At 44.6% G+C, this 72,089-nt stretch overlaps 1 protein-coding gene across 1 annotated transcript; it reads right to left on the reverse strand.

Annotated features, from left to right (window-relative positions):
• Positions 1–16,373: 16,373 nt before the first annotated feature.
• On the reverse strand, positions 16,374–45,671 carry LOC141223175 (striatin-interacting protein 2-like). Its single transcript, XM_073666801.1, has 3 exons — positions 45,609–45,671; positions 33,695–33,899; positions 16,374–16,890 (listed from the first exon to the last, which is right to left on the reverse strand). The coding sequence occupies exons 2-3, from the start codon at positions 33,897–33,899 to the stop codon at positions 16,640–16,642; spliced, it is 456 nt and encodes a 151-aa protein (XP_073522902.1). The 5' UTR covers positions 45,609–45,671; the 3' UTR covers positions 16,374–16,639.
• Positions 45,672–72,089: the final 26,418 nt, after the last annotated feature.

The raw sequence follows: 72,089 nt of genomic DNA on the forward strand, positions 1-72,089 counted from the left end.
AGCGGAGGCTAAGCCCCAGAATTGGTGCATCTTCTGGATATGCCATTTCTGGGGAGGCTGAGAGCTGATTTTTTAGTCTGGGAGGAGGCCAATATCCATGGCCCCTTCCTAGCTTATTAATATCAGTCCGCAGTTGTCTTCCTAGCCTTTGCTGGTTAATAATAAGGGGGGGGGGGGCACGTTTTTATTTTGGGGTCCCCCATTTTAATAACCAGTAAAGGCTAAGTATACAGATGTGAGCTGATATTTATAGCCTCGGAAGCTCCATGTGTATTACCCCCTTCCCAGGCTATAAAAATCAGCCCCTAGCTGTCCGCTTTCCCTCTGCTGGTTAATAACATTTTGGGGGATCCCACGCCATTTTTTTTTTCAGAAAGTTATTTTTTTATTAGTAAAATACATGTACAGTAAGCTAGACACGCAAAGCACTGATTATATATGTCACACATTTCTATCTACAGTGGGGAAAATAGGTATTTGTTACACTGACGATTTTGCAAGTTTCGCCACCTACAAAGAATGGAGGCGTCTGTAATTTTTATCGTAGGTTCACTTCAACTGTGAGAGACAGAATCTTAAAAAAATCCAGAAAATCACATTGTATGATTTTTAAATAATTAAATTGCATTTTATTGCATGAAATAAGTATTTGATCACCTACCAACCCGCAAGAATTCTGGTTCTCACAGGCCTGTTACTTTTTCTTTAAGAAGCCCTCCTACTCTGCACTCATTACCTGTATTAATTGCACCTGTTTGAGTGTGTGGACAGGTATCTTTTATCCAGGTAACGAGTTTAATTAATCACACTCCAACCTGTCCACCATGGCCAAGACCAAAAAGCTGTGTAAGGACACCAGGAACAAAATTGTAGACCTGCACAAGGCTGGGATGCGCTACAGGACAATAGGAAAGCAGCTTGTTGAAAAGGCAACAACTGTTGGCACAATTATTAGAAAATGGAAGAAACACAAGATGACAAAATGTCAATCTTCCTCGGTCTGCACTCCATGTAAGATCTTGCCTCGTGGGGTAAGGATGATTCTGAAAAAGGTTAGGAATCAGCCCAGAACTACACGGGAAGACCTAGTTAATGGCTTGAAGAGAGCTGGGACCAGAGTCTAAAACATTACCGTTAGTAACACACTACGGCATCATGGATTAAAATCCTGCAGGGCACGGAAGGTCCCCCTGCTCATACCAGCACATGTCCAGGCCCGTATGAAGTTTGTCAATGACCATCTGGATGATCCAGAGGCGGCATAAAAAAAAGGTCATGTGGTCAGATAAGACCAAAATAGAACTTTTTGGTATCAACTCCACTCGCCGTGTTTGGAGAAGGATGAGTACAACCCCAAGAACACTGTCCCAACTGTGAAGCATGGTGGGGGAAACATAGTACTTTGGGGATGCTTTTCTGCAAAGTGGACAGGACGACTGCAATGTATTGAAGGGAGGATGGATGGGGTCATGTATCGCGAGATTTTGGCCAACAACCTCCTTCCCTCAGTAAGAGCATTGAAGGTGGTTTGTGGCTGCGTCTTCCAGCATGACAATGACCTGAAACACACAGCCAGGGCAACTAAGGAGTTGCTCCATAAGGAACATTTCAAGGTCCTGGGGTGGCCTAGCCAGTCTCCAGACCTAAACCCAATATATAATTTTTGGAGGGAGCTGAACCTCAATGTTGCCCAGTGACAGCCCAAAAACCTGAAAGATCTGGAGAAGATCTGTATGGAGGAGTGGACTAAAATCCCTGCTGCAGTGCGTGCAAACCTGGTCAAGAACTACAGGAAACATCTGACCACTGTAATTGCAAACAAAGGTTTCTGTACCAAATATTAAGTTCGGTTTTTCTATTGTTTATTTCATGCAATAAAATGCAATTTAATTATGCAACAGTCATATAATGTGATTTTCTGGATTTGTTTTTAGATTCTGTCACAGTTGAAGTGTACCTACCATAAAGATTACAGACCTGCCAATTCTTTGTAGGCGAGAACACTTGCAAAAATCGGCAGTGTATCAAATACTTTTCCCCACTGTATATAGATATTGAAGAATATTTACTTTGAAAACTATGTTTAACCCCTTAAGCCCCGCGGGTGGTTTGCACGTTAATGACCGGGCCAATTTTTACAATTCTGACCACTGTCACTTTATGAGGTAATTACTCTCGAACGCTTCAACGGATCCCCCTGATTCTGAGATTGTTTTTTCGTGACATATTGTACTTCATGATTGTGGAAAAATTTCTTCGATATCACTTGCGTTTATTTGTGAAAAAAACGGAAATTTGGCGAAAATTTTGAAAATTTTGCAATTTTCAAAATTTGAATTTTTAAGCCCTGAAATCAGAGCGATATGTCACACAAAAGAGTTAATAAATAACATTTCCCACATGTCTACTTTACATCAGCACAATTTTGGAACCAAAATTTTTTTTTGTTAGGGAGCTATAAGGGTTAAAAGTTGACCAGCGATTTCTCATTTTTCCAACAAAATTTACAAAACCATTTTTTTAGGGACCACATCACATTTGAAGTCACTTTGAGAGGTCTTTATGACAGAAAATACCCAAAAGTGACACCATTCTAAAAACTGCACCCCTCAAGGTGCTCAAAACCACATTCAAGAACTTTATTAACCCTTCAGGTGCTTCACAGGAATTTTTTGAATGTGGAAGAAAAAAATGAACATTTAACTTTTTTCACAAAAATGTTAATTTAGACCCAATTTTTTTTATTTTCACAGGGGTAACAAGAAAAAATGGACCCCAAAATTTGTTGTGCAATTTCCCCTGGGCACGCAGATACCCAATATTTGGGGAAAAAATACTGTTTGGGCGCACGGCAGGGCTCGGAAGGGAAGGAGCGCTATTTGACTTTTTGATTGTAAAATTTGCTTGAATAATTAGCGGACGCCATGTTGTGTTTGGAGAGCCCATGTGTGCCCAAACTTTGGAGCTCCCCCACAAGTGACCCCATTTTGGAAACTAGACCCCCCAAGGCACCTTTCTAGATGCATAGTGAGCACTTGGAACCCCCAGGTGCTTCACAAATTGATTCGTAACAATGAAAAAGTGAAAAAAAAAAACACTTTTTCATTTTTATGAATCAATTTGTGAAGCACCTGAGTGTTCCAAGTGCTCACAATGCATCTAGATAGGTGCCTTGGGGGGTCTAGTTTCCAAAATGGGGTAACTTGTGGGGGAGCTCCAATGTTTGGGCACACAGCGGCTCTCCAAACGCAACATGGTGTCGCTAACAATTTGAGCCGATTTTCCGTTAAATTTGTTAGAGGACACCATGTTGCATTTAGAGAGTCCCTGTGTGCCCAAACATTGGAGCTCCCCCACAAGTGACCCCATTTTGGAAACTAGACCCCCCAAGGCACCTATCTAGATGCATAGTGAGCACTTGGAACCCCCAGGTGCTTCACAAATTGATTCGTAACAATGAAAAAGTGAAAAAAAAAACACTTTTTCATTTGTATGAATCAATTTGTGAAGCACCTGAGGGTTCCAAGTGCTCAGTATGCATCTAGATAGGTGCCTTGGGTGGTCTAGTTTCCAAAATGGGGTCACTTGTGGGGGAGCTCCAATATTTGGGCACACAGCGGCTCTCTAAATGCAACATGGTGTCCGCTAACAAATTTAACGCAAAATTGGCTCAAATTGTTAGCGACACCATGTTGCGTTTGGAGAGCTGCTGTGTGCCCAAACATTGGAGCTCCCCCACAAGTGACCCCATTTTGGAAACTAGACCCCCCAAGGCACCTATCTAGATGCATAGTGAGCACTTGGAACCCCCAGGTGCTTCACAAATTGATTCGTAACAATGAAAAAGTGAAAAAAAAAACACTTTTTCATTTTTATGAATCAATTTGTGAAGCACCTGGGGGTTCCAACTGCTCACTATGCATCTAGATAGGTGCCTTGGGGGGTCTAGTTTCCAAAATGGGGTCACTTGTGGGAGAGCTCCAATGTTTGGGCACACAGGGACTCTCTAAATGCAACATGGTATCCGCTAACAAATTGAATGGAAAATCGGCTCAAATTGTTAGCGGACACCACATTGCGTTTGGAGAGCTTCTCTGTGCCCAAACTTTGGAGCTCCCCCACAAGTGACCCCATTTTGGAAACTAGACCCCCCAAGGCACCTTTCTAGATGCATAGTGAGCACTTGGAACCCCCAGGTGCTTCACAAATTGATTCGTAATAATGAAAAAGTGAAAAAAAAAACACTTTTTCATTTTTACGAATCAATTTGTGAAGCACCTAGGGGTTCCAAGTGCTCACTATGCATCTAGATAGGTGCCTTGGGGGGTCTAGTTTCCAAAATGGGGTCACTTGTGGGGGAGCTCCAATGTTTGGGCACACAGGGACTCTCTAAATGCAACATGGTATCCGCTAACAAATTGAATGGAAAATCGGCTCAAATTGTTAGCGGACGCCACATTGCGTTTGGAGAGCCCCTCTGTGCCCAAACTTTGGAGCTCCCCCACAAGTGACCCCATTTTGGAAACTAGACCCCCCAAGGCACCTTTCTAGATGCATAGTGAGCACTTGGAACCCCCAGGTGCTTCACAAATTGATTCGTAATAATGAAAAAGTGAAAAAAAAAACACTTTTTCATTTTTACGAATTAATTTGTGAAGCACCTAGGGGTTCCAAGTGCTCACTATGCATCTAGATAGGTGCCTTGGGGGGTCTAGTTTCCAAAATGGGGTCACTTGTGGAGGAGCTCCAATGTTTGGGCACACAGGGACTCTCCAAATGCAACATGATATCCGCTAACAATTTGAGCCGACAATTTGTTAGCGGATATCATGTTGCATTTGGAGAGTCCCTGTGTGCTCAAACATTGGAGCTCCCCCACAAGTGACCCCATTTTGGAAACTAGACCCCCCAAGGCACCTATCTAGATTCATAGTGAGCACTTGGAACCCCAGGTGCTTCACAAATTGATTCATAAAAATGAAAAAGTGTTTTTTTTTTCACTTTTTCATTTTTACGAATCAATTTGTGAAGCACCTGGGGGTTCCAAGTGCTCACTATGCATCTAGAAAGGTGCCTTGGGGGGTCTAGTTTCCAAAATGGGGTCACTTGTGGGGGAGCTCCAAAGTTTGGGCACAGAGGGGCTCTCCAAACGCAATGTGGTGTCCGCTAACAATTTGAGCCGATTTTCCATTCAATTTGTTAGCGGATACCATGTTGCATTTAGAGAGTCCCTGTGTGCCCAAACATTGGAGCTCCCCCACAAGTGACCCCATTTTGGAAACTAGACCCCCCAAGGCACCTATCTAGATTCATAGTGAGCACTTGGAACCCCAGGTGCTTCACAAATTGATTCATAAAAATGAAAAAGTGTTTTATTTTCACTTTTTCATTTTTACGAATCAATTTGTGAAGCACCTGGGGGTTCTAAGTGCTCACTATGCATCTAGATAGGTGCCTTGGGGGGTCTAGTTTCCAAAATGGGGTCACTTGTGGGGGAGCTCCAATGTTTGGACACACAGGGGCTCTCCAAACGCAACATGGCGTCCGCTAACAATTTGAGCCGATTTTCCATTCAATTTGTTAGCGGACACCATGTCGCGTTTGGAGAGCCCGTGATGTGCCTAAACAGTGGAGCTCCCCCACAAGTGTCCCCATTTTGGAAACTATACCCCTCAAAGATTTTATTAAGGTGTATAGTGAACATTTTGAACCCAGAGGTACGGCACATTATTTGTTTACATTAGGTCATCATATTGAATAAGTTTTCATTATTCTTGAGCGCAAGTGCTCGCTACTTGAGTTTGCATCGGGTACTCAGGTATGCACCATGTACAGCGTGTGCTCGAGTGACATGCTCGAGTCCCTGCTCCGCATGTTTCACGGTTATTAGACACCCAAAAAAAAACATGCGGGGATCGCTCGTGCATGGCAGGCAATCCCCGTAAAGTTTTTTGGCCGCGAAGCATATGGGGCAGAGACTCGAGCATGTCACTCAAATACCCACGATACTAAATGCATACCAGAGCACCCGATGCAAACTCAAGTAGCGAGCACTTGCTCTCAACACTAGTCGCCATATCGTCATCTTTTTTTCTTACTTTTGAAAAAAATCCCAACCCCAGCCCTAACCCTAGCACAACCCTAGCCCCAGCACAACCCTAGCCCCAGCACAACCCTAGCCCCAGCACAACCCTAGCCCCAGCACAACCCTAGCCCCAAACCCAGCCCTAACCCTAGCCCAATCCTAACTCAAGAGTTTATTTTTGACGCCGTTCCTTGTGCGGTATAAGTGATTAGACGACTTTATTCTTCGGGTCGGTGTGATTACAGCAATGCCAGAATCATATGGGGTTTTTATGACTGACAGCTGTCACACACTAAAAGACGCATTTTTTGTAAAATCTAGTTTTTGCATCGCCATATTTTGAGAGCTATAATTTTTCCAAATTTTGGCAGACAGTCATGTGACGGCTCGTTTTTTGCGGGATGACTTGACGTTGTTATTGGTGCCATTTTCAGGCACGTGACATTTTTTGATCGCTTTCTATTCCGATTTTTGGGAGGCAGAATAAACAAAAACCAACAATTCAGGAATTTTTTTTTTTTTTTTTTTTTTATTCTGTTCCGCGTGTGGTAAAATTGATGAGGCAGCTTTACTCTTCGGGTCAGTACGTTTACAGCGGTACCACATTTGTATAATTTTTCTATGTTTTGGCGCTTATACACAATAAAAGCTATTTTATAGAAAAAAATATTTTTTAGTATCGCTTTATTCTGAGAGCTATAACTTTTTTATTTTTCGGCTGATGGAGCTATATGGCGGCTTGTTTTTTGCGGGACGAGATGACGTTTTCAGCGGTATCATTTTTATTTATATGCGTCTTTTTGATCGCGTGTTATTCCACTTTTTGTTTGGCGGTATGGTGATAAAGCATTGTTTTTTGCTTGTTTTTTTTTTTTTTTTTTTACCGTGTTCACTGAAGGGGTTAACTAGTGGGACAGTTTTATAGGTCAGGTTGTTCCGGACGCGGCGATACCAAATATGTGTACTTTTATTGTTTTTTTTTTATTTTTTTTATAATAATATTTATTGATGGGTACATTATATTTTTATTTTTGGTGTATTATTTTTTTTATTTTTTTATAATATTTTTGCACATTTTTTTTTTTTTTTTTTTCCACTTTCACACAGTTTATACACTTTATTACTTTGTCCCACTCTGGGACTTTCACTTTTTTTTTTCTGATCGCCTGCATGGCACAGGAATGGAGCACCATCCCTATGCCATGAAGGCTGTCAGAAGTGCACAGTGTGAAGATTGCTTGGAGATGCACTGCGCATGTCCAAGCAATCTTCCTGCTCTCTGGTGACCCGGATGTTGTCATGACGACATCGGGTCGTCATGGCAACACCCGGGAAGCCTTTGCAGACTGCGCTGGAAGCCGGAAGAGGAGGTGAGTATCGGCGATCACCTCCCCTTGCCCCCGCAATGCCGCGATCGACTTCGATCGACTTCGATCGCAGCATCGCGGGGGTTAATGTGCTGGGAGCGGTGCGTGACCGCTCCCTGCACATAGTACCGGGTGTCAGCTGTGACAATCAGCTGACACCCGGCGGCGATCGCGCCCGCACAGCCTGTGTGCGCGCGCGATCGCCATGACGTACTAATACGGGTCTGGCTCTTAAGTCCCAGGGCACAGACGCGTATTAGTACGTCAGATGTTATTAAGGGGTTAAATGACAGAGAATTACTCTATGTAAAAGCTAATGTTAAAATCGCATTGCATAAGGATTGCATTTTGATGCTAGGTGATAAAAAAAAAAATAATAATAATAAAATAAAATCGCATTATACTCTCATGAAAATCGCATGCCACCCGTCCGACTCTTGTGCATCAAAATTGGACCGATTTTAAAAACGTTAGTGTGTCTTTGGTCTAAGTGTTCTGCTTAGACACTTAGGCACCGGAAAAATAAAACTGGCAGCCTCCAGTGGCTGAAGAAAAAAATACATCACTTAATTTCAAACAGCCATAAATACATTTTTAAACAAATTATAAAACATTAAAGAAAAATTTGACACATTCTACTTAACAATAACAATCTACACTATATCCACGTTCACATGTTCAGCATTCGGTCAGTATTCTACATCAGTATTTGTAAACCAAAACCAGGAGTGGTGACGTGTTTCTATTATACTTCTCCTCTGATTGTTCCTCTCTTGAGAGAGATATTATAACGTTGCTTATTTTCATGTGTACTCTTGATTTATGAAATAAAAATGAAAAACGACGGTTACTCTTTAATCCCAGAGTACATCACAGCTTCAATTGGCAAGTTTTGCAAAGCAGTAAATGGGGCATATTACAGTATGACGACTATAGCCTTATGCAAATATGCCCTGTATTATATCATGCCAAGTCATCTCCTTGTGTCAGTATTAGAAAGCTGCCCAGGTGTTTGTCCAGGGAAGGGCCATAGCTTAGGGCACGTGCACATCACAGAGGTTTTATGAGCAGGTTCGCTACGAGAGGAGGGAAGAGGTTAAGGTGGAAATCGCTGAAACCGCTTGAAAGATTCTCTTATTCTTTGTTATTGTAAAACCACTTTGCTGTATTTTTTTTAGCTTTTTTTTGTGCTTCAAGCTTTGAAAACTGCCCGGTGGGAGAAAAGAAAATCTATGTCAATTCTTTGAAGCATCTCCTAATGGAAAACACTCGAAACTAAGAATTGTCCAAACAAAAAGCTATGAAAAAATGATTAAGAAAATAAACTCTTCAAACACACTTGGAAAAATTATTCAAAACCACTTAAAAAAACAAACAAAAAACTGTCCAAGGAACATTTCCTGAAGCCCTTTCCATTGGAAAACTCGTTATTTTTTTTACCACACACCCTAAAGATTTCATTCTGCTGAGTGTATTTTCTGTCTGTGCAAAAAGTAGTAAGACAAGGACCAAAGTGACTGTGCTAATTCAGATGCGGCATTGTCACACAGATTGTGTGTCCGTGTGAAAATAAATAAAAATGAAGCAGCGTGCACCATTCTGACTTGTTTTTCAAGAAACTCGCGCATAAAACTCAATGTGTGCATAAAAAATGAATGCCAAATTGACATTTTATATGGCATCCGTTTTTAACCAATCCAATGTAAATATAACAGATACTGTATTACAGTATTATTGTTTTCCGGTGTGGATGTAAAAAGCAGACATACAGTGAACGTATAAATGTAAAGAATGGACATGCAAATGAAAATAATCACATTTTTTAATGTGGAAAAAAACTGGATTTTTTTTGTATGCTAAAATTGGTCTTGTGCTACATTTACACATCCGTGTAACACATCCTAGTGCTTTGTTTTTTTTTTCTCGGACAACACACTGACCCATAGAGATTAATTAAAAAACTGATGTGTATATGGATCAAACTGTCCGGTCTGTGAGACTCGGAGCTTGTTACATAGGTTGAGAAAAGATCTAGGTCCATAAAGTTCAACCTTCCTCCAAAAATTGTCCATTTTGTCACTAATTTAACTATAACCCTCAATGTTATGTGTACTGAGGAAATCGTCCAGCCCTTTTTTGAAAGCTGTTATAGTGTCGGCCATTACTACCTCTTGGGGTCGGGCATTCCACGGTCTGACTGTAAAGAACCCTTTCCTGTTTAGGTGACGGAATCGCCTTCCACCCGTAATGAGTGCCCCCTGGTCCTTAGTGTGGTCTTTGGAAGGAATAAGCCATATTCTAGTCCTTTGTACTGACCACACATATATTTATACATGTAAATGAGATCCCCTCTGAGGACTATTTTTTCTGAGCTAAACAAGCCAAACTTTTCCAACCTCTCATCATATGAGAGGCCTTCCATCCTTCTAATAATCTAGTTGCCCACCTTTGAACTGACTCCAACTTCTGAATATCCTTTTAAGCCCCAAACTGGATCCCATATTCTAGATGTAGCCTCACCAGTGCTTTATAAAGGAGCAACAGTGCATTGGGATTACGGGATTTTCTCTCTTTTTATACACCCTAAAATCTTGTTTGCGCTTGACATTGAGTACTGCTGCTCAGCTTAGTTGTAACCAGAATACCCAAGTGCCTTCTCCTCTTCTGTAGTCCCGAGTATACTCCCATTTAATGTGTATACAGCAATAGGATTACTCCATGCTAGGTGCATTGCTGTACATTTATCTACATTAAACCTCATCTGCCAAGTGTTTGTCCATTCAGTCATCTTATCCAGATCGTTCCGCAATATCATGTCAAGATCAGATTTTAATATCCTACATAGTTTGGCATCATCAGCAAAGACTAACACTTTATTAATGACCTTGGGGATGGGATTGAGAGTAAAGAGGTTAAAAAGAATCGGTCCTAGAACAGATCCCTGCGGTATCCCACTGCTGACTATGCCCCATTTAGAGAATGTACCATTTATGATGACTCTTTGTTTCCTGTCATTTAGCCAATTCCTTACCCATCTGCATATAGTTCCCCCAAGTCCTTGCTTCTGTAGCTTCAGTATAAGACTTATGTGGTACAGAATCAAATGCCTTTGCAAAGTCCAGATAAATCACATCAGCCGCATTACCAACATCCAAATTTGCACTCACCTCCTCATAGAAACCCAACATGTCTTATTCTTATTTGTTCTGCGGATCAGACTACCATTAAAGTCTATGCGGATGCATTAATATTTTAAAAACGGAAGCCTTACCATGTTCTTCATAGTTCCATCTGTTTTTCACTGGTCCATTGTTAAGAGTCAATGTTAAGGGAGTGAGTGATTCACATAAGGAATATGTACAGTGGGGACTTATATGTAAGAATGTTGCCATACACTGGACAGAGATATTAATAAAAAAAAGAGATGGAAACTAACGGATCAATGGAGAAACTAGAATGAGAAGCTTGCTTGCCCGAGAGGAGGAGAGACCAGAGTCACAGGAACACGTGATATACTGCGACACAGAAAATATAAAAAAAAAACCCCGAGGCCAAGGCAGGGGGGTGGTTCATTGGCCAGATTTGTATCAAGTCAGATGTGCACTGTCAATTGAACTGGCTTAAAGCCGCAACTCAAGAGAAGAATTGCTCAGAAGAGCAGCAGGACTGATCTTTAAGCCAGGGTCAGATGGTCTACTTAATGGGACGGTCAACCGAGTGAGCTGAAAGGCCAGCTTAATGGGACGGTTGACCGAGTGAGCTGAAAGGCCAGCTTAATGGGACGGTCGACCGAGTGAGCTGAAAGGCCAGCTTAATGGGACGGTCGACCGAGTGAGCTGAAAGGCCAGCTTAATGGGACGGTCGACCGAGTGAGCTGAAAGGCCAGCTTAATGGGACGGTCGACCGAGTGAGCTGAAAGGCCAGCTTAATGGGACGGTCGACCGAGTGAGCTGAAAGGCCAGCTTAATGGGACGGTCGACCGAGTGAGCTGAAAGGCCAGCTTAATGGGACGGTCGACCGAGTGAGCTGAAAGGCCAGCTTAATGGGACGGTCGACCGAGTGAGCTGAAAGGCCAGCTTAATGGGACGGTCGACCGAGTGAGCTGAAAGGCCAGCTTAATGGGACGGTCGACCGAGTGAGCTGAAAGGCCAGCTTAATGGGACGGTCGACCGAGTGAGCTGAAAGGTCAGGAGTTCTACTTAATGGCACAGAAGGGATTTGAGCTGCGCTCCAGGAGATGCAGGCAGCCAGTATAGCTTGCTGCTACAAGACGTTGCCAGTAGACTACAGCACAAGATTTGCATTTTAATGGGGAAACAGAGCAGAGCTTAGGTGGGTATATCAACACAATAAATAGAAAAATTGTATAACTGCTCAAAGTTTTGTGCATTATCATTTGCCAGACCCTGCATCTTTGGCTACTTGAATTGTAAATCGTTACTAAATAGCAAAATTGTTTTTAAAAACGGATGAGGAAAAAAAAACAGGTGCATCACAGACATTGTGGAAGACGCATGAAGAAAAAAATGTTTTGTTTTTCAATGATGCAAAAACTAAAACGGATGTTTAAATGTAAGCTTATTGCTGAAGAGGTTAGGAGTGGAAAGTGACCACCAAAAGAATCTGTCTTTCTGTAGGATTTATCATATAAACGTATTACAAGGACAGACCACTGATCTCTTAGGATTTCCCCTGAGGTGGTGATGCATTGGAAAATTAACTCTTTGCTGCTGGGTTCCCCAACAGTTTACAGCTATTCAGAGTTGCAGCATGGAGACACCCTGCAAAAAGCTTCATGTTAGGGGGACTAGGTAACAAATGAGGCGATTCAAAATGGACAACCCTTTCTGGCCATCTGTACATTTATTGCATTGTACTTATATGCGGAGTTGCTACAGTGGCTTTCCAAGACTTTTTTATTTGCTTGTGGGGCCAAGCACTATCTCAGCCGAATACAGTGGGGAGCGGACAGTCAATCAGTAGGACACCGACAGTGACGCCCAACTGACAAAGCAGACCAGAAGAGAAGACACTGCTCTGTCAACATGACATCTCCGGAGGCAGGAGCGGTCCGTCACTGCTCTTATTCGGGAGACATTGTCTCAGGGCAGAACAGCCAGATAGTGAGCAACTATCTGATAAGTTCTTAGCCCCAAAGGAAAAAAAAAGTCCTCGACAAATCCTTTAAGCTGCATTTACACTGAAAGATAATCGTGAACATGATAATCTTTCAGTGTAAACAGGCTGCCGATCACCTGATAAATGATCAAAATGCCTGTTCACCAAATGAAATGATCTTTTGGTTTGCAGAAAATGTGATCGTTCTGTGTAAACAGGACTTGCTCTGCCAAGAACTATGACAGCCTATGTGCACTGAGCAATGTATTACAGATCTCTCAGTGCGCATCATTTAGTACAGTCTGCCTGTGTAAACAGGCTATTAAACAGCAGCCGATCAGTAAAGGCTTACCCATCAGTGGTCATTAAGAGCCTCCCGTCAGTCCCCATGTAAATGGACCCTTACTTCATAGGAGAGTAACAATACGACAACCAACGCATTATGTCAGCATACTGACCTGAGGCAGACGGAGAATGTGCCATAAACAAAGATTACACATGCATCATCATTTTCTCTAGGACATGTGAGAAGCAGCAAAGTAGTGTCACCAATAGTTTATATTCCACAGATTGTAAAACATGGTCTCTTTGCCAATAATAATTACAATCCAAGAACCGGATGGAAAGCAATAGCCTTAATTTAATATTTATTTTGTTATAAAAATCTTCAACAGGCAAAATAGAGAAGCAGCAAACATTTGGTGTTTCCAGTGAATACTTTGTATGTATGAACTTGAAATACTGTCTGGTGAGGTGAAACATGTCACCCCAGAGGTCCTTCACTGCTCTCACATTTAAGTAATGTCTTATGGATCAGTTCTGACCAAAGTTTTTCAGAAATATCCTTAACAAGGCCATTTTTTCTACTTGAATTCATGTATTTTGAGCTAAAAATCACTTTTGGAAAGTGGGTTTCATTGAAAATATTCCACATTTTGCCTTTTATAACCTCTGTGTTGCACTGTCTATTGCTGGCTGCAGAATGAGGTATCAGAGAATCCATCAGTAAGCTCACTATGATGGTCTGACAGGGAGTCTGTAACTCTTATCTGTCTTTTTCTTTCTCTCAATTTTGATGTCCTCTTTGGTTTTAAATCAGCTGAATATACAAAAAAATAAAGCCTGTAAAAGAAAAATGGTTAAAGACTTTTATTTAAACCCATTTGGAGAAATAATTTTTAGTCCTCAACAATACAGTCATGGCCAAAAGTATTGAGAATGAGACAAATAGTAATTTTTCCAAAGTTTACTGCTTCATTTTTTGTAATGGCATTTTGCATATACTCCTGAATGTCAAAGAGTGATCAGCTTAACAACAATTACTGTACTTGCAAAGTCAATATTTGCCCAGAAAATGAACTTTAACCCCCAAAACACATTTCAACATCATTGCAGTCCTGCCTTAAAAGGAGCAGCTAACATCGTTTTAGTGATTGATCGCCAGCCCTGTCCTCATCAACACCCACACCTGTGTTAATGGATCAATCAGTCATGATTAAGTAAGAATGACATCACTGGACACTTTAAAAGGAGGCTGGTACCTTGGTATCATTGTTTCTCTTCAGTTAACCATGGTTATCTCTAAAGAAACACGTGCAGCCATCATTGCACTGCACAAAAATGGCCTAACAGGGAAGAGTATCGCAGCTACAAAGATTGCACCTCAGTCAACAATCTATCGCATCATCAAGAACTTCAAGGAGAGAGCTTCCATTGTTGTCAAAAAGGCTCCAGGGCGCCCAAGAAAGACCAGCAAGCGCCAGGACCGTATCTTAAAACTGTTTCAGCTGTGGGATCGGACTACCAGCAGTGCCGAGCTTGCTCAGGAATGGCAGCAGGCTGGTGTGAGTGCTTCTGCACGCACTGTGAGGCGGAGACTCTTTGAGCAAGCGCTGGTTTCAAGGAGGGCAGCAAAGAAGCCACTTCTCTCCAGAAAAAACATCAGGGACCGACTGATATTCTGCAAAAGGTACAGGGAGTGGACTGCTGAGGACTGGGGCAAAGTCATTTTCTCTGATGAATCTCCTTTTCGATTGTTTGGGACATCTGGAAAACAGCTTATTCGGAGAAGAAAAGGTGAGCGCTACCACCAGTCTTGTCTCATGCCAACTGTAAAGCATCCTGAAACCATTCATGTGTGGGGTTGCTTCTCAGCCAAGGGAATCGGCTCACTCACAGTCTTGCCTAAAAACACAGCCATGAATAAAGAATGGTACCAGAATGTCCTCCAAGAGCAACTTCTCCCAACCGTCCAAGAGCAGTTTGGCGCCCAACAATGCCTTTTCCAGCATGATGAAGCACCTTGCCATAAAGCAAAGGTGATAACTAAATGGCTCATGGAACAAAACATAGAGATTTTGGGTCCATGGCCTGGAAACTCCCCAGATCTTAATCCCATTGAGAACTTGTGGTCAATCATCAAGAGACGGGTGGACAAACAAAAACCAACAAATTCTGGCAAAATGCAAGCATTGATTATGCAAGAATGGACTGCGATCAGTCAGGATTTGGTCCAAAAGTTGATTGAGAGCATGCCAGGGAGAATTACAGAGGTCTTGAAGAAGAAGGGGCAACACTGCAAATATTGACTTGCTGCATTAACTCATTCTAACTGTCAATATAACCTATTGGTACTCATAATATGATTGCAATTATATTTCTGTATGTGATATAAACATCAGACAAACACTAATAAAAACCAGAGGCCAGCAGATCATGTGAAAATATAATTTTGGTGTCATTCTCAAAACTTTTGGCCATGACTGTACATGTATTTAAGGAAGAAAAAATAAATAAAAATAAAATGTCCCCAGAAGTGGGCAACCCCTTCAAGGTGACTGTCCACAAAATGGAAAGGTTGCACAGCCATAAATTGGCCATATGTTCTCATCCATATTAATGCTAGTCCAACTACAGTTCTTGTGATCCAAATTATTAGTGTAATAAGCATATTTGATGCGGTTAGTTTGGGTCACAAAATGTGTGGTTGGGCCAGGAATGGTCTCTGTGAGGGCGCAGTCAGACGGCCGTATAACACGGATGATGATCACATAGCAATGCTTGGACTAGCCGACAGCCCTCATGACCCGAGCGTGACAGCTGCATAGAAATACATGCTGTCATGCACGGATCAAGAGAGCTGCCGGCCAGTCCGAGCATTGCTATGTGAGAGTCATCCGTGTTATACGGCCGTCTGACCGCCCCTAATAAGAACATACAGGTATCCTGTAGCCGTGTGAATTAGTCCTTTTCTGACTAAGGCATATGGGTTCAGGATCCACCACTATGATCCAGAGAGAAGAGTTGCTTTCCTTCTGGAGGACCCAGCCTATCGGTGCAAAATATTGGCGTCCCATTGATTTTATTGAATAAGTGCCATTGAATGCTTCATTTATTCATTGCTTTCCCTGGAAGCAGAAGCTGATGGCGAGATGGGGGGGGAGGGGTTGCCGCATTGAGTGCAATGTATCTGAAGAGGTATTCCAGTTTAAACATTTTAACTAATTAACTGTATAATAAAGTTTCTTGAGTACTTTGAGTATCAATTCTTTACAGTTTTTAGTCATTTTGAACATTCATAAGGTTTTTTCTACGAATATAAATCGGTCGTTGCCACGTGACGTACACACAGATGCAGTGCATGGCACCGGAAACACTAGTCTGTATACTGTGACAGGCCGCGCTGGTGTGTGACCATCACAAGACCCGGACAGATTGCTAGCCTCAGGAAGCAATCCAATATGGTTCTCATTCAGTGACTACAATTAGAGATTTTGAATACTGTGAGGAATTGGTACACAAGGTAGATCACGTTTTACTTTATAACAAATCACCTTTACTTGCCATTATTGGCAACCTGAATAATGGGTAGACAAACCAATATAGGCAGCTTGGTGTAGGATTACAGGAAAAGTCATCTCAGCTTGGCTTCTAATTGAATTCCTGCAAAGTTGGGGGAGCAGGATAGGGATACATTTATAGCTACTTGGATCTATGATGGGTCTTTTTGACAAGTGATCTAAGACAGTGGACCAAGAAAAGGACGAACAGCAGGTGCTACATTCATCAGTCAGGAATATTGTAGAAGGTCTTCCCACTGGATTGGATTGGAGAACACCTCCCTTTCCAGCCAGAGCTCATAAGTATAATGGAAATCTTCAGGGAGTTCAAGATTTTGTCCCACAACACTCTGCAAACAGTTATCCACCGGGGCAAACTCCCAGTTTGTATTCTTCTCATATCTCCAACTGTTGAAACTCTCGATGTTTCCCCGCAAAGTGCACTCTTCAGCCTGGAAGTCCCAGGGTCTGGCATCTATGTCTAATGTAATAAATAGGGATAGAAAGTCACCAAAATGTTATTTAACTATGCCATTACTAAGAAACATGAATGGGTGGACAATGACCTCTATATTCTGCTGCAATCTCCAGATTTCACACTACAAACTGCATACATTACTAAATTGATCTCTTAGGGTATGTGCAGAAGATCAGTAAACGCTGCGGATTGGTCGCAGCACACTTGCACTGCGTGCAATCCGCAGCGGCCAGATGTTACAGCATAGTGGATGGGATTTGTACAAATACCATGCCCACTATGCATTCCCGTGCTCATGCGACTCACCAGCGGAGATGGACATGCGGCGCGTCTTCACAGAACGCAGCATGTCAATTCCTCTTGCGGAGACGCTGATCTCCACAAGAGAGATTCAACCAGTGCAATGCACATGCGGCTTCACCTGTGTGCAGCGCTTTGAACGCAGCATCAAGTATGCTGCATTCAAAGTGCTACCATTCCTGACGGTGTGCACATACCCTTAGACCCGATGAGGATGCAGAGGTTAATTTGAAGAGCCATGTCAAAGTGGCTGCATAATCCCTTTATGAATATTTAAAGGGGTTTTCCCACAAACGAAAGCTGATTTTAATCAATAGATCTTGGAATAATAATAACTTCCACAATTGGATGTGTTAAATAAAATGTTCCTGTGCTGAGATAATCTTATAAATGTGCCTCTGCTGTGTACTGTGTAATGGATGTGTCTGACCCTGCAGGAACATGGTCTGATCATACCACAGCTCCTGGACAGGGGAGGAAGCAAAGGAGTATACAGACATTACAGCACGGGGTCACAGCTGATTCTTTTTGTGAGGTAAAACGTTTCACTGCCTGTTTTTAAACAATGTTTTACTTCAAAGAAAGAATCAGCTGTGATCCCGTGCTGTAATGTCTGTATATTCGAGCTGTGGTATGATCAGATCGTGTTCCATACACGGTCAGACACAGCCATTGCACAGGGGAACATTTATAAGATCATCTCAGCACAGGGACAGTTTATTTAAACACATCCAATTGTGGAAATTATTATTTAAAGATCTATTGATTAAAATTAACTTTTGTTCGTGGGAAAACACCTTTAATTCAATTTCACTCTACCTAGCCAGAAAGCGCTTCAGGGACCCTCCTGCTGCCGAGATCTCACATTGCTCAGTACAAGCCGCAGCTCTCAGTCCAGCTAGATGGTTGGAAATTGTATTCACTTGAATTAATGAGCCATTTCTTTCTACGGCTAAACTAAAAATGATCACCTTAATATCTTAACACGTATTTTAAAAGTAAATAAATTAATCTCTTAGACCTGATGAGGTTGGTATAATAAATGCATTTTTTGTGTATTGTGAAAACTTGTGACTGATCCACTTTAAAGGGCATCTGTTAGTAGGTTCAACCCTTCTAAGCAGTTTATATGGGCATGTAGGTCATAAAAAGTGGACTAAAATGCTACCTTAATATCTGTAAACCGATATAATATTCCACAGATATTCATGTTTTTCCTATATGTAATGAGCTGTTAAGATCTATTGGCCGGACATAGATCTGCATGAGAATCTGCCTCCAGAGCTTATTTTAAATTAAAGGGGACGTCACCATGGCGGACTGGAGAGGGAAGAAGGAAAGAAGAAAAGGGGAAGAGAAGGAAAGGGAGTAGGGGAAGGAAAGAAAAGGAGTAAAGTAGGGAAAGGAAAGGAAAGAAGGGGGGGGATAAAAAAAAAAAAAAAAAGAGAAATAAAGGTCTCCATGGGGGGGACTTACTGTAATATTGTAAAACGAGTACTATCATGTAATATCTGTTCCAAGTTTTGATATGTTTAATAAAAATTTATCCGATTAAAAAAAAAAAAAAGGGGGGACGTCACCAACCTGAGACATGTAGATCAAGAGAGCAGACTTTCAGTCATTACATGTCTCATACTGGTAAAGTCCCTTTTCATTTAAAATAAGCTCTGGAGGCAGATTGTCATGCGGATCAGTGTGAATGCACCATGCAAACAATGTACTAATATAATTCCAAGTAATGGTTAAAAGGGTAACGGTCACTTTCATTTTTCTTTCATAAATCAATAGTACACATGAAGGTAAGCAACTTTGTAATATATCGTATCAGAGATCTGCTTCTTTCTGTGACAGAAATGATCAAATTATCAAAATTCTCAATTCTGAGATAAAATCTGTATTCAGTGAAGACATTTTCCCATTCCTGAGATAGGTTTGCATCAATAGCAGCTGCCAACTCCTATGTAGACGGGAGGAGGAGCTAGAGACAGAGCTCCTCCCCCTACATAGAATTGTATCAGTAGTATCTGCCATCTCCTATCTCAGGAATGGGAAAGTCTGTCTTCACTGAATACAGATTTTACCTCAGAATCAAGAATTTTGATAATACCTGATCAATTCTGGCAAAGAAAGAAGCAAATTAGTCTGATAAGATATATTACAAAGTTGCTTATTTTCATGTGTACTATTGATTTATGAAATAAAAATTAAAAAACGGCGATTACGCTTTAAGTATTAACCCCTTAAAAGCCCAGGGCGTACTAATACATACCTGCGCCCTGGGCTTTAAGAGCCAGGTACGTATTTGTACACCCGGTTGATTTTGCCTGCACACAGGCTGTGCGGGCGCGATCGCCGCCGGCTGTCAGATTACACCCGGTGTTATGTGCTGGGAGCGGTCCCACACCGCTCCCGGCACATCGATCACAGCATTGCGGAGGTAAGCGCCGATACGCACCTCTTCCCCGGCGTCCCACGCTGTCTGAGGCCGGGTCCCGTGGTTGTCATGATGACCCGGATGTCGACATGACAACATCTGGGTCACCAGACAGCAGGAAGGTACTTTGATCATGCGCAGTGCATGACCAAAGTATCTTCTGAATCTGCAGCGCTTACAGCCTGTATAGCACAGGGATGGTGCTCCATCCCTATGCTATACAGGCGATCAAAGTAAAAAAAAGTGAAAGTCCCATAGTGGGATAAAGTATAAAAGTAAAAAACTGTTAAAAAATGAAAAAATAAAAATAAAAAAAATAATCCACCAAAAATAAAAATATAATGTACCCATCAATAAATATTATGAAAAAAAACAAAAACAATAAAAGTACACATATTTGGTATCGCCGCGTCCGCAACGACCTGACCTATAAAACTGTCCCACTATTTAACCCCTTTAGTTAACACGGTAAAAGACAAAAATAAAAAACGATGCTTTATCATACCGCCAAACAAAAAATGGAATAAAACGTGATCAAAAAGACTAATATAAATAAAAATGGTACCTCTGAAAACGTCATCGTGTCCTGCAAAAAACAAGCTGCCATATAGGTCCATCAGCCGAAAATAAAAAAGTTATAGCTCTCAGAATAAAGTGATGCAAAAAATATTTTTTTTCTATAAAATAGCTTTCATTGTGTAAAAGCGCCAAAACATAGAAAAAAGATATAAATGTGGTACCATTGTAAAAGTACTGACCCGAAGAATAAAGATACCTTATCAATTTTACCACACGCAGAAACAGCATAAAAAAAAACAAAAAAAAAACAAAACACAATTCCTGAATTGTTGGTTTTTGTTTATTCTGTCTCCCAAAAAACGGAATAGAAAGCGATCAAAAATGTCACGTGCATGAAAATGGTACCAATAAAAACGTCAACTCATCCCGCAAAAAACAAGCTGTCACATGACTGTCGGCCAAAATATGGAAAAATTATAGCTCTCAAAATATGGCGTTGCAAAAACTAGATTTTGCAAAAAAAATGCGTCTTTTAGTGTGAGACAGCGGTCAATCATAAAAACCCGATATGATTCTGGTATCGCTGTAATCGCACCGACCTGAAGAATAAAGTCGTCAAATCACTTATACCGCACGAGGAACGGCGTGAAAAATAAACTCTAGGGTTAGTGTTGGGGCTAGGGTTAGGGTTAGGATTGGGGTTGTATTAGGATTGGGATTTTTTTCAAAAGTAAAAAAAAAAAAAAAAAGATGACAATATGGTGACTAGTGTTGAGCGCAAGTGCATGCTACTTGAGTTTGCATCGGGTGCTTGGGTATACACTAAGTGTCGCGGATGCTCGAGTGATATGCTCGTGTCTCCGCCCCATATGCTTCGCGGCCAAAAAAAAACTCGCAGGGATTGCCTGTCATTCACAAGCGATCCTTTTTTGGGTGTCTAATAACCGTAAAACATGCGGGCGGGGACTCGAGCATGTCACTCGAGCACGCGCGATACATGGTGCATACCTGAGTACCCGATGCAAACTCAAGTAGCGAGCACTTGCGCTCAAGACTAATGACAACTTATTCAATATGATGACCTAATGTTATCAAAATCTGTGTCGTACATCTGGGTTCAAAATGTTCACTATACCCCTTGATAAAATCCTTGAGGGGGCTAGTTTCCGAAATGGGGTCACTTGTGGGGGGTTTCCACTATTTAGGCACATCAGAGGCTCTCCAAACGCCACATGGCGTCCGCTCTCAATTCCAGCCAATTTTGCGTTCAAAAAGTCACACAGTGCTCCTTCCCTTCTGAACCCTGCTATGCGCCCAAACACTGTATTTTCCCCACATATGGGGTATTGGCGTACTCAGGAGAAATTGCACAAAAGTTTTTGGGGTCCATTTTCTCCTCTTACCCTTGTGAAAATAAAAAATTTGGGGCTAAAACATCATTTTTGTGGAAAAAGTTTGATTTTTTTTATTTTCACGGCATCATGTTATAAACTTCTGTAAAGCACTTGGGGGTTCAGGGTGCTCACCACACATCTAGACAAGTTCCCTGAGGGTTCTAGTTTCCAAAATGGTGTCACTTGTGGGGGGTTTCCACTGTTTAGGCACATCAGGGGCACATACGCTAATTATTCAAGCAAATTTTACATTCAAAAAGTCAAATGGCACTCCTTCCCTTCCGAGCCCTGCCGTGCGCCCAAACAGTGGTTTTCCCCCACATATGGGGTATCTGCGTGCTCAGGAGGAATTGCACAAATTGCATGGTGCAATTTCTGCTATTACCCTCATTAAAATGCAAAATTGGAGGCTGAAAAACATTTTTGTTGCAAAAATGTGAAAATTTTATTTTTACAGTTCATTGTTCTAAACTTCTGTGAAGCACCTGGGGGTTCAAGGTGCTCACCACACATCTAGATAAGTTCTCTGAGGGATCTAGTTTCCAAAATGGTGTAACTTTTGGGGGGTTCCGACTGTTTAGGCACATCAGGGGCTCCCCAAACGCAACATGGTGTCCGTTAATTATTCAAGCAAATTTCACATTCAAAAAGTGAAATGGCGCGCCTTTCCTTCTGATCCCTGCCTTGCGCCCAAACAGTGGTTTTTACCCACATATTGGGTATCTGCGTGCTCAGGGGAAATTGTACAACAAATTTTGCGGTCTATTTTTTCCTGTTATCCCTGCAAAAATAAAAAAAATTGGGTCTAAAGTAACATTTTTGTGAAAAAATGTAAATGTTCATTTTTTTCTTCCACTTTCCCAAAATTCCTGTGAAGCACCTGAAGGGTTAATAAACTTCTTGAATGTGGTTTTGAGTACCTTGAGGGGTGCAGTTTTTAGAATGGTGTCACTCTTGGGTATTTTCTGTCATAAAGACCCCTCAAAGGGACTTCAAATGTGATGTGGTCCCTAAAAAAATAGTTTGGTAAATTTTGTTTTAAAAATGAGAAAATCGCTGGTCAACTTTTAACCCTTATACAGTGGTGGCCGAAAGTATTGGCACCCCTGCAATTCTGTCAGATAATACTCAGTTTCTTCCAGAAAATGATTGCAATCACAAATTCTTTGGTATTATTCTCTTCATTTAATTTGCTTGCAAGGAAAAAAGACAAAAGAGAATGAAGCAAAATTCAAATCATTGATCATTTCACACAAAACTCCAAAAATGGGCCAGACAAAAGTATTGGCACCCTCAGCCTAATACTTGGTTGCACAACCTTTAGCCAAAATAACTGCGAACAACCGCATCCGGTAACCATCAATGAGTTTCTTACAATGCTCTGCTGGAATTGTAGACCATTCTTCTTTGGCAAACTGCTCCAGGTCCCTGATATTTAAAGGGTGCCTTCTCCAAACTGCCATTTTGAGATCTCTCCACAGGTGTTCCATGGGATTCAGGTCTGGACTCATTGCTGGCCACCTTAGAAGTCTCCAGTGCTTTCTCTCAAACCATTTTATAGTGCTTTTGGAAGTGTGTTTTGGGTCATTGTCCTGCTGGAAGACCCATGACCTCTGAGGGAGACCCAGCTTTCTCACACTGGGCCCTACATTATGCTGCAAAATTTGTTGGTAGTCTTCAGACTTCATAATGCCATGCACACAGTCAAGCAGTCCAGTGCCAGAGGCAGCAAAGCAACCCCAAAACATCAGGGAACCTCCGCCATGTTTGACTGTAGGGACCGTGTTCTTTTCTTTGAATGCCTCTTTTTTTTCCCTGTACACTCTATGTTGATGCTTTTTCCCAAAAAGCTCTACTTTTGTCTCATCTGACCAGAGAACATTCTTCCAAAACGTTTTAGGCTTTCTCAGGTAAGTTTTGGCAAGCTCCAGCCTGGCTTTTTTATGTCTCAGGGTAAGAAGTGGTGTCTTCCTGGGTATCCTACCATACAGTCCCTTTTCATTCAGACGCCGACCGATAGTAGGGGTTGACACTGTTGTACCCTCGGACTGCAGGGCAGCTTGAACTTGTTTGGATGTTAGTCGAGGTTCTTTATCCACCATCCGCACAATCTTGCGTTGAAATCTCTCGTCAATTTTTATTTTCCGTCCACATCTAGGGAGGTTAGCCACAGTGCCATGGGCTTTAAACTTCTTGATGACACTGCGCACGGAAGACACAGGAACATTCAGGTCTTTGGAGATGGATTTGTAGCCTTGAGATTGCTCATGCTTCCTCACAATTTGGTTTCTCAAGTCCTCAGACAGTTCTTTGGTCTTCTTTCTTTTCTCCATGCTCAATGTGGTACACACAAGGACACAGGACAGAGGTTGAGTCAACTATAATCCATGTTAACTGGCTGCAAGTGTGATTTAGTTATTGCCAACACCTGTTAGGTGCCACAGGTAAGTTACAGGTGCTGTTAATTACACGAATTAGAGAAGCATCACATGATTTTTCAAAGGGTGCCAATACTTTTGTCCACCCCCTTTTTTAGGTTTGGTGTGGAATTGTATCCAATTTAGCTTTAGGACAATTCTTTTTGTGTGTTTTCATTGAAGACAAATTAAATAAAGATAATAATACCAAAGAATTTGTGATTGCAATCATTTTCAGGAAGAAACTGAGTATTATCTGACAGAATTGCAGGGGTGCCAATACTTTTGGCCACCACTGTAGCTCCCTAATAAAAAAAATGTTGGTTCCAAAATTGTGCTGATGTAAAGTAGACATGTGGGAAATGTTATTTATTAACTATTTTGTGTGACATACAGTACAGACCAAAAGTTTGGACACACCTTCTCATTTAAAGATTTTTCTGTATTTTCATGACTATGAAAATTGTACATTTACACTGAAGGCATCAAAACTATGAATTAACACATGTGGAATTATATACTTAACAAAAAAGTGTGAAACAACTGAAAATATGTCTAATATTCTATGTTCTTCAAAGTAGCCACCTTTTGCTTTGATGACTGCTTTGCACACTCATGGCATTCTCTTGATGAGCTTCAAGAGGTAGTCACCGGAAACGGTTTTCACTTCACAGGTGTGCCCTGTCAGGTTTAATAAGTGGGATTTCTTGCCTTGTAAATGGGATTGGGACCATCAGTTGTGTTGTGCAGAAGTCTGGTGGATACACAGCTGATAGTCCTACTGAATAGACTGTTAGAATTTGTATTATGGCAAGAAAAAAGCAGCTAAGTAAAGAAAAACGAGTGGCCATCATTACTTTAAGAAAAGAAGGTCAGTCAGTCAGAAAAATTGGGAAAACTTTGAAAGTGTCCCCAAGTGAAGTTGCAAAAACCATCAAGCGCTACAAAGAAACTGGCTCACATGAGGACCGCCCTAGGAAAGGAAGACCAAGAGTCACCTCTGCTTCTGAGGATAAGTTTATCCGAGTCACCAGCCTCAGAAATCGCAGGTTAACAGCAGCTCAGATTAGGGACCAGGTCAATGCCACACAGAGTTCTAGCAGCAGACACATCTCTTCAACAACTGTTAAGAGGAGACTTTGTGCAGCAGGCCTTCATGGTAAAATAGCTGCTAGGAAACCACTGCTAAGGACAGGCAACAAGCAGAAGAGACAAGGAATGAACATTAGACCAGTGGAAATCTGTGCTTTGGTCCGATGAGTCCAAATTTCAGATCTTGGGTTCCAACCACCATGTCTTTGTGCGATGCAGAAAAGGTGAACGGATGAACTCTACATGCCTGGTTCCCACCGTGAAGCATGGAGGAGGAGGTGTGATGGTGTGGGGGTGCTTTGCTGGTGACACTGTTGGGGATTTATTCAAAATTGAAGGCATACTGAACCAGCATGGCTACCACAGCATCTTGCAGCGGCATGCTATTCCATCCGGTTTGCGTTTATTTGGACCATCATTTTTTTTGGAACAGGACAATGACCCCAAACAAACCTCCAGGCTGTGTAAGGGCTATTTGACCAAGGAGAAGAGTGATGGGGTGCTATGCCAGATGACCTGGCCTCCACAGTCACCAGACCGGAACCCAATCGAGATGGTTTGGGGTGAGCTGGACCGCAGAGTGAAGGCAAAAGGGCCACAAGTGCTAAGCATCTCTGGGAACTCCTTCAAGATTGTTGGAAGACCATTTCCGGTGACTACCTCTTGAAGCTCATCAAGAGAATGCCAAGAGTGTGCAAAGCAGTCATCAAAGCAAAAGGTGGCTACTTTGAAGAACCTAGAATATAAGACATATTTTCAGTTGTTTCACACTTTTTTGCTAAGTATATAATTCCACATGTGTTAATTCATAGTTTTCATGCCTTCAGTGTGAATGTACAATTTTCATAGTCAGGAAAATACAGAAAAATCTTTAAATGAGAAGGTGTGTCCAAACTTTTGGTCTGTACTGTATCTCTCTGATTTAAGGGCATAAAAAGACGGATTTTGGTAAGACCTTACCTGTAAAATCCTTTTCAGCGAAGGAAGGAAGGGAGACACAGGATCATTACTAGTGGGTTGGCGGAGCCCCACAGGATAGTTCACCTCAGATTTATAAAAAGTGACGACCGGCCCCTCCAGCCTAGGCTCCTCCTACTCCCATGATTCTCCAGTCCGTACACAAGCTAAGGAAGAGCAGATAACACCAGCGGAGCAACACAACCTCTTCTGAAAACTCAGAAAAAAATGAGAGAACAGGTTATGCATATAGTAGAAGAAACCACACAGTCCCAGGTACTACTCACTGGACCTGACAACTGCGATGAGCTGGCAATGCTGGAACAGAGCCTTTGCGCGCCAACCCCAACCCAGATAACCGCCATCAGAGAGGGGTCGCGCCGCATCTGAAAAACTATAATAAACTTCTGCCATGGGAGGGTGCTGTGTCTCCCTTCCTTCCTTCGCTGAAAAGGATTTTACAGGTAAGGTCTTACCAAAATCCGTCTTTCAGCAGCAGAAGGGAAGGAAGGGAGACACAGGATCATTACTAGTGGGACGTCCCAAAGCAGTCCAGAACTTAAGGGTGGGAAACAGTGGCAGAATCGCCAACACCCCAACAACTTAGATAAAAGCGCAACCAGCGCTAAACTAAAGTTAAAGAGATAACCTAAACCACCGCAGCCTGCAGGACCCTACGTCCTAGGGCCGCATCAGCGGAAGCACTGACGTCCACCTTATAAAATTTTGTAAAAGTGTGAACGGAACGCCAGGTAGCTGCCCGGCAGAGTTGAGCTACCGAGGCCCCTTGGTGAAAGGCCCACGACGACCCCACAGCTCTAGTGGAGTGAGCTCGAACCTTAATAGGGCAAGGCTCGCCTCTAAGCCGGTACGCCTCTAGGATAGCCGACCGTATCCACCGAGCTCTAGTGTCTTTGGAAGCCCGCTGACAACGTCGACGACCAGCAGGAATCACAAAAAGAGAGTCCGACTTCCGAAACCCTTGCGTGATTGAAAGATAAAATTTCAAAGCCCGCACTAAATCCAACGAGTGCAAGGCCCGCTCCTTTGAATTCCTTGGTTCTGGACAGAGTGAGAGCAACACGATGTCCTGATTAACATGGAAACGTGACACCACTTTAGGCAGAAAGTCACAACGGGGGCGAAGCACCACACGATCCGAGTGGAATTCCAGAAAAGGGGGCGAGCAAGACAGTGCCGCCAATTCAGAAACCCTTGTCAAAGAGGTGAACGCCACCAGAAAGGCCACCTTCCAAGAAAGCAAAAAAAGCGTAGCAGAATCCATAGGCTCAAAAGGTCTGTGTTGAAGAGTCTCCAAGACTAGATTAAGACGCCAAGGAGCCACAAACTTCTTCCGAGGCGGAAACTGACGTGTTACCCCGTGAAAAAAGGAACGCACATCCCTGCGCGAGGCAATAGCCTTCCGAAAAAGCAAGGATAGAGCAGATACCTGACCCCGCAAGGTACTGACTGCCAGACCCTTGTACAATCCATATTGCAGGAAGGCCAAGAAGTTGGGAATGGAAAAAACCCTCGGGTTTCTTGAAGATCCAGAACACCACGAAAAGAAGGCCTCCCAAGTTTTGTGATAAACCCTAGTCGTAGGAGGCCCTCTGGCCACTCGCAGAGTGGCAATGACCTCGGCTGAAAACCCTTGACGGGTCAAGATTTCGGTCTCAAGAGCCACGCCGTCAAACGAAGAGACTTCAGGCCCGGATGACGAATGGGTCCTTGGGTTAACAAGTCCGGGCGAAGAGGTAGTGGAAACGGAGGTGCTGCCAGAAGCGACACCAGCGTTGAAAACCACGCCCTCCTTGGCCAATCTGGCGCCACCAAAATTGCCGAGATTCGCTCGAGTTTGATCCGTCTGATCACCAGAGGTAGTAAAGATACCAGTGGAAATACGTAGATCAGCTCGAACTGGTCCCACGGGGCTACTAGAGCATCCACCGCCACGGCCTCCGAGTCCTTGTACCTGGACATGAACGTCGGAATCCTGGCGTTCAGCCTGGATGCCATCAAATCCACTTCGGGAGTTCCGCAACGGGAGCACAGCAGTGCAAACACTTCCGGATGAAGACTCCATTCTCCCGGATCCACTTGCTCGCGACTGAGAAAATCCGCTGTGATATTCCGCACTCCTGGAATGTGAATCGCGGAGATGACTGGAACCCTGGACTCGGCCCATAACATGATCCGAGAGACCTCCATCATGAGTCTGGAACTCCTCGTCCCGCCTTGATGGTTGATATATGCGACCGCTGTCGCATTGTCCGTCTGAACTCGGACTGGCAGACCGCTCAAAGGGACCGTCCAATGGCGGAGGCAGAGAAAAATTGCCCTCAACTCCAGGATATTGATCGGCAGAGAAGACTCTTCTGACAACCAGACTCCCTGAATCCAGAGATCGTTCCAAACTCCCCCCCAGCCCGTCAGGCTGGCATCGGTGGTTATGACCGACCACCGTGGAAGGAGGAAAGATTTCCCCAGGGATAACACCTCCGGACGTAACCACCATCTGAGAGACTCTCGCACCCTGCGGGAGATAATGACACTGCGATCCAGCGAAGCCGGCGATTGATCCCAATGGGTCAGAATGAGATCTTGGAGACCCCTGGAATGAAATTGAGCAAACGGTGGTGACAATACCATCAGACCCAGAAGGCGCATACACCTTCGAAGGGACATTGCCGTCGTCGACCTCATGGCTTGAACCTGGTGACGAAGGTTTGCTTGTTTGTCCGGAGGCAGGGACACCACTGCCCGTACCGTGTCGAAATGCATTCCGAGGAACAGGATTGACTGTGACGGCTCCAGAGATGACTTCTTCCAATTGACCAGCCACCCGAAGTCTTCCAGGTGCTGAAGGGATAGATCGCGAGCTGTCACCGCCTCCTCCGCTGTGGATGACACTATCAACAGGTCGTCCAGGTAGGGAAAAATCGTAATCCCTTGTCTTCGGAGAATTGCCATAAGTGGCACCAGAATTTTTGTAAAAACCCTGGGCGCCGAGGCCAACCCGAACGGCAGGGCCACAAACTGATAATGAGCCTGACCTATGGCAAAACGCAGGAAGCGCTGGTGGGCTCTTCCAATGGGGACATGCAAATAGGCATCTCGGATGTCGATTGACAACAAAAAATCGTACTGTGACAGGGCCGCCACAACAGAGCGAAGAGATTCCATGCGGAACTTCCGGGTCCGGACATGAAGATTCAACTCTTTGAGATCCAGAATGGGGCGAAACTTGTCCTCCTTTTTGGGAACCACAAAGAGGATGGAGTAAAACCCCCTTCCCCAGTCCTCCGGTGGAACCGTAACCACTACGCCGTTCTGCAGAAGAGAATCGACCTCCCGCAGCAGTGCAGCTGCCAGCTTGGGCTCGGACGGGATGCGAGACTGGCAAAACCTGTCTGGGGGTTGAGAATGAAACTCTATGAAATAGCCTGCCGAGATAACCCGCGTCACCCAGGCGTCCGATACGTGGAATGCCCAAGTCGACTCGAATTGGAGCAGACGACCCCCCACCCGGGAACCCTCGGGTGAGCACCTGGCATCAGTCCGCCTTAGCGGGCTTTTTGTCAGTTTCCCGTTTGTCTTGACGGAAATTCTGTTTCCAGGGAGTACGGGATTTTTGAGAGGTCTTCTTTCCGGAAGACGAGGGACGACCCGATCCCCAAGAGGGCTGACCGAACCGTCCCCTGGGCCGAAAGGACCGACAACCACCACCGACACTAGACTTGCCAGACGTAGACGCCGCTGCTCTCCGCTGCGGCAAAGCCGTATCCTTTGCTTTGGCCTTAGCAATCAGCTCCGTGAGGTCAGAACCAAAAAGCTGACCGCGCTTGTACGCCAGACTCAGCAAACCTTGCTTGGATACAGCGTCTCCAGTCCACTGCTTCAGCCACAGCGCTCTTCTGACTGTGACGGCCGAGGATTGCGCTCTGGACAGAACCGAAGTAGTATCCAGAACTGCGTCTCTGCCATATCGGGCCGCCTCTTCCAACAACTGGATGAGTGTTTCTACCTCCGATAACGGGGTCCCATCTTGCCACGCCGTCCGTAGCTGATCCAACCACCGCAGAGACGCCTCACCAGCACACATGGCTCCTAAAGATGCTCGGAATCCATGACCCGCGGCCTCGTAGATGGATTTCGCCGCTAACTCTGTCTTTCTGTCTAGCGGATCCTGCAGACTCGCCTTCCCTTTAACAGGAAGCAGAGAAGATTTACTCAGCTGAGATAAAGGAACGTCCACCTCAGGAGAGGGAACCCAATTAGCGACCGTCTCCGTGGAACAGGGGTACAGAGCATCAAAAATCCATGTCCCCTGAAAACGCTTATCCGGACACAGGCGTTCTTTCTCCACCGCTCGCTAAGCTCATCAAGTGATGGCAGAGTCGACCGAGTCCGACGCGACTCCTAAAACAGCCGGGCCGACTTACCAGGGCGTCTCGATACCTCATCAGGCAACTGTAACGCCTCTCTCATAGCCACAATAAAGGCATCCACACGGCCCAAAAGCGAAGCAGAGCGCCCCTGCCGATCCTCTTCGTCAGAATCGGAGATCTCCCCAGCAGAGCTTGTCGGAGTTTCTGAGGCCTCCGTCTCGCTGTGCGGAGGGGACAGTACCGGCCTGTGGCGCTTCTTGCCACGAGAAGTCTGTTGGGATTTAGCTTATACCCAATGACCTAGAAGGCCAGACAGGCTATCAATGGAGCGAGTGAGCGCCTCCACTTTAACATCACTGAGCCCCCCGACCAGCGTTAAACTTGACGCCGTCGAGGACTCCTGCGTGTCAGATACGCGAGACAGATCCTGAAGCGGACCTGGGAGGCGGTCCGCGCCTTCTGGACCCTGATCCGACATGCCCTCACACAGAAATTTGAAAGGCCGAATAACCCCTTAAAGGTGTGGTCAGTAACTAGGACAGAGTGATCCCGTACCACAGCCTGTTCTTCCCAGGGGAAACCAAGCGCTGAAGGGTTACAGCTCCTCTAGGAGAGAAAGCTACCCCAGCTGCCCGACAGAGCAAGGTTTAAGGGTTAACTGCCTTCGAGGGGTTAATGCTGCAGACCGCGGACAACCTCTGCTTTTTTTAAAAGAGGTGTGCGAGCCCCAGAAATACCTCAGCTGAGAGGTAACAGCGGCAGGTACAGCACAGTCTGACTACCTTAACAGGGTTGCAGAGAGGTGCCCCGCGCTGCGGAGGTGAGAAAGGAACCTTCTGCCTTAAAGACAGAAGCGATTCACCCAGCTGGCCGCGGTGACTGCTCTTCCCGGTCGGAATGAGGGAGAGAGAGAGACGAGAGACGAGCTAGGAGCAGGAGGACGCCGCTCGGTATGGCCACCGTGCATGAAGAAGCCGGAAGAGGAAGGGGCGGGAACCGCTCCAGCGCGCGCTTAGAGCGCTTCCTGCCCGCAAAAGACAGGCAGCCGAGGGGACGCGAGGCCACGCCCCCCGCTGCCGTTCAAAAAAGCGCGCGGCTTCTCCGTCCTCCGCTCCCGCTCGTCTGACACCTCACTGCAGGGATTCCACCTGCGGATAAAAAGAAAAAAACAGCAGTCACCGCATTGATTAAAGTAGCAGCGGCTGCCGCAGCAGCCGCTGATGGACTCATACATACTGAGCACTTACCCAGCTGAGCGCCACAGGGACCCCCAGGGATGTGTGGCACCGTGGCCCTTAGCTTCCCCCACGGTGGAGAGCGCAGGGACCCCACAGGCGCGGTTTGCGTTTCCGCCAGGAAGCGCCCTGTATCCCCCGGGGCCGGCAGGGTTCTGCGGGGACCGCCTTAGGGGGTACGCAGATCCGCCAGGGGAGGGATGGGGGTCCCAGCAGCGCTGAGACCCCCTGAGACCTCTAGACCAAGGGGGGTCCAGATCTCCGGGATAAAAATAAAAAAATCTTCTGAGGAGCTGCAAAGGCAGCGACTATCGTCTGCGACCTCAAATTTTAGACTGGAGAATCATGGGAGTAGGAGGAGCCTAGGCTGGAGGGTCCGGTCGCCACTTTTTATAAATCTGAGGTGAACTATCCTGTGGGGCTCCGCCTACCCACTAGTAATGATGTGACACCCCAGGGGTCTGGTTGCCACAGTAATAGAGATATTATGTCTGAGAGCAAGTGGGAGGTTTCTCTGGTCAGGAGAGCCTGGAGTAAAGTTCCAGACACAGGAAAAGATACATCAGGAGCTCTGTAGGAGCAGAGGCAGAAGGCCAGGGGCTGTGAGCAGAGATATAGCTCGCCCTGGCTGAAGTTACTAAAACCGGACACAGGAGTCCGAGGCTGTGGGGACTGATATATACCCAGCAGCAGAAACCAGCCGGCAGGGGATTCCAGGTCCTCTGGCCATAGAAGCCCGGAGGCTCAGTCACAAAGAAGGGACCAGCGCCGCCATCCAGGAGCGGAGGCTAACAGAAGGCCCCAAGTCACCAGCCATACGGGTGAGCACCACACGGTATACTCAGGGACGTGGGCTACTTGTAACCGCTGACAGCAAGGTAGCCAGGAAGAGTGCAGATAAACGGGGAGGCCTACAACTCCACCTGGCCAGGGGAACTCCTGCTTGCTCTCAGACTGACCAGGCCCCTTATACTAGCCAGTACTCCCGGGAGGGTCTGCCTTGTACCATCAGTAAAGACCCTGAACTGCACCTCACGTCTCTGTGATTCCTTGCCGCACCAGCACCATTAACATTGGGACCCTCACACCATCACTCCCATCATCTCTCACATTAGCTGCCCTGAGGCAATACTTCTCCCGTGGGGAGTTATCCCATACTCGGCTGCGCAAACAACATCAGCCTCAGCGGTCGGCAGCGCAGCGGCGGTCCCCACTGACCGCAATCCATGGGTGGCGTAGTCGGACATTTGCTATACATTAAGACTGCCACTGGTTTGACCACCCTGGGCACGGACCGGGTCACCGCCACACGGAGACTACAACCCCCAGCATTCTACAACAGGTCCGATTCCGGGTTCCCCTGCACAACACAGGCCCAGGGGGCGCGTCAATGATCCTGTGTCTCCCTTCCTTCCCTTCTGCTGCTGAAATTCAAATTTAGAAAATTGCTAAATTTTCAAAATTTTCGCCAAATTTCCGTTTTTTTCACAAATAAACACAAGTGAAATTGAATAAATTTTGCCACAATCATGAAGTACAATATGTCACGAAAAAAAAGTTTCAGAATCAGGGGGATCCGTTGAAGCGTTCCAGAGTAAATTACCTTAGAAAGTGACAGCGGTCAGAATTGTAAAAATTGGCCTTGTCATTAACGTCTAAACCACCTTCGGGGATAAGGGGGTTAAACCTTCACTAAACTTCCATATTAACCCATGGCCTTCATGTATAACTTCCATCAGTACATTATTTTTTTCACCCTAAAGCACCAGAAGAAGTATTGAGTATTAAATACCATCACTAACCACAATACCAACCCAAGTACAAATCTATGATGTAATTTGTGGAGAAAGTTGGCAAAGTCCGAGTAATTGGGGGGATTTTGCAATTTTTTTTCTGAAACACCAACACACTGGGAAAACTCGCTTTAAAAATCCTGAGCTTGCCCCTGGGGTTACAGTACTGAAAGAAAAAGGACATTTGTCACGTGCGCTTTATCTAGAGAAATCAAGGACCTGAAAGGAATTAAATGAATTCTCAGTGGAATTTTACGTTGCCGCCAGTTCCTTACCATTGCCATAGGCCCAGTCATCATTTATCCTGTGGCGCACCATTTGGTAGATAGCTGACATGGTTTTCATGTTGCTCTTTCTCCACTGTCGTCCGAGGTATTTTGTCTGGAGCTTCAGAAGTTTTAGCACATATAACTGCATCATTGCCTGCTTAACCTTCAGAGCACGTTTTAGAATGGGGGCAGATTTAAATACCACCAACATCTGATAAGAGAAGACAAGAACATAAAACCGCAATTAATGTTTAATTACCATGAAACTGTTATTTCCACTGTGGAGATCTTCCCTACATCGGTGTCCTAAAACACAATTTCAAGAATACATCAAAATGGCTTAAATGTAGTTAAAACGGCTCTCCGGAATCTTAAGCCCCCTATACACAAGATTGCTGTTGGCTGAACGATGGTTAGACTGGCAGCGATCTCACCCGGCACTCGCACACACAGGAGCACTTTCTCCACCAAGTCCCCCATGTATTCTCTGTAACAGAGTCAATACCAGACACTGGTGCCCATGGCCAGATCCTTAACTTCCCTGACAATCATCTGTCCAGGGCCTACAATCACACAAGACTTGTCAACTGGACCTGTCGATATCAGAGGGTTCAGCTGACGTTAGTCTAATGGATGGGGGATGGGGACACTGGTGGCCTATCAGCTATGAACTGAGCATTGTATGCTGTGTGTACTAATTTTAATATATAAGAAAATAATTTTGGTGAGTCCCAAAAATAATTAAAATCCTCAATTTATTACAAAATAGTTTAAAAGATCATACAGGTTGGGGATACATCTCAACGCGTTTCTGGCAAAAAGCCCTTATTCACTGAGATACAGATTCCTTATGATACATGGTATAAAAACAAATGGTAACCAACCGTTGATCAATAAACACATATGTTAACAATCAATCACATTAAAGAATAATTAGCATAATCACAAGGCTAAATCACAAGGAAAACCAGAAGGAGAGGAAAAAAAACCTGCATTCAAATCCCTAAGATTTAATCTAGGTAAAGAGTATCATTCCTATGGTTCATGACGTTGGGGTATTTTGTTTCAAGTTTAATGATCAAAAATAATTCTCTTAGGAGGAGTTTTTTCCTCCAATCCCCTCCTCTAATAGGAATATCCACTTTTTCTAGCCCATAGAATGAAAAATTGTTTAATTCCCCTTTATGTCTCTCTACAAAATGCTTGCATGCTCCTGAATAGGATGCGTTTTTATTTTTGAGGTTGGTGACATGTTCTGCCATCCTTTTCTTTAATTTGCGTATTGTGCAGCCAATTTATTTTATTTTACATTCTTTGCAATATATGAAACACACAACATAATTTGTATTGCAATTAATAAATCTTTTTATATCATTGGCTGCATCAGTTTTTTGAGTTTGCAATGTATATTGGCACATCGTACATTTGGAACATGCACATTTAAAAAAACCTTTACAACTTAGCCAGATTTTTTTATCACTTTTTTGTGGCCTGTATAGACTTGGGGAAAGAGTAGCACCTAATGATCTCCCTTTTCTCGGCACACATACTAAATAAAATCCTGAAAAATGGATTAAGTCCCGATCTTGGAATAATATAGGGACATATCTGTTTAGAATATTTTTTATTTCCTGAAATTGGCGGCTATATGGGGTACTGAAGATGTTTTTTTTGTCCTTATTATTTGATTTTGTTGTAATTGGTTTCTGGCTGTTATTAATACCATCATCTCTGTTTAAATGAGTATGTCTCACAAAAACTTTTTTTTAATGCTGAAGCAATATGTCTTTTCTTATACCCCCTTTCCATTAATCTAGATGTTGCTACATTGGCTTGTTCATTGAATAGTGTGATATCAGAGCTATTCCTATAAATTCTATTTAATTCACCATAGGGGATTGAATTCACAGTATGTGCGGGATGGCAGCCGTCTGCTCTAAGTGTAGTGTTCCCACTAATAGGTTTTCTATAGTTGCGATATCTAACCTTTTGTTGTTTAACATTCCCTAATGAGAAACAAACCCAAAAAACTGATTTTATCCTGCGGTTCAGTATAAGTAAATTTTAAATTTACATCATTAGCATTGATATAGGATAAAAAAATATGGGATTTTTTCCACTTCTCCGACCCATATTAGTAAAACATCGTCCAAATATCTAACATATAATTCAATGTTATTTTTAAAAGGATTTTTGTCTGTGAAAATAGTGCTTTCTTCCCACCATGATACAAAAAGTACGGCTAAAGATGGAGAGAAACATGTATTATATATATATTAATATATATCCATATTGTGAAGACATGGGTCAGTGGGTGCTCTTGTCCGCTGGCCCGGCTGTCTTTAGAAAGATCGCATGGACCAGGGCTTATACCACTGAACACCCGCTCTCTTTTACTGTGGGCAGAACACTACTCAGACAACACAGGGTGATAGTAAATAGTGTGGTAATAATTTATTGAACCACCAACAATTAATAACATATAGAACAGTCCCAGCAAAACACAAGATGGTGCAAATTACAGAGTCTCACCCTTCCGCTGGCTCGCCAGGATTAGGGTAGTGAGATATGTGGCCAAGTGACCTGATTGAGACGATTTGAAGAATCCAGGTTGGGACAGAGTTCAGCAATGTTCAATGGATCTGTTCTGTATTTTTCCAGCCAGGGTTGTGGTCCCTTAGGCTGACATCCTGTAGAGTCTCTCAGAACAGATGCAGAGACCCCCTTTTTATAGTTCACATTTGTCCTTTCAAGCCATGACTCACAGGTCAAGGGTCAGGGATCATGATATTAATTCACAATGCTCGAGTATCCACAGCTCATCCCCCAATGTTGGCAAACACCCTACAATGGAATTGAACATATCTAGCAAACATCCATTGTTCAACAACCCTGAGTCGCCGTATTGCAAAACTGGCAGACAATAGATTGTAGGAGCGGATGTAAGATGTAGATAACAGCCATTCATCAATTACCAAATATCAACTCTAGTGATCAATATTCAGGTTTATAAGAACAATAGGCTGTGTTGACCAACCAAAGAAGAACACAAGTTCAAAGGTCAACATAAAAATAAAGGTATATTGCTCCTGGCCTATGGAATGTACAGTACAGACCAAAAGTTTGGACACACCTTCTCATTTAAAGATTTTTCTTTTTTTTCATGACTTTGAAAATTGTACATTCACACTGAAGGCATCAAAACTATGAATTAACACATGTGGAATTATATACTTAACAAAAAAGTGTGAAACAACTGAAAATATGTCTTATATTCTAGGTTCTTCAAAGTAGCCACCTTTTGCTTTGATGACTGCTTTGCACACTCTTGGCATTCTCTTGATGAGCTTCAAGAGGTAGTCACCGTAAATGGTCTTCCAAAAATCTTGAGGGAGTTCCCAGAGATGCTTAGCACTTGTTGGCCCTTTTGCCTTCACTCTGCGGTCCAGCTCACCACAAACCATCTCGATTGGGTTCAGGTCTGGTGACTGTGGAGGCCAGGTCATCTGGCGTAGCACGCAATCACTCTCCTCCTTGGTCAAATAGCTCTTACACAGCCTGGAGGTGTGTTTGGGGTCATTGTCCTGTTGAAAAATAAATGACGGTCCAACTAAACGCAAACCGTATGGAATAGCATGCCGCTGCAAGATGCTGTGGTAGCCATGCTGGTTCAGTATGCCTTCAATTTTGAATAAATCCCCAACAGTGTCACCAGCAAAGCACCACAACATCATCACACCTCCTCCTCCATGCTTCACGGTGGGAACCAGGCATGTAGAGCCCATGCGTTCACCTTTTCTGCGTCGCACAAAGACACGGCGGTTGGAACCAAAGATCTCAAATTTGGACTCATCAGACCAAAGCACAGATTTCCACTGGTCTAATGTCCATTCCTTGTGTTCTTTAGCCCAAACAAGTCTCTTCTGCTTGTTGCCTGTGACTCGCCCCCTGGGCCGTGGAGCACTCGGAGCCGGGCAATCGGGAAACGATGGGGGTAGTAGTGGCAACCCGGTTCCGTGGTTCAGGGTGGTCAGACCATTGGTAGTCTGCGACGCGCTGTTGATGTGTCCGACTACGCCACCCGTGGATTGCGGTCAGTGCGGACCGCCGCTGCCAGGTAGACCGCTGGGGCTAATGATGTATGCAGCTGGGATAGCGTGACTCCCCACGGGAAGAGTGCGGCCCCAGGGCAGTATAATGGAAGATGGGGGTGATGGTGCAGGACGTCCCAGTACCGTTAGTGCTGGACGAGCAAGGAGCACACAGACAACAGGTTGCAGTCCAGGGTCTTTACTAGAACAGGTGAACTGACCCACAAACAGGCCCGGCTAGGAGGGGGCCTGGACGTCTGAGAGCAAACGGGAAATTGGCCCTGGTCAGGGTGAGAGTGTAGGCCTACCGTGCTCTCTGCGCTCCTTCTGGCTATCTCCTCCTGGTAGGGTAACAGCCCACGGTCCCGAGCTCACTGTGTCCTCTCGCCCGTATGGTTTGCAACGTGGGTTCCTTTCTACTCCCGGCCTGGCACGGCTCTGCTGGTCCCTTCTGCTGTGGCGGAGCCTCCGGGCTTCTTAGGCCAAGGAACGTACAGTCCCCTGCGGACTGGTTATCTGCTGTAGGATGTGGAATCCTCACAGCCTCAGACGCCAAAGTCTGGTAAATTTGGTTCTTTATCTGCCAGGACAGGCGTCCTTCACCTCTTGTCCCTGGCTTGTGGCTCTCCTACTGCCACCCGTCCTCTTAGGGTGCAATACAACTGTCCCTCACTGCTCTGGGACACCTCTCAATCCAGAGACAGGTCGTCCAGTTCTCTCTAACCCTGCCCCCAGTTCCAGCTTTTCTAGGGGCAGCCTGCTCCCCCTACTGGCCTGAGACAGAAGGTATTGCATGCTAATGTTCCCCTGACCAGAGAACCTCCCCCTTGCTCTCAGACACAGCTTTATTATATTTGTGGCATCCAGGCCAGGGTGACACATTCCCCCCTAGTAGAATTTAGTACTCCGGGACTAAACAGTAAACAAAGATAATATACATGACTATAAAACATTAGTAGACAAACGACGCACAGATTGAGTTCTTAAGGTCACAGTGTGGTCTGTGACCGGGTGTCCATATCACCAATACAACGGGGAGCCTTAACCAGGTGGGGGTCTGTCCTACCCCAAGTCCTTTACAGTCTTAGTTCATTCCTTGGTCAGGCTCCGAACGCAGTCCATACAAAGTCCCGGTTATTAAAAGTCCATAACCTTTGAGTCCGTACGGTAACTGCAAGAAACTGAAATACACTATTAATAATCATGCAGGTAACTTGGCAAACATTTCAACATTTGGCAACATGGTTATTTACAATTTTAGTGCACCCTATATTCTCCAGCGAGCGGGTATCTGACCCTTTGTGCTCCTGGTTGACCTCCTTAACCCACTGTCTGGTGGTGGATCGACCTGGCTTTCCCCACTAGCGTTAGGGGTACAGCTACCAGCTGGGTGTACAGGTAGGGCAGGCAGCTGTCTGCGGGTCCTTTGGCTCACCGCAGGCATGGCAGGCTCACTGTCAACAGAGGGTTGACTCTCCTGGGCTGCTGGTTCAGGCTCTTCTGCCTCTGGAGCTGCTTGCTCTTCTTCACCTTCCGGCTCTGGTGTAGGTTGTTGCTGAGCCGGTTGCGGGAAATGCTGGACGGGTACCACTATGGCATCGTTTATTCGAGTCCAGGACTGGGGGAACTCTCCGAGAACGGTGCTGATCATTTCTTCCTTGTCCTCTGCGGGTTCAAGATCACTTTGATCCTCTTCTGCACTACGGAGTTCCTTGGGGCACCTTTTTAGGTGGTCTCTGGAGACGGTACTAGTGGTTTCTCCTCCATCCTTGGTGATCACGCACACCTTCGGGTTGTCGTGATCAGACTGCAGTACGGTGTAGGGTTCCCTTTCCCACTGGTCGTCCAACTTGTGAAGCCTTCTCTTTCGCTTCAGGACCTGCTCACCAGGTTCTAGGGGACCAGCAGGGGCGTGTTGGTTGAAGAGTTTTTCTTGCCTCTCTCTCACCTGGGCCAGGCTCTTCTCCACACTCTCCTGTACCTTCTTGTACTGCAGTTGCCTTTCCTTAAAGTCAGTTAGGGCATGGGGCTCCCCTGAATACTTAGGCAGCCAGGCCGCTCCAGGGATGTAGGGCAGGGAAAATGGCATCACCGCTGCTGCAGCTGCGCTGGTGGTAGTGGGCGCCTCTGTGTCCGACATCTTCCTCCCCCCTAGTTAAGCGTGGCCTACCTTCCGACGATCCTCTTCTGTAGGCCGCGGCTCTGCTGATGCTGCTCCGGACGAGGACCTTGCGTCGCGTCCTGATGACGTCAGTGTCGCTCTCTCTCCCTTCCAGGACCTTGCGCAGCGTCGGTGCGTGGGGCGGAGCTTCGGGTCTCGCGCGGTTTGGACGTCCATGCCCCTCTTCTTCCCGCGCGGCGTCCTGAAGATTGCGTCCGATGGCGGGAAAATGGCTGAAGATGGCGGGAACCGACAGAAGATGGCGGGAAACGGCTCCGGATGGCGGGAAAACTCTTCTTCAGGTACGTGTACAGTATTTTTCAGGCACGCAATACCCGTTTGTGGCGGGTTGGTTACTATCCTGCCGACTACCCCAAAGCTGACTCGCCCCCTGGGCCGTGGGGCACTCGGAGCCGGGCAATCGGGAAACGATGGGGGTAGTAGTGGCAACCCGGTTCCATGGCTCAGGGTGGTCAGACCATTGGTAGTCTGCGACGCGCTGTTGATGTGTCCGACTACGCCACCCGTGGATTGCGGTCAGTGCGGACCGCCGCTGCCAGGTAGACCGCTGGGGCTGATGATGTATGCAGCTGGGATAGCGTGACTCCCCACGGGAAGAGTGCGGACCCAGGGCAGTATAATGGAAGATGGGGGTGAAGGTACAGGACGTCCCAGTACCGTTAGTGCTGGAGGAGCAAGGAGCACACAGACAACAGGTTGCAGTCCAGGGTCTTTACTAGAACAGGTGAACTGACCCACAAACAGGCCCGGCTAGAAGGGGGCCTGGACGTCTGAGAGCAAACGGGAAATTGGCCCTGGTCAGGGTGAGAGTGTAGGCCTACCATGCTCTCTGCGCTCCTTCTGGCTATCTCTTCCTGGTAGGGTAACAGCCCACGGTCCCGAGCTCACCGTGTCCTCTCGCCCGTATGGTTTGCAACGTGGGTTCCTTTCTACTCCCGGCCTGGCACGGCTCTGCTGGTCCTTTCTGCTGTGGCGGAGCCTCCGGGCTTCTTAGGCCAAGGAACGTACAGTCCCCTGTGGACTGGTTATCTGCTGTAGGACGTGGAATCCTCACAGCCTCAGACGCCAAAGTCTGGTAAATTTGGTTCTTTATCTGCCAGGACAGGCTTCCTTCACCTCTTGTCCCTGGCTTGTGGCTCTCCTACTGCCACACGTCCTCTTAGGGTGCAATACAACTGTCCCTCACTCCTCTGGGACACCTCTCAATCCAGAGACAGGTCGTCCAGTTCTCTCTAACCCTGCCCCCAGTTCCAGCTTTTATAGGGGCAGCCTGCTCCCTCTACTGGCCTGAGACAGGAGGTATTGCATGCTAATGTTCCCCTGACTAGAGAACCTCCCCCTTGCTCTCAGACACAGCTTTATTATATTTGTGGCATCCAGGCCAGGGTGACACACCTGTCCTTAGCAGTGGTTTCCTAGCAGCTATTTTACCAAGAAGGCTGAAGAGATGTGTCTGCTGCTAGAATTCTGTGTGGCATTGACTTGGTCTCTAATCTGAGCTGCTGTTAACCTGCGATTTCTGAGGCTGGTGACTCGGATAAACTTATCCTCAGAAGCAGAGGTGACTCTTGGTCTTCCTTTCCTGGGGCGGTCCTCATGTGAGCCAGTTTCTTTGTAGCGATTGATGATTTTTGCAACTGCACTTGGGGACACTTTCAAAGTTTGCCCAATTTTTCACACTGACTGACCTTCATTTCTTAAAGTAATGATGGCCACTTGTTTTTCTTTACTTAGCTGCTTTTTTCTTGCAATAATACAAATTCTAACAGTATATTCAGTAGGACTATCAGCTGTGTATCCACCAGACTTCTGCACAACACAACTGATGGTCCCAACCCCATTTATAAGGCAAGAAATCCCACTTATTAAACCTGACAGGGCACACCTGTGAAGTGAAAACCATTTCCGGTGACTACCTCTTGAAGCTCATCAAGAGAATGCCAAGAGTGTGCAAAGCAGTCATCAAAGCAAAAGGTGGCTACTTTGAAGAACCTAGAATATAAGACATATTTTCAGTTGTTTCACACTTTCTTGTTAAGTATATAATTCCACATGTGTTAATTCATAGTTTTGATGCCTTCAGTGTGAATGTACAATTTTCAAAGTCATGAAAATACAGAACAATCTTTAAATGAGAAGGTGTGTCCAAACTTTTGGTCTGTACTGTATGTCTGGAAGAAACATTAAGAAGAAAAGCTGTGCCATCACACAGATCTATATCTATCTATATATATACACACACACACACACACACAGTTAAGTTATTCCTTCTATCCTTAGCAGATAGGCCACCAGTATTCTATTGGATGCGCACCAGCCACATCAAGGCATACCTCTTTGATGGGACCCCAACTATTAGACTCGCTTCTCCTGGGTCAAGGCCTTTAAAATGACGATAGGATCCAGAACTGATTAAAAACAATGTAAGGGCTCCTTCACAAGTCAGCACTCATATGAGAAAAATTATTTGTGTTATTCATGGATAGCACTTGTACGTATTATAGTCTATGGGGAATTTCACTTCTGATTTGTGTTCCTATGACTGAGTTGTTCGTACAAAAGCATGGAGACTTGTTCCATATTGATCCGAGTGTCAGATCAAACTAGTCAACACAAATCTATATGTCCATGAAAAAAAAAACAGCACTAGGATACCATCCGTATGCGGTCCCTTTTTCACTGACTGTTTATTATGAAAAGCTTGAGAAACCTTCATTTTTTTACTTCATCCAAGAAAAACTGATGAAACTCTGACCAAACTCTGATGAAAATCAGATCAAAAATACCATAAAACATGAACCGTTTTTGCATACGAAAAAAAAAATAATTAAAATATGAAGGATGGGAGGAGTGCTCAGCCAACAAAGGAGAAAGTTGATTCCTACAAAAAACTAATCTGACCATACCGACTAATAGAATAAAGGAATTGTAAACAGGTGCAAGCTGTGGTGACTGCAATATATACATCCTACCTTCCCTTTAATTTTGTAGGTTTTTGAGGCAAGAGAGGTATATATGGAAAAGTAGGGTCTCATCACAGAAAGGGACGACTTGTCATGGCTTGTGGGCACACACAAGTTGCCCAAGTTATAAAGGACAAGTAGCAGTAATGTGGTTTAAAATTCATATATTCAATGTTTTCTTGTTATGTTATGCAATGTTTGCTGCTGCCCTCTTTGGTACTGATTGCAGACGGGGGGCCGTGTGTCTGCTGCACACTCACCATGGTACGGGAATGCTTCCATTTAGTGAGCTTGTTGAGGACCCTCAGCAAATTAAGGCTGCGTTCACACATTGCGTATTTTCGCGCGCTTTTTTGCGCGCGCTTTTTGAAAATACACAATGTGCTTTGTGTCTGCCAGCAAAGTGAATGGGAAATTCACTTTGCCGTTCAGACACTGTGTAATTTTACGCAGCGGGAAAGCGCAGCTGCGTAAAGAATTGGCATGTCAATTCTTTACGCAGCTGCGTCCTGCGCATTATAAGCGATGGAATTACGCAGCGGTGTTCACACACTGCGTAATTCCATCGCTTTTTTACGGAGGCGCAGGATGGATACTCACCTATCCGATGTCAGGGGAGAGGCGTCCGGTCCGGTCCGCTCCAATCCCGCGCTTCCAGCATCTGCCGGTGAAGCGATCAGCTGTTAGCTAACCGGCTTGTAACCGGTCGGTCAGCTGATTTACAAGCCGGTCAGCTGACAGTCTGCTGATCGCTTCACGGCAGATGCTGCAAGCGCGGGACGGAGCAGACGCGTCTCTCATCCATCGGGTAGGCGAGTATCCATAGTCTGTACATACACTGCTAGGGACACACACACGACACATAGACACACAGACACAGACAGTACACATGTCACACTGAAATGAAGTGTGACATTACACATGTCACCCTTCATTTTCACACTGCGTTTTTTGCTGCGCTTTTTTACGCAGTGTGTGAATGGAGGTGCTTTTTTTACCTGCTTAAAAAAATGCAGGTAAAAAAGGCAGGAAAATACGCAGCGTAAAAAAACGCAGGGAAATACGCAATGTGTGAACGCAGCCTTATGCAGGAAAATAGATTTCTCCAGCAAAACTGATTATTGTCCCCAGACTCCTGCATGATGGAAACAAAACAGAATACATGGTTCTTATTCTCATGTCCTTGTCACAGTCCTACAATATTTTTTTACACTAGGACACAAAAAAAGTAAGTAACGATTTCTTATTAACATATTTTCAACATATGCAGTGAATTGCTTTTACAAAAATGTACTAAGGTCTTTTTACATTTGCTTTTATTTCAGAGATTGAAAAGTAATGAATTGCAATGTCACAAACATTGCTTGCCCAAGCTAGTAGGATTAACGGTCTATATTTCTTAATCAATATACCATGTACAAAGAAACAACTAGCCAGACATCATTCCCTAAAGTAACAAATTATATATGCAATGGAGCCATTATCATAAAATGTGATCCTATGATAGTGCATAAAAATAAAGGACACACCTAAAGCAAATACACAGGTGAATCCATATTGTATGAATTGCAGTACCAGCAAATGGCCACTTGGTGGCAGCAAAATATCTGTTTTTCTCTCTATGTAGAGATAGATCTATAGATGGATAGATTAGATATAGATATATCTAGATGGAGAGAGAGAGATCTATTTATCTATCCTACAGGGAATATCTTACTAGTAAAGTTAATAGGAAGCCATCGTCACAAAATTACCTGTTGTTTAACTTTTAAAGTCTGTTTTTTATGTGATATATATTTTTTTCTTCCATTTCATGATCTTTATAAAAAAACAAAAATTAGCAATCTTGCAATTTATACACTAGCCCATGGGGCTTTTTTAGATGACTAATTCCTGTAGTTTCAGAAAGACTTTTCAGCAGGCTCGGTATGATCAGAGGCGGGATTATAATGACAGGTGACACCTCTATACACAGCTGATAACATAGGATCCCGCAAACACAATAGGTGATATCACAGCGGTCCCTGCTCTCCCTCCCTTCACAATGACTTTTGCACACACTCATTAGATGCTTCAATACAAAAGAAAGGGTGGTTGGGGTTTGACCATTATAGTTAATGTGCAGGTGTTTTTTCCTGAAACGACAGGAAGTTAAAGTTTAAAAAAGCCCAAATGGCCAGTATACAAACTGCAAGATTACTTTCTTTTTACTAAAAAGATTGTGATATGAAAAAAATATTGGCAAAAATGTTAAAATAAAAATAAATAATAATACAATTTTCCTATGATATCTTCCCTCTAAGTAAGAAAACAGTCATTAGACCAAGAGGGATAGAGGATACTGCCTTTACAATTAGCAAAGGTTTATGTAAGCCCTCATAGGCTATACTATACTGTAACTTTGGTTGCTTGACTTTTAGTCTACGCCAAACCGCCGATAGATTGCAGGTAGATTGCAGTCACGTTCAACTTGCATTTTGTGATAGTCAGATCACTGTTTCTTTAGATGCAATGCGACCCCATTTACAGTTAGTAGGTGTTATGTTGCAGAGCATCATTGTGATCATCATGTATCCCTGGCCTTACCCATAAAACGTCAGGAAAAAAAGCACAAAAGATGGTGCTCATCTTGCAAAAGAAAAAGGCTATGAATGTAAAGTTGCTGTCAGCTACAGATCTCTTACCAGGCTTTCAGCTGTAAGTTCAGGCAACTCATGGACAACACATGATGGGAACTCCAAAATAGAAATACTAAGGAATCAAGGAGAAAACACAAAAAATAACAATTTTTGGGGATTACTACTGTATATACATCTATGACTTCTCACAGCTTTAATTCAATAATCTTTTTTTTTTATAAAAAGACTCCACTTTTCTTTCTTTCCTTGGGCAGGAGGGGGAGCTAAAGAGTATACAGACATTACAGCAGGGGATCACAGCTGATTCATTTTGTGAGGTAAGACATTTCACTGCCTGTTTTTAAGCAATGTTTTACCTGAAATAAAGAATCAGCTGTGATCCCGTCCTGTAATGTCTGTATACTCTTTTGCTTCCTCCCCTGTCCAGGAGCTGTGGTATGATCAGACCATTGTCCAGCACGGTCAGACACATCCATTACACAGTACACAGCAGGGGCACATTTATAAGATTATCTCAGCACAGGAACATTTTTTTAACACATCCAAATGTGGATCTTATTTTTATTCCAAGATCTAGTGAATAAAATTAACTTTTGTTCATGGGAAAACCCCTTTAAGTGCATGAAAGCACAAGTATAAGAGATCAGGGCCATAAGTAAAATCTAATTTATACAAATGTAATAGAAAACACTTCGGCCAACATAAAAAAATAAAAGGTAGATCGTATAATGACCGCCTCTCGCGCTCCAGGTCCTCCTCACTTGCCTCAACGGCTTCTACAAATGAACAGCCATCCTCTGACAATTCAACAACTCGACGAGTCTCTGAGGCCCAGCATATTTCAAGGATCAAAACGCGACCCTTCAATAGGAGGAAACCTACTACACCTTACCAGGTTAGTGAGTCTGGGGGAGGGCTCCGTGTCATTAATCTATCGTCACATGTTTTGTCTCGGGCACAGATGGAGGTCCTGAGTTTGGGCCTTTCTTTTTCACCTACTAATGCTTTTGATTTCTTTACTGCCCTCAAGGACCTCCACCTGTTTGCCCGGAAACTAATTCTACACAAATTACATTCTAGAGCACCTGGTGAGGGAACTTCCCTGACTGTGACAGAGAGGGAGGCCCTACGCTGCCTTGATGATCTACTTTTGGAGCAGGAGGAGCCATCCAATTTAGGTACACGTTTGCAATGTCGATATCCTAGATCAACGAGGTTCCCTCCCCTGTCCTTAAGCCCGGCAATCGAGATCTTTGTTCGCCTGGTGACTGAGGAGTTACGGCACCTCCCTACGTGGAGATGCCGTGACAACCTCACGTTTCAACAACGCACTGCACTTCATCAATTACGATCTCTGTCGGACATTGTTATCAAGCCGGCTGACAAGGGAGGGAACATCGTCCTTTGGCCCTGCTCCATGTATGAGAAAGAGGCACGGCGCCAACTAAGAGACACCCATACTTACATGAAGTTGGCATATAATCCTACGGCCTCCTTCTCTGCCACACTTCAGGGTATCCTTGGACGGGCCTGTGATATTGGTATCATCGACAAGCGTACGGTGGAGGCACTGACGGTTCGCTTCCCTAGGACAGCGACCTTCTATCTTTTGCCCATAATTCACAAGGACGCCCTCAACCCACCGGGTCGTCCGATCGTGTCAGGAATTGATGGGCTATGTGGCCCCATCTGCAAATATATCGATCATCATCTTCGCCCACTTGTGAGCACCCTTCCTTCCTATGTCAAAGACACGACGGACGTCCTTACTCGGGTTGATGGCGCCCTTGTCACCGATGGTACCCTTATGGTCACGGCCGACGTCGAGAGTCTGTACACCTGCATCAGCCATGACCTGGGCCTGTCTGCGGTGCGCCTTTTCCTGGGGGGCTCGGACCTGGACCAACCTTCCAGGGAGTTTATCCTTGAACTCCTCCACTTCGTCCTCTGCCACAACTATTTTCTTTTTAATGACACGATGTATCTTCAGAGACGTGGCACGGCCATGGGTGCGGCCTGCGCTCCCTCATATGCCAACCTCTTCCTGGGGTCCTGGGAGAGGGAGATTTTTGGTGATGAGGCAGTGCGGGGCGCAGACCAGGTCGTGTCATGGATTAGATATATAGATGACATTCTTTTCTTTTGGCTTGGGACGGTGGAGGAGCTCGACGATTTCATGACAAGATTGAATTCTAATATGTATTCTATCAAACTTACCTATACATGTCACTCTACTAGGATCGACTTTCTGGATATCACCCTTGTGGTGGATCCGGATGGTCGAGTCCAGACTGATGTGTATAGGAAGCCTACAGCTACAAACTCCCTGATACATGCCTCTTCGGCCCATGATGGTTCCACCATCAGAGCTGTCCCGGTCGGTCAGTTCCTCAGGATGAGGCGCATCTGCTCAACCAACTCTCATTTTGAAAAACAGGCTGCAGATCTCGCTGATCGCTTTAAACAACGTGGTTACAGCAATCGATGCATCGGCCGTGGCTATAGGAGGGCCCGTAATACATCCAGGGACCATCTTCTTCACCCCCTCCCGGTGCCTAGTCATGTGACGTCTGAGAGGATCCGCTACATATCCACATTCAACCACGAGTGGGGAGCTATGCGGCGGATCCTCTCTCGACATTGGAGTATTCTTCACACGGAGCCCTCCCTCCGGGACTGTCTTGGTACCTCTCCTCAGATGACGCCACGACGTTCTAGGACGCTGGGGGACGTTCTGGTTTCGAGCCATTACGTCCCCCCGCGCCCTAATTTCTTTGGATCCCGCGGCCCCACAGTTGGTTCTTTTCCCTGTGGGCATTGCGTTGCATGCGCCAATGTCCTACGCTGTACGTCTTTCTCCAACTCTGATGGCTCCCGTCATTTTGACATTCGTCATTATATATCGTGTGGTACTACACATGTGGTTTATTTTGCCACATGCGATTGCCAGTTGATTTACATTGGACTGACTAGTAGGGAGCTTCGAATCAGAGTTCGGGAACACGTCCGGGACATTGGCGCTGCCCGCACTGTCACGGATCCCCGTGAGCTCAAGACATTGCCTCGGCATTTTAAGGCCGTCCATAACTGTGACCCCCGCTCACTCAGAGTACGGGGGATCGATAAGGTATGTCTTGGCTCCCGGGGTGGTGATGCCAAACGCCTCCTCGCCCAGAAGGAGGCGAGATGGATCATCACCCTCAACACCCTGGCGCCGCGGGGCCTGAATGAAAATCTTGGCTTTTCACCTTTTTTGTAACCAGGATCTGGTGGTCGTGTCCTGTGCCCCGTTCCGAGCGATAACTTTTATAGCTTCTTCTTGAATACATGCAGGAACACATCTGGTTTTGTTTTCCTGATTATATGCTTATGCCTATATGCTCTCCTGTGGCCCCCTCTGCACATATGTCTTTATGGTTGTGAGCTCCCTTTACGTCTTTTTTATGTTGTGATGTTTTTCATTGTTTCTTACTCTTTCTCATTTTTTCCTTTATGTACAGATAGTTCTATTTTCTGTGGATTTTATATTTTCTGTGAAGCCCACTCCTTGCGATACCCCCCCCCCCCTGTGGGCATAATACCTGGATTTAAGGAAATGGACGGACCATTGACACCTTTGGATATTACTCTCAGATCATCTTTAATGCTATGGACAACCCCATTCCCCCATTTTCTCTCTATATACGCATTTATTATTTTATGCATTTAATTTGCTGGAATTATATTTACTGATGTATGCTGTATACTGTATATTCATGTACTTACTCCTGTACTCCATTTATCTATGTATGCTGCATACTGTCTACTTGTGTATCCACCTATGCATTTATTTATATACATTCTGCATGACATTGCTCATAATTGTTGTGGATACCACTGTGGATATGTGTATATTTATATCCTGGTTCATACATCTGGGCCTCTTTACCTGGCGGTGCGCATGCCCGCGGCTACTCGTCGTCCTGGCTTCCCAGGCGTCTGTCTTCATGGTATCGGCGCTACCCCGGACACTGCTATGTAGCACTTCCGGGTTCGCGCCGATGTCATGACGGGCGTTCTGGGGGCGGGACGATTTGACGATCCCCGCGCATGCGCCGCTTACGCCTTCCGGTTGGCGGCCATCTACTTCCGGTTTGAACGCTCACAGGTGATTCCTCCTATTGGGGGGATATTTAAATAGACGCTGGTGCTTCCAGTGCTATGCCTCTTGATAAAGCTTCTCTGCGAAACGTGCGTCGAGGCTCGTTTGGTCTTATCTTGGGCTGCCCCTGCTGTGCTCCCTGACCCCTTTCTTAGTGGCCCTTAGTGGCTTTTATTGGTGAGTGTATCTTTCTATTATAGTCTTCATTCACCATGCCCTTATTTGGGCGAATAATGGGACTTACATCCATTGCCATCTCATGTATGTTTTCTCCTTATAGAGGCCTCTCCCTCTCTGTTTATTTATGCATATGATGTTTTTGGGCTGCCCTGTTTTCTTTTCCCTCCCCTTCCCTCTTCTTTGAATCTACTTTATACTATTTTATCTAGTGCCCCCTTGTGGCTCGGATGGGTTAGTGCATCACGAACTATGGTCTCTATTTATTCTGCCCCGACGTGGGCGAATAATGGGACACATGTCCATTATTACGTCTTCTTCGAGACCTTGTCATAGATGCATCCCCTCCCTTGCCACTGCCTGCACATGTGATCTCGGACTGCTCCTCCTTTCTTTCTTTTCATTTTTTATACTCTTTCCTTTTGTATAACTATAACTAGCTGCTACATGCCCCCGTCGCTCTGTACTACCTCCCTTGTATTTATTCATTCATTGGTGTGATAATACTGTACACTTTTATCTTTACTAATAAAGGTTCTTTTTATATGCTGTATACTCAGTTGCTCTTGTGTTTTTACATTTATACAAATGTAGCCTATGTTCTTTGTGGTAAGGGATAGGTGCATTTTTTGTTTTATGATCACCAATAATGGTCCAACCACAGATCCCGATGATCCTGTTAAATCGGGTCATTAAACCTGCAGTCAGGCCATGAACTGCACCTGTATTATGATCGTGTGAAACTAGTATATGGCAAAACATGACAATTACATGCCAACTTTGCCAAAACCAAAGCTTAATCAAGTGAAAATTAAATGGAATCTGTACCCATATTTGAGCGATCTGACCTATTAACATGGGCATACAGGTTGTAGACTGCTGAAATTAGTCATCCTTGTATGCCTCATGGATGATGGCTTGTTGTTGAGAAATCTTTATCACTTTATGTAAATGATCTCTTCAAAGATATGGGGAGGACACTGCCTGAAGATAACGCTGTCTCCTTGCTTCATTATCCTATATATGTCTCCTCACCTCTCGCCATTGTGTCTGTGACGTCAGGTGCGTGGTTAGAAGTCCCGCTTCTGCGCATTCTGACTGCCGTTGCTCCTCTTCACTGTTCCGCCCTTCTCTTTAGCTTTACTTTTGTTCTGCGCAGACGCCGGAGAGTCACTGTAACTTCGGCTCCCAGTGTTCTCCAGCATGCAGAGAAGGTGCACTCCTGACTTCCTTCCTCCCGCCTTGCATAGTAAGCATGTTATTTGTAACTTTTCTGGCCGCCGGAGAACACTGGGAGCGGAGGTCACAGTGACGCTCTGGCGCATGCGCAGAACAAAAGTGAAGCAAATGCCCATAGAAGGAACAGTGAAGAGGAGTGACAGCAGTCAGAAAGTGCAGGCGCGGGATTCCCAGCCGAACCCCTGACGTCACAGAGACACAGTGACGAGAGGGGGAGAGAAATATCAGATAATGAAGCTCTCGAGGCAGGGATATCTTCCAGGCAGTGTCCTCCCCAGAGCCTGGAAGACGTAATTTACATAAAGAGATAAAAGATAATTTCTCAACAACAAGGCATCTGATATGAGACATACAGGTATCACGCTCCTCAGCAGTCTATAACCTGTATGCCCATATTAATAGGTCAGATCACTAAAATGTGGTGACAGATCCCCTTTAACAGGAGGGCAAATGTGAAGGAATCAGTCAGTACGTTATTACATAAGAAAGTAGTGATATGAATGTTTGGGCACTTTTATCCCAAAAAGAATGATATCTTTGTAGAGATCCGATGTGCCAGTCACAAGAAATTTATAGTATAAGTCTTGAGTAAAATCAGGCCAGAAGTGCACTGGGGATGTTAATGTACTTGTACCTTATTTTATATTGGCCATATCACCACTTCTATAATGTAAAACCGTTCTGACAGGTTCCCTTTCATAGTTTCTTTATATGGTTCAGTTTTGACAGCAGTTTCTCTCTAGGGGAAACAAAATGTATGGTGAAATGTAGCATATGATCTTTGAATAACACGTTGTAAAACAAGAGGGTTAATGGACTATTCACAACGTGCTTTATATTGGACCAAAAGAACACCACCATTACAATTAGCTACATAAGTAGCAGCAATCTAGAAAAGAGAGTTTTCAATGAGAAGAAAGAAGTAAGTCATGTACTGTACAGTGTCCCCAGGGATAATCAGACTACAATGGGCTTTTGTAACCTGAAATCTCATCCAATTAATGCCACAGTGCCAAACTGTGCCACATACAACTGTCTGAAAGACTCAATCTATCATAATGTGCACTGAACAAGTGAAATGCCAGTGACTAACAAACCAGTGCATCAAACTTGGTGCAGGCCAATAATGGGCTCTGTATTACGGTATGACTGGTGGTCTACTTACGGTATGACTGGTGGTCTAAGTAAATCTACAAGTACTGTACTGCTCTTTACCAGTGTATGGCAAGTTACTCTTTGGCTATGAAATGAGGATGATTTTGTTATATTTCACTGAGCTCTGACTTCTGTACAGGATCCTCAACAAAGAAAGTTATTTGCAGCTTCCAGCAGCTGTTCCTGGCTGTATAGGCGGGAGATGATGCCCTCATCATCTCCTGCCTCGACTATTGCAACCTCCTGCTCTGTGGCCTCCCTTCCAACACTCTCGCACCCCTCCAATCTATCCTAAACTCTGTAGCCTGACTAATCCACCTGTCCCCCCCACTATTCCCCAGCCTCTCTTCTCTGTCAATCTCTTCACTGGCTCCCCATTATCCAAAGACTCCAGTTCAAAACCCTAACCATAGTATACAAAGCCATTCACAACCTGTCTCCTCCATATATCTCTGACCTAGTCTCCCGGTACATACCCGCACACAACCTCCGATCCTCACAAGATCTTCTTCTCTACTCCCCTCTTATCTCCTCTTCCCACAATCGCATACAAGATTGCTCCCGTGCATCCCCCCAACTCTACCCCAACATATCAGACTCTCTCCTACCGTAGAAACCCTCAAAATGAACCTGAAGACCCACCTCTTCCGACAAGCCTACAACCTGCAGTAACCACCGCTCCACCATACCGCTGCACGACCAGCCCTACCATCACCTACTGTATCCTCACCCATCCTCTGTAGACTGTGAGCCCTCGCGGGCAGGGTCCTCGCTCCTCCTGTACCAGTCGCAGTCACGTTTTGTTCAGGATTAGTGTAATTGTTTTTGCTATGTATACCCCTTTCTCACATGTAAAGCGCCATGGAATAAATGGTGCTATAATAATAAATAATAATTTAGCCCTTTATCGCAAAAGCCTATTTCTCAGATGCTTCATTGGGGAACACAGGAACAATGGGTTTATATGCTGCCACCTGGAGGCTGACACTAAGAATACATACATCTTAGAAAAAAAAAGATTCCTCTCCAATAGGTTACTCCTGGGCAGAAGTCACCCAGCTGTTCAGTTTAGCTTAGTGTCATTCGGAGGCACACATGGGTCTGAGTAGCTGATCCGTCTTAACCTTAATTAGGCAGGTTAGGAACTAACCTTCTTCCCCTTGTCTTTCTGAAGACGTGGGCTGTGGCCCGAATTTTTCAAAGGATGGGTAACAGAGTGTGAATTAAGTCACTCTTTGTACAGCCTGTATCCTCTCTCATGAGTATGGCAGGACCATGTACTTTCACGATCGGCAATCCGGTACCTGGGCGGTTGGTCCTTTGACTCCTGCCCGCCCTGCCACCATAACACGGCACGTTTGCATGGAGCAGAAGATGGAGTCCAGACATACCGGCACCTGTATGTAGGATCAAGCTTCTTTTTTTCAAGGTGTCCCCAGATTTTCTGCCCTTGGCAATGCATCATCCCTGGGTAGTGCACCACGTTAGACAAAATTAATGGTTATTCTAGTCTCCCTTTGAGGTGGTTATTTGAGTACTTTGGTTCTTATGAGATCTTGATCCACAGGGCGGTCTCCATTTTACCTCAGTCTTTCACCTGGAGTCATTAATGGCTGGGTTAGAAAATGCTAGCAATGTTTCCATCCTTTCAACTCCAATGGGAGAGCTGGTCAAGTCCATCTCTTTCAAGGCTTAAAGCATGTCATTCAGATGATCAATTTTTTGTTGCATTACCTGGACAGCCTGGGAGTTTGGAGATTTTATGCCTTTTATGGTCTCCCAAGAAGCCTATTACCTCCACTAGAGATTCCACTGGTAGGTGATGGGTCAGGGTGAAGGTCAAGGCGCTTCTACATTCCAGAGGAATCTTGGTCTTTCCCCATCATTGCAAGATTCTCCTCTTCTACTCGGCTTCGGGCCTTTCATAATAGGTTTGTCTGGCAAGGATTAGGAAACAATGCTCTTAGAAGTCACATTTCTACCATTACATTTAAAAAGCCTCTTGTTCATAAGTGAGAACCGATCGGCACTTGTCCTAAGGTTAAGGTGGTTCCCCTTTTTAATTTTTGCATGCCTGTCTTGAGCCAGGGCTGACTTCCAAGGGTCAGGTTCCTGCCTTGGCTATCCTGTTCTAGCAAAACTTGACTTGTAGGATTCAGGTCAGGATTGCCCACCTGGGCAGGGCGAACTCAAGGCTACTGTAGTAGTTACCCTGCATCTGGGTAACCTCAGCTCAGTCCTCTACTTTCAGTCCAATCAGATATATCTTTCCATTTCGGCTTTCCAGCAGGATGATTTTAACTCTTTAGCTATTTCTTCCATTAGGCGAGGCTCTAATGAGGAGGCTCTCACCTGTCTTTCTCCTTCTCTGGAACACGAATCTAAAGGCCCCGTCACACTTAGCGACGCTGCAACGATCCCGACAACGATACAACCTGTCAGGGATCGTTGCTGCGTCGCTATGTGGTCGCTGGTGAGCTGTCAAACAGGCAGGCTCACCAATGATCAGGGGAGCAGCGACATCGTGGAAAGAATCTTTCCACTATGTCCTGCTCCTGGTTATGAGCCTGCTGAAGCAGGAGCAGGCTGGTAACTATGGTAAACATCGGGTTACTAGGGGCACACGCGCACCTAGTAACCCGTTGTTTATCATGGTTACGAGCCAGCTAAAGTGAGCGGTAACCTCCCGATCACTGTAGCAGAGTGGTAACCATGATAAACAACGGGTTACTAGGTGCGCGTGTGCCCCTAGTAACCCGATGTTTATCATGGTTACCAGCCTGATCGCTGCTCCCGCTGGTCACACACTGCGATGTGTGCTGACCAGCGGGAGGGCAACGACCAAAAAATGGTCCAGGACATTTTGCAGCGATCAGCGACCTCACAGCAGGGGCCTGATCGTTGCAAAGTGTCACACGTAGCGACATCGCTGGTGAGGTCGCTGTTGCGTCACCAAAACCGTGACACAGCAGCGATCTCGCTAGCGATCTCGCTATGTGAGACGGGGGCTTAAATCACATTGGACACCTGTGGAAATTTCTTATTCTTCAATTCTGACCACTGTCACTTTATGAGGTAATATCTCTGGAACGCTTCAACGGATCCCACTGATTCGGAGATTGTTTTTTCGTGACATATTGTACTTCATGATTGTGGTAAAATTTCTTCGATATCACTTGCGTTTATTTGTGAAAAAAACGGAAATTTGGCGAAAAGTTCGCAATTTTCAAGCCCTTAAATCAGAGAGATATGTCACACAAAATAGTTAATAAATAACATTTCCCACATGTCTACTTTACATCAGCACAATTTTGGAACCAAAATTTTTTTGGGTTAGGAAGTTATAAGGGCTAAAATTGACCAGCAATTTCTCATTTTTCCAACAAAATTTTTTTTTTTCTTTTTTTTTAGGGACCACATCACATTTGAAGTCATTTTGAGGGGTCTTTATGACAGAAAATACCCAAAAGTGACACCATTCTAAAAACTGCACCCCTCAAGGTGCTCAAAACCACATTCAAGAATTTTATTAACCTTTCAGGTGCTTCACAGAAATTTTTGGAAAATGGAAGAAAAAATTGAACATTTACATTTTTTCACAAAAATGTTACTTTAGACCCCAATTTTTTTATTTTTGCAAGGGTAACAGGAAAAAATGGACCCCAAAATTTGTTGTGCAATTTCTCCTGAGCACGTCAATACCCCATATGTGGGGGAAAACCACTGTTTGGGCGCATGGTAGGGTTTGGAAGGGAAAGAGCGGCAATTGACTTTTTGAATGTAAAATTTGCTTGAATAATTAGCGGACGCCATGTTGCATTTGAAGAGCCCCTGATGTGCCTAAACAGTGGAAACCTCCCACAAGTGACACCATTTTGGAAACTAGAACCCTCAGGGAACTTATCTAGATGTGTGGTAAGCACCTTGAACCCCCAGGTGCTTCACAGAAGTTTATAACATTGAGCCGTGAAAATAAAAAAATCAAACTTTTTCCATAAAAATGATGTTTTAGCCCCAAATTTTTTATTTTCACAACGCTAAGAGGAGAAAATGGACCCCAAAAACTTTTGTGCAATTTCTTCCAAGTACGCCGATACCCCATATGAAAGGGAAAATACACTGTTTAGGCGCACGGCAGGGTTCAGAAGGGAAGGAGCACTGTGTGACTTTTTAAATGCAAAATTGGCTGGAATTGAGAGCGGACGCCATGTCACGTTTGGAGAGTCCCCTGATGCACCTAAACAGTGGACATCCCCCACAAGTGACCCCATTTTGGAAACTAGACCCATCAAGGATTTTATCAAGGGGTATAGTGAACATTTTGAACCCAGAGGCACTACACAGAAATTGATAACATTAGGTCATCATATTGAATAAGTTGTCATTAGTCTTAAGCGCAAGTGCTCGCTACTTGAGTTTGCATTGGGTACTGCGGTATATATCATGTATCGTGGGTGCTCGAGTGACATGCTCAAGTCCCCGTGCATGGCAGGTAATCCCCGCGAGGTTATTCTGGCCGTGAAGCATATGGGGCGGGGACTCGAGCTTGTCACTCGAGCACCCGCGATACTTGGTGCATACCCGAGCACCCGATGCAAACTCAAGTAGCGAGCACTTGCGCTCAACACTAGTCCCCATATCATCATCATTTTTTTTTTCTTTACTTTTGAAAAAATCCCAACCCCAGCACAACCCTAACCCCAGCACAACCCTAACCCCAGCGGTAATTTTTTCCGCCTTTCCTCGTGCGGTATAAATGATTAGACGACTTTATTCTTCTGGTCGGTGCGATTACAACGATGCCAAATTTATATCGGGTTTTTATGAGCTGTCACACACGAAAAGACGCTTTTTTTTTTTTTGCAAAGACTAGTTTTCGCATCGCCATATTTTGAGAGCTATAATTTTTCCATATTTCGGCCGACAGTCATGTGATGGCTTGTTTTTTGCGGGACGAGTTGACGTTTTCAGTGGTACTATTTATATTTACATTCGTCTTTTTGATCGCGTTTGGCGGTATGATGATAAAGCATCGTTTTTTTGCTTAGTTTTTTTTTTTACCGTGTTCACTAAAGGGGTTAACTAGTGGGACAGTTTTATACTTCAGGTTGCTCCGGACGCGGCGATAACAAATATGTGTACTTTTTTTTTTTCATAATATTTATTGATGGGTACATTATATTTTTATTTTTTGGAGATTATTATTTTTTTTTTATATTTTTACAATTTAATTTTTTTTTTCACTTTCTGACACTTTTCTTACTTTTATACTTTGTCCCACTATGGGACTCTCACTTTTTTCAGTCTGATCGGCTGTATAGCATAGGGATGCAGCAGTATCTCTGTGCCATACATCCTGTCAGATCTGTACAGGGAGAAGATACTTTGATCACGCACATAACAACCACGGGACCCGGCCACAGACACCGCGGGATGCCGGCGAAGAGTTGGGTAGTGGCGCTTACCTCCTCTTGCCATCGGAATGCTGCGATCGACTTCGATTGCAGCGTTTCGGGGGTTAATGTGCTGGGAGCGGTGTGGCACCGCTCATTGCACGTAGTACCGGGAGTCAGCTGTGACAATCAGCTGACATCCGGCGGCGATCGTGCCCGCACAGCCTGTCTGCGGGCGAAATCACCAGGGCGTACTAATACATATCATGCTCATAAGGCCCAGATATGTATTAGTACGCCTTGGGCAGGAAAGTGGTTAAAATTGCTGTTGGGAGAAGGCGCCCTTCAAATATGAGAGACCTGGAGCAGTTTACAAAAGAGTGTTCCAAAATTCCAGTTGAGAGGTGTAAGAAGCTTGTTAATGGTTATAGGAAGTGATTGATTACAGTTATTTATTCCAAAGGGTGTGCAACCTAATATTAAGTTGAGGGTGCCAACAATTTTGTCCAGCCCATTTTTGGAGTGTTGTGTGAAATTATGTCCAATTTGCCTTTTTTGCCCTCTGTTTTTTTTTTGTGTTGTTCCAATACACACAAAGGAAATAAACATTTGCATAACAAAACATTTGTAATTGCAATAATTTTCTGAAACAATTTCAAGGGTGTCAACACTTTCAGCCACGACTGTATATATTACACATATTTATGCATCTGTAGCTTTGTCGCCTCATAAAAAAAGGGGGCCCAGACATTTCTTGCAGACGGGCCCCAAGCAGTCAATGTCCGCCCTTGTCACCAGAGAATTCCAACAGCATGCACTGTGAGAATTCGAAAGTCTGCAGTCACATAAAGGGGTTGTCCAGGATGGGAATCAAAGTCTGCAATCTGTCTAAGTGCAGAAAGAAGAAGATTCTCCAGCGGCTTGATGCCGAAACGTGGTGGTTCTGTGGTTTGCCGATAATATTGGATTTTAAAGGTTTGTAAAGAAAAAGTGAAGTTTTATGCTTACATCACCTGCCATTGCTGGAAAATCTTGTTCTTTCTGTATTGCTACTTCGACCCAGACTAGGGCGGCTCCGTGTGGTCATGTTCATTCTAACAAGGTGCTACTGAATCCGTTGAGCTAACTCTCCTGTTCCCTTCCCGGCTTCGTATTAACCCCTTTAAGTGGGTTGCCCAGGACTTAAAAGGATTTTTCCTTTTGAGTAAATGAAAGTCATCAGTTGCAGGTTGTTATAAAGAAACAAACCGTGCTGTACTCACCTCCCCGAGGTCCACGATGAGTCTTTGCCGCTGCTCGCGGTGGCCGGCATTGGCTGATGTCACATTAACAGTGCAGCAGCCAATCGCTACGCTCAGTGGCTCTGTCAGTGTAAACTGAACACCGCGTAGTTGACATGACTTTCAGGTCGCAGCCAATGTTAGACACTGGAAGCTGCTGCAGACACTTGCCGGTGGACTCGGGGAAGGCAAATACGGAACGTTTTGTTTCATTATTACCATCTGCAGCAGGGGACATTCATTTATTGAAAGGGAACAGGTGGGCACTCTTCGTCTCTTGTTTTGATTTTGAGCTACACTTCCATCCAGTGGACAAGAATGTTAAAGCAGATGCTCTGTCTTGATATTTTGAAGTGACTATTTTCGTGGAAGAGGCTCAGTATATCATAGATCCGGCCAGGATTGTTGAAGCAGCCCTTGTCCTCCTAAAAGACATTCATCTGGGGAAAACCTTTGTTCCTAGTGCTAAAAGAAGGAAAATACTGTCATGGGGACAAGAATCCAAGCTAGCCTGCCATGTGGGAGTACTCACATCCACTGAGCTAATTGCACACCGCTTTTGGTGGCCATCGCTGTCCAAGGATGTTCAGGACTTTGTGACCACTTGTCCGCAGTGCCCAAGAAACAAGTCTCCCAGGAACAAGCCTGCTGGTCTCCTTCAGCCTCTGCCAGTTCTTTCCGCCCCCTGGCAACATATCGCTATGGATTTCATCATGAACCTGCCCCTCTCTGAGGGTTACAACACCATCTGGGTCATGGTGGAACAGTTCTCTAAGATGGGTCACTTTATCCCCTTGGTCGGCCTACCTTGGACTCCCAAGCTTGCCACATAGTTCTTCCAGCATAAGTTTCATCTTCATGCTTTCCCTCTCCACATTGTCTCTGACCGCAAAGTCCAGTTTACATCTAAATTTTGGAGAGATCTTTGCAAGCTGCTGAATGTCCAGCTGGATTTCTCCACCGCGTGCCATCCACAGAGCAATGGACAAGTGAAACCAGTTAACAAAACTCTTGAAAACTACAGTATGCTTGCCCCTTTATTTCTGCTCACCAGGATGACTGGATACAACGTCTTCTATGGGCAGAGTTCTCCTACAGCAACCACATTGGACTCACAATAAAACGTTCAAAAATGAAAGTGAAACTGTTTTCCTGTGAAATATGTTAAGGAACATCCAGGGTAAAGACTTGTGTATAAGGTAAAATAAATAACCAAAAACAAAAATACTCCTCCACACCTTGGGCTATGTTCACAAGTAGCATTTTTATGCGTTTTTGCACGTTTGTATTGCTTTCAACCGTGACAAATGCATTCACCGGGAAATGTCATTTTAACATTTTACAACCTTATCTGGCCATGTGCTGTGTGACACATGCATACAGTGCTGAAAAGACATGGGAACAGCATGGGGAAGACCCCTGGAAGGATCTCTGACTCCCAGGTCACTGCCTAAAAGTGTGCCCATCAGAAGTGATCCTTGCCGTATCAGAAGATGCAGACTTGCAACTATCCCCGTGCAAGTCCTTGTCCCAGGGCAGTGTTCAATTATACCTCCCCCATTCCTTGCAATGCAAGCGCAAATATGCAGCCAACCACCCACCCACCCCCAGGCTGCAATACCATACTGCTAGCTTGCACTTGAAATTGGGCCTTTTAGTTTGGAGAAGGCCGAAGCTGGCCACTACCTCATGGCTGCGACGGCGGCGAGGTCTGCATACTCAGTCCCCAGCCGCCACTATTTTCCTGGGAACCTTCCCCACACTTTTCTTAGCTTGGCCTGCTTTAGGGCAGCATTGGACGAGCCCACCAGACAACCAGAGACTCCTCCGGTGGGCCTTGGCTTCTCCATCAGGGGAGTTGAGAGTGCCAAGGTGAGGAGCATGATGATGATGATAGAAGTTAGCATCTGCTTTGTTTTCTTGTAATGTAATCGTAAGTGTGCAGCCTGCCACCCACCCCAGGCTGCAATACCATACTGCTAGCTTGCACTTGAAATTGGGCCTTGTAGTTTGGAGGAGGCCATAGCTGGCCACTACCTCATGGCTGCTTCGGCAGCGAGGTCTCCATACTCAGTCCCCAGTCGCCACTATTTGTCCCGGTAACCTTCCCCACAGTTTCTTAGCCTGGCCTGCTTTAGGGCAGCATTGGACGAGCCCACCAGACAACCAGACTCCTCCGGTGGGCCCTGGCTTCTCCATCAGGGGAGTTGAGAGTGCCAAGGTGAGGAGCATGATGATGATAGAAGTTAGCATCTGCTTTGTTTTCTTGGAATGTAAGTGTAAGTGTGCAGCCTGCCACCCACCCACCCCCAGGCTGCAATACCATACTGCTAGCTTGCTTGCACTTGAAATGAGGCCTTTTAGGCTTGTGGAGGCAGACGCCGGCCACCATGTCATGGCTGCATCGGCGGCCTGGTATCCATACTGAGTCCCCAGCCGCCCGGCGGCCGGGTCTCCACACTCGGTCCCCAGCCGCCCCTATTTGTCCCGGTGCACCTTATACATAAGCACGCATACCAAAACATTACCTGTGCCCTCCCCAGTGCATTTAGTGGGAAGGACAGCCTAACCACAAACACGTGGACAAGTGAATGTGGCCAGGGATGGTCCATCTCACTGACGCCTTCACACTGGGTTAATATTGTGGAAGCCGGGACACAGTTGAACACTGGGATGCAACATGTCCTCTAGACATAGAGGATTGCGGGTCCTGGGTAAATCAGGCTTCAACACAAAGTTCAGAAGGTAGACAGCAGCAGTGGTCGGCCTCCTACACAACGAGTAAATTATTCATGATTATGAGGCCATCCATCTCCTTAGCTTTCTGTTCCTTGGAATGGAAGCGCATGTATGTAGTAGCGGCTAGGCCTGAGGTGGTCAGCGTTTTGGCACATATCCTACCTCCTCCGAGGATTGCTGGATGTTTTCCTGCTACTATCCCAGTTCTATGACTCCCATTAAAACAAAGCTTCAGGTGATGAATGATGGATGAGGTGGTGGCAAAGGAGAAAGAGCAGGAGGAACAGGGACCATTCACATCAATATCAGGCCAGTCAACCATACATGAAAACCGATTCACCAACCATTTAATGTATGGTCTGCAATCCCTATGAAGACATCAAAACCGACAAAAAACCCATTTTGAGAGAGAGGAGTTTACAGACAATGAGGGGAAAGTAAACCTCTTATGACAAATGATCACCTCAATCTACCTGTTGATAGTCCCAAAATGACACAAAAGGGATTTATATCATAAAATATAAACTTTATTGAAACATATACATTAATATATTATTACACAATTCCATAGTATGAATAAAGAGAAAAAAGAGAATAAAAAAGGGGGAAGGGAGGGGAAGGGGGGAGGACAGCTAAAGAAAGCAGGATGAGATGATAAACGTCCTGCAAAGGGACTACCATCCCCAGATCAGCATATTAAATGTAATAGATGTAAGTCTGTGCTGCCAGCTAGGTAGTACAAGATTATAGTCAAGTAAAAATCCTAGTCCAGATTCGGTCAGGTGATTTAAAGTCACAGAAATCCGCATTAGTGGGACCCTATGGTAGAGAAAGATATGGCAAATAACGATTCCCCATGTATAGGATGTCAGGTGTTGAAGGGGTTAAATGCAGGACACTAAGTACTACTTTCTATTGTTATGTTATAACAACACCCACATCAACGGAGCAGGGAGAGTGGCATCAAAAGATTAACATTACCTTGGGTCATGTTGGCAGAGTCTGGGGCAGCTTAGAGCGAGATGCTGGGGATGTGCAGTAGCCTCGACGCGCGTTTCGCCCGGAAATGGCTTAGTCAGGAAGCATATCCTACCTCCTCTGAGGATTGCTGGATGTTTTCCTGCTACTATCCCAGTTCTATGACTCCCATTAAAACAAAGCTTCAGGTGATGAATGATGGATGAGGTGGTGGCAAAGGAGAAAGAGCAGGAGGAACAGGGACCATTCACATCAATATCAGGCCAGTCAACCATACATGTCTTGTAGGATATGTTTCTGTACCAAAAGGAGCAGTTTGGCTACACAGTTGTAGGGCATACAGTGAGTGCAATGCCTACCAAAAATTTTGAGGCACTCCAATGCCCCTTGGAAGTGACATGGAGGTCAGAGGGCCTTAACTAAACCGTTTTTTTCATTTATAGCAACTGGGTCTCCTGTACACTTTTGGCCTAAGCAGTGAATGGAAGGCTTTCCAAAAATTATGAGGAACTGCAATGCCCCTTGAAACAGACGTGGATTACAGCATACTAAAAACCTTCTACCCATTATTGGGGAGTGGGTCTCCCTTAGTGTTCGCCTATGCATTGAAAAGCAAAAGCTGACTAAAATTAGGAGGAAATGCAATGCCCGTTGGAAGAGTCGTGGAGGTTAGAGGTAATTAAAAACAACATTTCAATGCCCCTTGGAAGAGCTGTGGAGTTCAGAGTGGTTTAACAAGACGGTTTTAATGCCCCTTAGAAGAGACGTGGAGGTCACAGTAGCTTAACAAGACGGCTTTAATGCCCCTTGGAAGAGACATGGAGTTCAGAGTGGTTTAACAAGACGGTTTTAATGCCCCTTGGAAGAGACGTGGAGGTCCCAGTGGAATAAAAAGACAATATCAATGCCCCTTGGAAGAGTGGTGGAGGTTCCAGTGGAATAAAAAGACAATATCAATGCCCCTTGGAAGAGTGGTGGAGGTTACAGTGGAATCAAAAGACAATATCAATGCCCCTTGGAAGAGTGGTGAAGGTCGCAGTGGAATAAAAAGACAATATCAATGCCCCTTGGAAGAGTGGTGGAGGTCACAGTGGAATAAAAAGACAATATCAATGCCCCTTGGAAGAGTGGTGGAGGTCCCAGTGGAATAAAAAGACAATATTAATGACCCTTGGAAGAGATGTGGAGGTCACAGTAGCTTAACAAGACGATTTTAATGGCCCTTACAAGAGCCATGCAGTACAGCATATTAAAAACATTATTCCCATTATTGGGGAGTGGGTCTCCCATAGTCTTTGCCTATGCCTTCCAAGCAAAAGCTGCCAAAAATTAGGACGGAGGAACTTGCAATGCTGGAAACACGGACAACGGTCACCCTGGTGGTATAGTGGTGGTGGAGGCTGAGGAGAAGGAGAAGAGCAAAAAACAGCCGAAATGAGGAAGCGTATACCCATGTGTGGGTGTGAAGCGGTGCATGGGAATACACCTCCCGAAATAACACAGTGGTTTTGACTTTATATTACTCTGCTGTCATTTGGTGGTGATGAGAAGTCTGGCCCAATCCAGCCCTTGTTCATTTTGATAAGGGTCAGCTTGTCAGCATTGTCAGTTGACAGGCGAGTGCGCTTATCAGTTATAATTCCTCCAGCGGCACTAAAAACACGCTCCGACAACACGCTAGCGGCAGGGCAGGCCAGGACCTCCAAAGCATACAGAGCGAGTTCATTCCAAGTGTCCAGCTTGGATACCCAATAATTAAAAGGCACAGAGGAATCACGGAGGACGCTGGTACGGTCGGCAAGGTACTCCATCACCATCTTTTGAAACTTTCCACTCCTTGTGAGAGTACCCCGCGCCTCAGGGCCTGTAAGCTGGGCGGGTCTCAGAAAACTGTCCCAGAACGTTGACAGTGTTCCCCTGCCTCTGCTGGATTGGAGTTGCGTCTCTTTCGCATGTACGCCTTGGTTGGGCAACAAATTGTGACCTCTGCCGCTAGCACGTTCAGATGGGAATTTTTTTAACAGTTCTGCAGCAAGGGCCTTCTGGTACTGCCCCATTTTTGTAGACCTCTCCACCTCAGGAATAAGAGAGTGAAAGTTCTCCTTGTAGTGGGAGTCTAAAAGTGTCACCAACCAGTAATTACAGTCACCCAACATTTTGACAATGCGAGGGTCACTGTTAAGGCAGCGTAACATAAAGTCAGCCATGCGTGCCAGACTGGTAACGGGCAAGATTTCCGTGTCCTCACCAAAATGACGACTGACCATGCTCTCCTCCTCCTCCTCCCCCACCCCCCTGTCCTCAGGCCACCCACACTGAACCGACGGTATGTCAGTTGTACAGGTACTACCGTCTACAGCGCATGATACCAGCTCCTGTTCTTCCTCCTCCTCTCTCTCATTGTCCCCAATGCACGTTAGGATGAGATGAGGCTTGATTGTGTGTAATTGCCCGCTACGGCTTCTTGATCCATCTCATCATACTCTGGCTGCAATGCCTCCTCTTTAATTCTCTGCAGAGAGCATTGCAAAATACAGACAAGTGGGATGCTGACGCTAATGATGGCGTCATCGCCACTCACCATCTTGGTGGATTCCTCAAAGTTTGTCAGGATGGTACATATGTCAGACATCCAGGTCCACTCCTAAGGTCTTATGTGTGGAGTCTGACCTGAATATCGACGGCCTTGTTGCAGCTGGTACTCCACAACTGCTCTCTTCTGCTCACAAATCCTTTGCAACATGTGGAGGGTAGAGTTCCAACGTGTGGGGACATCACACACCAGTCGGTGTGCCGGAAGCTGCAAACGCTGCTGCAACACAGCAAGGGCGGTGGAAGCTGTAGCCGACTTCCGAAAATGAGCTGACAGGTGGCGTACTTTGACGAGCAGATCTGGCAACTCGGGGTAACATTTAAGAAATCGCTAAACCACGAGATTAAGCACGTGAGCCAGGCATGGTACGTGTGTGATCTCGCCTCGCCTCAGAGCCGCCACCAGGTTACAGCCATTGTCACACACGACCATGCCTGGATGTAGGTTCAGCGATCTCAGCCACAGATCTGCCTGCTCTTTCACAGCTGTCCACAACTCACAAGCAGTGTGAGGTTTATCACCTAAGCTTATGAGTTTCAGCACAGCCTGTTGCCGCTTGGCTGAGGCAGTACTGCAGTGCTTCCAGCTTGTAACTGATGTGGTGATATCTGAGATGGAGGCTGAACATGAGGAGGAGGAGGAGGATGATGCGCAGGAGCTGTACACTGTGGGGGCAACTCTGACTGACATAGGGCCCGCAATCCTCGGTGTGGGGAGGATGTGTTCCGTCCCAAGGTCCGACTGGGTCATGGCTTCCACTATGTTTCCCAGTGTGCCGTCAGGGAGATGCACCGTCCCTGGCCACAAGCACTTGTCCACGTGTCCGTTGTCGGGTGGACTCTCCCAGTAACTGTGTTGTTGAGGGCACGGCAGATGTTTTGGGACACGTGCTTGTGTAGTGCGGGGGTGGCACACCAGGCAAAATAGTGTCGGCTGGGGACCGAGTACCGAGGGACAGCCACCGCCATAAGGTTGCGGAAGGATTCCGTCTCCACCAGCCTAAAAGGCAGCATTTCCAACGCAAGCAGTCGTGAAATGTGCAAATTTAGGACTGTGGCCTGTGGGGCGTTTGGCTGCGAATTTGCGCTTTCGTTCAAATGTCTGGGATATGGACAATTGAACGCTGTGGTGGGACGTGGACGTGGACGTTGATGCTGTTTCTTGAGAAACTGCCATAACAAGTGAAGACTAAGAGGAGGGGGCATCTTTGCATGCAGTATGGACAGGGGATTGCCTTGCACGCACAACAGGGGGTTCTCTTACATGCACAACAGAGGAAGAAGCAGTGGTGATACCCACTGACACTGGTCGTGGACCCTGGGGTTCACCCCACAAAGTCGGGTGCTTTGCTGACATGTGCCTGATCATGCTGGTGGTGGTCAGGCTGGTAGTTTTGTCACCCCTGCTGATGCTGGCCTGGCAGGTGGTACAAATGGCCTTTTTGGGGTTATTAACAGAGTCTTTAAAAAAATTTCAGACTCTGGAAGACCTACCGGTTGTACTGGCAACGTCCCTCGTGTTGGTGTTACAGGGAACGGTTGCCCGCCTTCTGTCTGCGGCCACCACACTGCTTCTTCCTGCCTGTTGGGGTACTCTGTCTCCCTCCCCCTGTGTGCTGCTTGCCTCGCTCTGCTTGTCCTCCTGCCACGTTGGGTCAGTTACTAGATCATCCACCACCTCCTCCTCTTCCACTTCCGCACCACGGTCCTCCTCCTCACTTCGTGGCAATTGTGTCTCGTCATCGTCCACCTCTTGTGACAAATTGCCAGCGTCGCCTTCCTGTGGCCGTGGCTGTTCAAATATTTGGCCATCGCTACATGGGATCTCCTCTTTCACCACTTCAAGCGGAGCAGGCTAGGGGCCCAAATATGGAAATGGACCAGTGAACAGCTCTTCAGAGTGTCCAAGTGTGGGATCAGTTGCTGTCTGAGGACACTCGGCATGGTGGGAGGAAGGAGCATCAGGGTGAGGAGGAGTATGCGGTCGAGACTCACGGCTACTAAGACTTGATCGTGTGGAAGACAGACTGGAGATGGTGGTGCCAGGGTGACTGGAAGTATTATCTGCTATCCAATTAATAATCTGTTCACACTGATCAGTTGGCAAAAGTGGTGTTGTTGTGTGCTTCCCTAGTAATTCGGTCAAGAACTGGAAGCGAGAAGATGTGGCTGTTGGTTATGGCACATTTTCACCTTGGCCACGGCCCCGTCCTCTGCACGCACCATCACCAGAACGTCCAGTTCGACGTCCCTTGCCATGCGCCTTGCCCATTGTAAATGAAGTAAAATAGCTTACGCTCGCACTATCAATGGCAAAAGGGTAATAAAAAGGAGATTAGGACCGTGGAAGAGGAAAACCGCAGTTCTATTTCTCTGGCCTACACCAGAATCTTTTAAACAGATATATTTGTGTCTGAACAGTCAGCAAGACACTTAAACTGTTTTTTTTATGTAAAAAAGGCAAAAAGGTGGATTACACCCAGATTTGAACCATGGAAGAGGAAAACCACAGTTCTAGTTCTCTGGCCTACACCAGAATCTTTTAAACAGATATATTTGTGTCTGAACAGTCAGCGAGACACTCAAACTGTTTTTTTTTATGTAAAAAAGGCAAAAAGGTGGATTACACCCAGATTTGAACCGTGGAAGAGGAAAACCACAGTTCTAGTTATCTGGCCTACACCAGAATATTTTAAACAGATATATTTGTGTCTGAACAGTTAGCGAGACACTCAAACTGTTTTTTTTTTATGGAAAAAGGGCGAAAAGGTGGATTACACCCAGATTTGAACCGTGGAAGAGGAGAACCACAGTTCTAATTTCCTGGTGTATACCAAACTTTTTTAAATAGATATATTTGTGTCTGAACAGTCAGCAGTAGATGAGCTGTATATTATAATATTCTGTAGCAGGTGAGCTGTATATTATAATATTCTGTAGCAGGTGAGCTGTATATTATAATATTCTGCAGTAGATGAGCTGTATATTATAATATTCTGCAGTAGATGAGATGTACAGTACAGACCAAAAGTTTGGACACACCTTCTCATTTAAAGATTTTTCTGTATTTTCATGACTATGAAAATTGTACATTCACACTGAAGGCATCAAAACTATGAATTAACACATGTGGAATTATATACTTAGCAAAAAAGTGTGAAACAACTGAAAATATGTCTTATATTCTAGGTTCTTCAAAGTAGCCACCTTTTGCTTTGATGACTGCTTTGCACACTCTTGGCATTCTCTTCATGAGCTTCAAGAGGTAGTCACCGGAAATGGTCTTCCAACAATCTTGAAGGAGTTCCCAGAGTTCCTTAGCACTTGTTGGCCCTTTTGCCTTCACTCTGCGGTCCAGCTCACCCCAAACCATCTCGATTGGGTTCAGGTCTGGTGACTGTGGAGGCCAGGTCATCTGGCGTAGCACCCCATCACTCTCCGTCTTGGTCAAATAGCCCTTACACAGCCTGGAGGTGTGTTTGGGGTCATTGTCCTGTTGAAAAATAAATGATGGTCCAACTAAACGAAAACCGGATGGAATAGCATGCCGCTGCAAGATGCTGTGGTAGCCATGCTGATTCAGTATGCCTTCAATTTTGAATAAATCCCCAACAGTGTCACCAGCAAAGCACCCCCACACCTCCTCCTCCATGCTTCACGGTGGGAACCAGGCATGTAGAGTCCATCTGTTCACCTTTTCTGCGTCGCACAAAGACTCGGTGGTTGGAACCAAAGATCTCAAATTTGGACTCATCAGACCAAAGCACAGATTTCCACTGGTCTAATGTCCATTCCTTGTGTTCTTTAGCCCAAACAAGTCTCTTCTGCTTGTTGCCTGTCCTTAGCAGTGGTTTCCTAGCAGCTATTTTACCATGAAGGCCTGCTGCACAAAGTCTCCTCTTAACAGTTGTTGAAGAGATGTGTCTGCTGCTAGAACTCTGTGTGGCATTGACCTGGTCTCTAATCTGAGCTGCTGTTAACCTGCGATTTCTGAGGCTGGCGACTCAGATAAACTTATTCTCAGAAGCAGAGGTGACTCTTGGTCTTCCTTTCCTGGGGCGGGCCTCATGTGGGCCAGTTTCTTTGTAGCGATTGATGGTTTGTGCAACTGCACTTGGGGACACTTTCAAAGTTTGCCCAATTTTTCGGACTGACTGACCTTCATTTCTTGAAGTACAAGTTTTTCTTTACTTAGCTGCTTTTTTCTTGCCATAATACAAATTCTAACAGTCTATTCAGTAGGACTATCAGCTGTGTATCCACCTGACTTCTGCACAACAAAACTGATGGTCCCAACCCCATTTATAAGGCAAAAAAACCCACTTATTAAACCTGACAGGGCACACCTGTGAAGTGTAGATCATTTCCGGTGACTACCTCTTGAAGGTCATCAAGAGAATGCCAAGAGTGTGCAAAGCGGTCACCAAAGCAAAAGTTGGCTACTTTGAAGAACCTAGAATATAAGACATATTTTCAGTTGTTTCACACTTTTTTGTTAAGTATATAATTCCACATGTGTTAATTCATAGTTTTGATGCCTTCAGTGTGAATGTACAATTTTTAAAGTCATGAAAATACAGAAAAATCTTAAATGAGAAGGTGTGTACAAACTTTTGGTCCGTACTGTATATTATAATATTCTGCCGTAGATTAGCTGTATATTATAATATTCTGCAGTAGATGAGCTGTATACTGTATATAATATTCTGCAGTAGATAAGCTGTATATATAATATTCTACAGCAGGTGAGCTGTATATTATAATATTCTACACCAGATGAGCTGTATATTATAATATTCTGCAGCAGATGAGCTGTATATTATAATATTCTGCAGTAGATGAGCTGTATATATAATATTCTTCAGCAGATAAGCTGTATATTATAATATTCTGCAGCAGATGAGCTGTATATTATAATATTCTGCAGTAGATGAGCTGTATATTATAATATTCTGAAGCAGGTGAGCTGTATATTATAATATTCTGCAGAAGATGAGCTGTATATATAATATTCTGCAGCAGGTGAGCTGTATATTATAATATTCTGCAGCAGGTGAGCTGTATATTATAATATTCTGCAGCAGATGAGCTGTATATTATAATATTCTGCAGTAGATAAGCTGTATATTATAATATTCTGCAGCAGATGAGCTGTATATTATAATATTCTGCAGTAGATGATCTGTATATTATAATATTCTGCAGTAGATGATCTGTATATTATAATATTCTGCAGTAGATGAGCTGTATATTATAATATTCTGCAGCAGGTGAGCTGTATATTATAATATTCTGCAGCAGATGAGCTGTATATTATAATATTCTGCAGTAGATGAGCTGTATATTATAATATTCTGCCGTAGATGCGCTGTATATTATAATATTCTGCAGTAGATGCGCTGTATATTATAATATTCTGCAGCAGGTGAGCTGTATATTTTAATATTCTGCAGTAGATGAGCTGTATATTATAATATTCTGCAGTAGATGAGCTGTATATTATAATATTCTGTAGCAGGTGAGCAGTATATTATAATATTCTGCAGAAGATGAGCTGTATATTATAATATTCTGCAGAAGATGAGCTGTATATATAATATTCTGCAGTAGATGAGATGTATATTATAATATTCTGCAGTAGATGAGCTGTATATTATAATATTCTGCAGAAGATGAGCAGTATATTATAATATTCTGCAGAAGATGAGCTGTATATTATAATATTCTGCAGTAGATGAGCTGTATATATAATATTCTGCAGTAGATGAGCTGTATTTTATAATATTCTGCAGTAGATGAGCTGTATATATAATATTCTGCAGAAGATGAGCTGTATATTATAATATTCTGCAGAAGATGAGCAGTATATTATAATATTCTGCAGAAGATGAGCTGTATATTATAATATTCTGCAGTAGATGAGCTGTATATATAATATTCTGCAGAAGATGAGCTGTATATTATAATATTCTGCAGAAGATGAGCTGTATATTATAATATTCTGCAGTAGATGAGTTGTATATATAATATTCTGCAGCAGATGAGCTGTATATTATAATATTCTGCAGTAGATGAGCTGTATATTATAATATTCTGCAGTAGATGAGTTGTATATTATAATATTCTGCAGCAGATGAGCTGTATATTATAATATTCTGCAGTAGATGAGCTGTATATTATAATATTCTGCACAAGATGAGTTGTATATTATAATATTCTGCAGAAGATGAGCTGTATATTATAATATTCTGCAGAAGATGAGCTGTATATATAATATTCTGTAGTAGATAAGCTGTATATATAATATTCTACAGCAGGTGAGCTGTATATTATAATATTCTACACCAGATGAGCTGTATATTATAATATTCTGCAGCAGATGAGCTGTATATTATAATATTCTGCAGTAGATGAGCTGTATATATAATATTCTTCAGCAGATAAGCTGTATATTATAATATTCTGCAGCAGATCAGCTGTATATTATAATATTCTGCAGTAGATGAGCTGTATATTATAATATTCTGAAGCAGGTGAGCTGTATATTATAATATTCTGCAGTAGATAAGCTGTATATTATAATATTCTGCAGCAGGTGAGCTGTATATTATAATATTCTGCAGCAGATGAGCTGTATATTAAAATATTCTGCAGAAGATGAGCTGTATATTATAATATTCTGCAGTAGATGAGCTGTATATTATAATATTCTGCAGTAAATGAGCTGTATATTATAATATTCTGCAGCAGGTGAGCTGTATATTATAATATTCTGCAGTAGATGATCTGTATATTATAATATTCTGCAGTAGATGAGCTGTATATTATAATA

This window comes from Phyllobates terribilis, unplaced genomic scaffold (assembly GCF_046119375.1).
Source record: "Phyllobates terribilis strain yellow unplaced genomic scaffold, ASM4611937v1 Scaffold_376__1_contigs__length_1858288, whole genome shotgun sequence".
Taxonomy (NCBI): Eukaryota; Metazoa; Chordata; class Amphibia; order Anura; family Dendrobatidae; genus Phyllobates; species Phyllobates terribilis.

Coding starts and splice junctions, on each gene's coding strand:
- LOC141223175 (XM_073666801.1), bottom strand. CDS start 33,899: ATGTTGGTGGTATTTAAATCTGCCCCCATTCTAAAACGTGCTCTGAAG. Junction 16,891..33,694: donor TGACTGGGCCTATGGCAATG/GTAAGGAACTGG, acceptor TTATTACATTAG/ACATAGATGCCAGACCCTGG.